At 38.5% G+C, this 58,952-nt stretch overlaps 3 protein-coding genes across 9 annotated transcripts; 1 reads left to right on the top strand and 2 right to left on the bottom strand.

The window, feature by feature from the left end:
* Positions 1-13,213: 13,213 nt before the first annotated feature.
* LOC105393841 (deoxyhypusine hydroxylase) lies at positions 13,214-15,672 on the bottom strand. The gene is made up of 4 exons (XM_011565653.3): positions 15,257-15,672; positions 14,770-15,093; positions 14,232-14,421; positions 13,214-13,573 (listed from the first exon to the last, which is right to left on the bottom strand). The coding sequence occupies exons 1-4, from the start codon at positions 15,534-15,536 to the stop codon at positions 13,453-13,455; spliced, it is 915 nt and encodes a 304-aa protein (XP_011563955.3). The 5' UTR covers positions 15,537-15,672; the 3' UTR covers positions 13,214-13,452.
* Positions 15,673-17,462: 1,790 nt separating this feature from the next.
* On the top strand, positions 17,463-30,017 carry LOC105393842 (globin). 3 transcript variants are annotated; one of them, XM_038109012.2, is made up of 4 exons: positions 17,463-17,608; positions 23,339-23,501; positions 28,716-28,941; positions 29,325-30,017. In XM_038109012.2, exons 2-4 carry the CDS (start codon positions 23,347-23,349, stop codon positions 29,463-29,465), a joined length of 522 nt encoding a protein of 173 aa, XP_037964940.1. In that variant the 5' UTR covers positions 17,463-17,608; positions 23,339-23,346; the 3' UTR covers positions 29,466-30,017. The 3 variants fall into 3 exon arrangements, with proteins under 3 accessions (XP_037964940.1, XP_037964941.1, XP_011563956.1); XM_038109013.2 differs by having other exon boundaries at positions 17,506-17,614; XM_011565654.3 differs by lacking the exon at positions 17,463-17,608 and adding an exon at positions 22,050-22,204.
* Positions 30,018-41,241: 11,224 nt separating this feature from the next.
* LOC105393860 (protein Gawky) lies at positions 41,242-56,615 on the bottom strand. 5 transcript variants are annotated; one of them, XM_038109211.2, is made up of 16 exons: positions 56,388-56,615; positions 55,341-55,443; positions 54,254-55,256; positions 53,954-54,061; positions 53,466-53,635; positions 53,262-53,376; positions 52,660-53,105; positions 51,865-52,547; positions 51,531-51,687; positions 50,245-50,361; positions 49,541-49,678; positions 47,547-47,701; positions 46,888-47,029; positions 46,124-46,471; positions 45,737-45,856; positions 41,242-45,545 (listed from the first exon to the last, which is right to left on the bottom strand). In XM_038109211.2, exons 3-16 carry the CDS (start codon positions 55,026-55,028, stop codon positions 45,282-45,284), a joined length of 3,738 nt encoding a protein of 1,245 aa, XP_037965139.1. In that variant the 5' UTR covers positions 55,029-55,256; positions 55,341-55,443; positions 56,388-56,615; the 3' UTR covers positions 41,242-45,281. The 5 variants fall into 5 exon arrangements, with proteins under 5 accessions (XP_037965139.1, XP_037965135.1, XP_037965138.1 ...); XM_038109207.2 differs by having other exon boundaries at positions 52,660-53,117; positions 56,388-56,586; XM_038109210.2 differs by having other exon boundaries at positions 46,124-46,462; positions 52,660-53,117; positions 56,388-56,582.
* Positions 56,616-58,952: the final 2,337 nt, after the last annotated feature.

The raw sequence follows: 58,952 nt of genomic DNA on the forward strand, positions 1-58,952 counted from the left end.
CGTGGCAACATAGATGACGCAAAAATAGCTAAGAAAAAACTTACCAAAATCTTATAAAACATATTTTGCGTTTTTTTTAAAAAACAAACATTTATTCATTTGTATTTTTATTTCTCAAAATTATAACACCACATTATTATATTAAGTACATAACCAGCACAAAATAATACTCATTAATGGTCGTAATCATAATTTTGAGAGTTTGGTTTTGTTTAACAATAACTTTAAAATAAATAACAAGTAATTAGAGGTAATGTTAATGACAAACTGATCTGTCCCTTTTTTGGATACTGTGGGTGTACAATGTACATGTGTAAGCGTTTTACTTGTACAATATCACACATTAGCACTACTCAGGAATGTATGTTACCATGCGCTACATTTATGGGGAATGTGGAGTTGCTATAGTCCACTTTTTTCGAGAAAGATACTCAAAATGCGTTTTTTTTATTAACTGTGACAACGTCGTCTCTTTTCCCACTCCCGGCCACACCACCTATTTTACTTTTACTCATTCCAACATGACTTTAATAAATTCAGTCAGATAAATTTCCTTCAAACAATTTTACACCGAGGTCGTTTTGTACTAAAATAGCAATAACTTTTTTGTTAATTGAAACAATAGCAACGTTTCGTACCATTTTGGAAACTGCATTAAATGAGCAATCTTTTCAAATAAGGTGCCAGGTTTGCGTGGTATATTTTTTTTACAGTATGTAGAGTCAAAGTTGTTTAAAAAAAATACGATTACCTTTTATGACTTTGAAAACCGTGTTTTTTTTAAACATACAGCATTACTCGATATTTTTTTTGACTGCGATCAATAGCAGGGCTATACAGGGTGATGCAACACCAAACAAATTCTAACAATATTGATTTTTGTACCGGCGGCACGCAAAAAACTGATCCAAGGTGTCGATTTTCAGCAAATTTATAAAAGTGTCAATATCTCGAAAATTATCGAGTTTTTACTAAGGTCATATTGTGATATTCTGGCCTCTCATGAGCTGACCTATCAGCCCTTTAAGGGATGACGTTGACTTTTGGGACACCCTGTATAATAAGTAACTATGTTTTTTCATAGTGGTGAGGTAATCGTCCTTTGCAAATTCCAATGAAATGTATATATTATAAATTTATCGCTAAAGATTTTTCTTAATATTTTTTCTTTTACCTACAGACAAACATACAAACTAATTTATTTTATTTTCTCGTATATCTGCTACGTAACAATGTTGAATTGTTGACTTCAAAGCTCTGTAACTCAGGGAGAGGTTATATATTATCCATACTTTGTATGGAACTATTAAAATTTTAATGTTAACTTTACGATAAGACATTCAAACATCGTTATATTCGTATATACAAGTATGTTATTTAAAAACGCAAAATTGGAGACAACCAAAATCTTCGAGATACATATTTTTATTCAATAATTAGTTAAGTTTATTATTTTTTTTTATATAAATACCGGCACTATTTAATTTAATTATATTAAAGACAGAAGATCTTATTTTTATAACAACGCACATCCTACATTCATCTCAAATGAAATCTAATTTCCTAAACTTTCCCGACCACGTAGGTATTTGTTTGCAGTAAAATTCAGGGTTCAATTCTGATAGCGACGCGGAAAATAAGTGATAAATACTGAAAACAGAATACACCCCTTCCGCGGCTGCGATTTACAAGACAAGCGTTTTATTGGCTTGACCTAACCTTTCAAGAAATTGCTTTTCTCTTTGAATGTACTGTTCTATGTAGATTTTGTTAAAACAAGGACAGAACTTATCTATCTTCACAATGGAGAATAAAATAACTCAAATTTATCATTTTTATACAAAGTAGTTATTTGCTGAAAATATTATAAAGGACTATAGCAAGTTCTAACGCGTTATAGGTAGGTAGTGTGTTGATGTTTTAAAAAGTTGGATAATTATGTTTGAAGATGTTTTCCAACTGTAATTGGAACTGTACTGTAATAAAGTAATTTACTGTTATAGGTACTTATAATTTGGTACATAATCCCTGAGCGACATAAGTTTCTTTCAACGTCATTATTTTCCCGGTAATCCCTATAAATATCCCGGAAAAAGCTAGTGTAATCATGAACTATTCTTAACCTGTTTTATATCGCATTTCATTCATCGTCATAAATAAAATATCAAATTGAATTGATTAGAACAATGTTACAAAAAAACTCTTGAATCATACATATGAGCTTCCAGTATGTTTATTTAACTTAGATAAGATTATTATAAATCCATATTATTATTATATTTATATTAATAAAGCCTCCAGTCCGTCTTATAACAATCATAATAAATGCCACCGTAACAAAAATAGGCATAGGATATTTTGTTTACACTCGCCTTATTTAGTGTCCAGAAGTGTTAGTACAGGGTGCGAGTAACAACGTAATCTAACCTATTCCGTATACAACACAAGAATAGCTTGGCCATCCAATCTTATCGTATTGCCAATCAGCTTTGCACTGTATTTGTAACGGGATAAGGTGGTTAATGGAGTGAAACAGAGACCGGATGTGGCCCAAAGTGTGAGACTCGAGGAGGCTTCGGCAGTTGAGTGGTTTTGGTTATTTCTTGAGACTGTCGATAATGATGCGGGTCGCCGTGAGAACGAGGCTTTATGTTTTGGGTATGTATAAGTACTGTATAGGTATATTATATATGATGTTTGCTAATGCCCATAGTTATAGTCAGACAATTTTGTAGTTCTACCAGTACATTTGTATGCAATTTTCTAAGATATACAGGTGTAGCCAAAAAATAAAATAGTTTAGAGGTCACTCGACTAACAAAGTTGCTGAGGACAAACCGGACTGTTCTCGCGTATATTCAGAACTCGTAGAACAATAGTTGTCTAAATACAGGTCCCTATATATTTAAGTACATGTAGAGGTATACACTATACATGTTCAAACTGATACTTAGTAGGTAATTGGTATGAAAATTAGAAAGACTGCAACGATAACCCTTTCACATTTCCAATTAAGTAGGTACCTATATTTATGTGGCTAATACGAGTAATATTATCTCGACACGACACGAACGTTTGTCTGTCTGTCCAAATTATAATTGACTACGTCGACGTTGGTTTGTATGGGCGGATGACATGGCGTATTCACGATGTTCTGGACGCACTATTGTGTTCTGGAACTAGATAATGGCTCCGGAAGATTATTGACAATTCATGACCGATTCAATCAATTTTGCATGATATCGGGTTGATGTCCTAATTCAAAGCATACAATAATTACGTAATACTTGGACACGCACTAATGTCACCCTTTCTTCGGTGTTTTACTTTAGATTTGTTCGATTGTACATAGGCTCACACACGATAATCCGACCCCAAACTAGGCATAGACTTTGATATGGGTGTCGGACAGCTGATATACCTACTACACAATGTTAATATTATTACTTAGATAGGTACATATTATATACCTCTAGATAAACGACAACCATACACAAGGCAACACAACTGCTCATCACACGAATGTTTACGCTGGGCGGGATTCAAACCCACGGCCCAAGCATCGGAAGCAGCTACACTACCGCCTAAGCTACAGTGCCGTCATAGTTTTTGACAACCTCGACCACTGCTACAAAGCTATGGATTCCAAACCTAATGGTTCTTTTTCAATTGAAGATTGAGTAAGTAGCTCATGAAAAATAATTGGTTCATAAAATAATTGTAATCCTGATGTAAGACTTGGTAATTTCCCGCGCGAGGCCAACTCTAACTGCGTCTAATACTCGCTCAAAGAGTTCCCTGATTAATATTCCGAAGGGGAGGCTTAATTAGATAAGACAGAGTCTTACTGAAATTTCCGTTAATCCAATGAGCCCAGATCTCCCCGGCTGGGAGATTAGGGAGCGCCTCCACGGATGTATCGGCAACTCCAGCTTGCGTTAATTACAAAGTAAGTAGGTAGTAAACATTGCTCATGCATGAGGCAATTGGTTCGAGGATTGTTTTCAACTCTTTCAGCGACTGAGTTGCACAGTATATTCGGGCCATGTTTCTAGAATATTCCCTCATTCCTCTAGAGTTTTGGAATAAAGGCGGTATACAGTTTGTGTGTTTCAATTTGAGGTGGACTATTCCAAGCATGGGAATACGTATTTGTGAGGTGATTGTGAAATTTGTTTGGTCAGGGCCACCGAGCTGGAGCCACCAGCAGTAGACGATTATGATGATGGGTTGCTTATGACACTTCTTGTTCTAATGAATTAACGTATCTGTTAAACTATTGCATTGAATAAAGCTGATTTGATTTAATAAACAGATCAGTGCGCGGTATTGGAAAATAGCGTTTTGTTTTTTATCTTTTCCTGTTTATAATGAGTTATTTTTTCGAAAAAATTCACTTAATTTTCTAAAGTTGTAAAAGTTGCTCAGAATGACTTCCGGAGTCACTATCTCTCGGCTTAGTTGTATTGTATATTATACGTAAGTATATGGTGGGTCAAGTTACGCGTCGAGCGTCAATCGGCGTCCCACTTTCTGGCCCATCGCCGGCGCGGCCGGAGTGGACCACTCGTGCGACTGGAGCGCCCTCTGTTTGTTTGGACGGCGTCAAGGACCGTTCGTTCGACATCATCGTACGTTCTAACGTATGTGCTCACAGCGTGTCGAGAAGACGTGCCGCTGATTTAATTTTTAGTAAGTACCCTGTATGTAATTAAAAACATAAGAGACAATACTCTACTACAGAACCACTTTAGCTGCGATGGTTAGCGTATTTGCAGGTTAGCTGATCGTTGTTCATTATATTATGAGACATTTCCATTTCAATGTTTACAATCATAATCTATTCGTACCTGATTTCAAATAATACCTACATAATGAGCGGATAAAAGCCATTTTTGGGCGGCACGAGTCGTGCGTGGGTTCCGGTTGGTGTTTCGGCTGCAGTCGTAAAGAGTAGTCAGACGCCTTCGGGCAGCTTGAAAATATCTGACAGTCGGGTAGCCAGCACCCGACAACTCTCTCAGCACAAGCTTGCTTGTGTTGGGGTCCACCAACCCGCACTAGGCCAGTGTGGTAGACTAGGCCTAAAACCCTACCTTAGTTGATTGTTGTGATGATGATGAAAAGCAGGTGTTAGTGTGTATTTTATCGGTGGAATGTGTAGATATGAAGGCCATGCGCGGACACCTCGCGCGTGCCGCCGTGCGGTTGACAGCAGTTTAAACGAACTCCACTCGATATGACTTTTTATGTTGAAGAACACTTATAAAAGCCAGCGAGTATTTTATTGGGAATCTGCACGAGTTTTTCATCCTGTACTTAGTATAAAATTTGTTTGTTAATCATTGGTTTACTGGATCTGGATTTTAATTGACCATTCCAAAATACGTACGTTTTTTTTTTCAATAATTTGGACCAGGAGCTACCAAAAGTGTATTCAGACGCTAATTCAAAATAATTTGGTGTATATACTTGCGAACGACCGAATGGCGTAGTGGTTAGTGACCCTGACTACTGAGCCGATGGTCCCGGGTTCGATTCCCGGCTGGGGCAGATATTTGTTTAAACACAGATATTTGTTCTCGGGTCTTGGATGTGCCCGTAAAATCGCAATAGGCCCGCCCCCTATTACATTGGGACTAACATAACACTCTGGCGAAAAGTGGGTGCAGCAATGCACCTCTGCCTACCCCGCAAGGGAGTACATTAGTACAAGGCGTGAGTGCGTGTTACTTACCTACTTCAGTGCTGAAATAACACAAATCATGTATTACTGTAGCTAAAGACGAGTACGAAGTATTTATCTTCTTAGGTAACTTTTCATTGCAAACTGTTTTTTTTTACAAATGTTAGAAAAAACATCGTGTATTTACATTGAATATATACCATTCAAAGCAATCGGCAAAGCACTAGTGTCGAAATGTAGTCAATAACTTTACGGGCCACAGCAAAACATTTCATGCAATAAAATAAATAGGCATCGTACATCGTAGGTACCTATAGGATTTTATATTTTAATCCAAAATGGCCAATTGAATTGGAGTCACAGGTGGGAATGGGGATTTACCTGGTGCACGGTGATAGCTGGATAATTCTACCACCCGCGCCATTTTCCAGCTCCAATAGGCCCGAATTGCAAATTAGTGACAAATCAGATCTAGACTATAAATGTAGCATTGGGAGTACGAACTGACACATGTTGCAATTTTGCAGTAAGTATATGGTATGTTGGTATGATATGAGTTCTGTATGAAGTTTGGCGACCGAAAATATTGATATTTTTTCGGGTTGGACGAGGAAGGCTGATAACGCTATCAGCATTCCCTGGCACCTGCCGTGAAATTACGCTGTACTCGATCTCAGTATTAAATTAGTTAGTATAATTTTATCTAAAATTATAAAAAATATATTATATCATATACAAACTAATGAAATTACTGTGGTAATGAAAAAGGCTCTCAGCTATGCATACTGCAGTCAAACCAAAGCAAAAAACTATCGTATGAAATAAACTGTTTTTCCTGAGATAATAACTAATACACGTGCCACTATAGAAATAGAAGGTCTGAGGAAAAATACCGAGATTTTTATAGGTCTAGAGATTTAAAAATAGAATGTTGTATATAAAAGGCAAACATAGAGCTAAGTATTAAAATAAGTGGCGAGACAATTTTCCACCGGGCGTGGGCGGACGTCAAGCAAGCCGCTTCATACTGCGGTCTCATACTTTTCTTTTCTTGTAAAACTTTGCGGACCGATTCAGAGACGTAATCCTGTGTTTTTATTAAAACAAACGTGATGAAAAATAGATAGTTAAAAATAAGTTTTTCTTTGTAATAGGTATTAGTATAAAAAAAAGCCTGAAACATTTCCGATCAAGGCTACCTCTTGAAAAACCGTATCCAAACGCATAATTTATTCCAGAGCTACTTATCAATAGACACAGCAACACAGGTAGCTATATTTTTTGCAATAAGGCTCGGCGTATGCAATTTAGTATAATAAAGATAAAAGATAAAGATAAAATACACTTTATTGCACACAAACAGAAACAGTTTCACAAACATAGAAAAGAAAAATGGTACAATTGGCGGCCTTATTACTAAAAGTAATCTCTTCCAGACAACCACATTGAAAGGAAATATAAAGTATAAAGAAAGGGGTAACGTGTGACAAGACAAGAGAAAATACAACATAATTACTATGAACAATGTGTAAATACCTACATACATAATACTTAAATATATTATGAACACATATAAATACTTTAAACCTACATAGCTATTAATAATTATATACCTAGACCTTATATGTAATAATACAATACATACCATAAATAAATATCTATATATATATATATATATATATATTATGCTGGTTTATTCTAATCTGGATAAGCTAAATTTAAATAATGCTGTCTGAGCTGGTTTTTGAAGGATGGTAGAGAGGGTGCGAGTCTGATTTCCATGGGCAGATCGTTCCATAATTTAACAGCCTGAAAAGTGAAGGAACCCTCATAAAACACCGTGGTGCAAGAGGGAACATGAAGGCGAAAGTTATGAGATGAACGTAGTGAGCGGCTGTGTGTAGAGCATCTCAAATATAATAACAAAAATCGGCCTAAAATCTTCGTTGTATAACACTACTAGCTCTTTTTCTCACATTTATTATTAAGGTAACCAATGAATACATATTCTAGTTTATTCTACGTATTGTTGGTTGCAGTGAATCGGGCCGCCAGTATCTTATTACCGAAGCGTCCGCTAAGACAAATAGCTAGGCGGGAGTCGACCATTAATATCTCTTAATTAACTCTTATGTGAGTGACACGGCACTAATAGCACGTCGAAACACGCTCCTTTAATTCAACACGTATTTATTAACTAGCAGTGAAACTATTATGGCCATCGTATTAGCTGAGTCCCTATATGGTGGTCATAATACGGTAGTTCTTAGGTCACTATTGTTTTACATAAGATTTAAAATAATGGATGAAAACTATGAATGATAATATAAGCTTCTACTAATGAATGATTACTCCAAACTATGGTATGCCTAGAGAGTATATTAGAGACTCATTCATCTTATTTTTTAATCTATGATTTGAAAATTTCAGTCATTTGTGCCTATACAAGTATCTAGTGGCAATAATGATAAAATTATCATAGATTTGCTCCTCGTAGCAGCTACGACATGGGCTACGAAAATCGTAGCAGCTACGCCAAGGTCTACGAAAAATCGTAGCAGCTACGACGTTGTAGCACAACAAAGTCAGCGTATCGTAAAATAAATTCTTCAAAATTTTATTTTTTTTAAAAACATCGAATTGTTTTTTTTCTTGTTATCATTTTTTTTTAATGTTTTTGTTTTGCCACAGTCCCCGTGTACTATAACTATAAACAAGATGTCCCATGCTTTTCACTAGATCTCCGCATAACAATTCGTAATCGAGAAAGTTCAAAGCGGTGCACCTACCAACACATCTAACAAAATTTACAAATATTGTTTTTAATAAACCTCAATTTACATCATTTTCTTATATTTTAATACAAATCTCACACTTATATAACGACTAAAATCTGGAGAGGACACAAAAGAAAATCTCTTTTGGCTCTGCTTCCTAATCTGGTCGCATCACCATTTCCATTCATACAGTTACCAGCCTCCTTACAACATCGTTCTCAGTTCAAAACGTTTCTGAACGACTGTAAATTGACGATTATCCAAAGCCGCAAACAGGGTGACCAACTTTACGGTAAAAAAGAAAAGCTCACTTGTATTGACTTTTTAACCTTTCTTAATGGCGTATTAGAGTAACAGAGGCCTCTTCAAACATTCTTATAAGTGTTATGAGCTTTAAAAGTGCGTCATTTGCGAGGGTTGGAGAGAGGAACGACCCGCGGTCATCTGCGCAGATTTCCACCAGTAATGGAAAAATATACCGTGTGTATTTAGTTTTACATGAAAGACTGTAATATACTGTCAAATAATCTGTCAAATATTGACGTCTTGTATACATTCCGGTATTTCCGGTATTCCGAGTCCACGCAGTTCTTTGTTCGCAGTCATTTGTTCATCTTTGTTCAGATTTTAGGCAGATAAATGTGCACTTCATTAACTCCATAACGTCTTGCTTTGTAAGAACTGATAGATATGATAGATAGCGAGTCAGAGAATATTCATGATTCTTAGGAACTATAATCTTGTTTATTAATAACACCCCTCTTCTTTCACTGAGCTATTATTTTGAATAAGTTCGGTTAGAAGATTTGTGAATATTGATACGTTAGGTCCAGGAAATCTAGGTAATGTGTTGTAAAGACCCCTATAAGTTTTCCAACATCTTAGCATACAAATATTTTTCCTATACCCTAATCATATCCCCATCCTGCCTCCATGGCACGGACGGAAACATTCCAAATTATAGCTATTTGGATTGGAGTCGTTTAGAAATTCCCGCTGAAGATAAGGCCAGTAATTGCGCGCGATCTTTGAAGAAAACTTGGAAAAAAATAAAGTCATGCTCGAATTCCGAATGCGGTTGAGGCGCCAAGCAGGTACGTTGCATAAATCTAAAACAGATTTAATATAAGTGTATTGTACAGAATTTATTTTGAAGTTATATAAATATGACATCACCTTTATTCATGCAAAAGGTAATGTTGTAAGGTATTTTTATGTTTATATTAGTGTAACTAATACATATTAAGTATTATATTCTTACCTGCTATACCGACTAACTAAATCGACTAAATCACATCAAATAGGTTAATGTTATTCCAGTCAGTTAATTCCAAAACAGCCGTTTGAGCTCGCATACTAACCTCAGGCTAACTGAATATTCCAAGCTTCTGTTTAGATACGAAACAACTGTCGGATGTTTCTTTCTTGTTTACACTAAACTGAAAGTTTCAGTCCTTCCGCAGGGACCCTAAAGTCTCGCGATATTTTCAGCGAGTTTATAGGCCAACACGAATCGGTGTTTAGATAAAATCCTTTGAAGTTTAGCCGCTCTGTGCTTCGATTTGGTAAAGAGGGTAAAAAGTTTGCTGTGTTGATTTGACTGAGCTCTCTTTGTGCTGTTATTACGAAATACGAATGCTGATTTTATTCGTAAAATACTTCATACTTACCAATATTGGCATCGATATTTCGAATCTTGAGATTGTTGGTTGGTTGGTAACTGATGCTTTATTACCTACTACCATTATTTTCGTGTTTGATTGGAATCTTAAAGACAATAATCAATATAACATTTGCAACAGCGTGTATTAATGAATGAACTTATGAATGAAAAGGTAGGCCGCGAAAAATATTTACTCCATTGAACGAGTTCGAAGCGGAAGGCGCTTAGCCACTTGATAATGTCAATGTCTTTGAAGGCAGTTGATATTGCTTTAAAATAATAAAATAAAGTAAAAGTACTTCTTATTAATGTGGTTTCGCCGTGGGACAACCTGTATATCGTACTATGTAGATATCTAAATTGATACGTCGTAGCAAACCCAATTTCGGATATTTTCGTCATCGCCAATCAAAATAACATACGAAGGGAAAATCAACAAGCCTATTATAAAGTAGGAGTATAGTTAATAATGATTTTCCCTTTACACGTAATTATTAATAAAAATTTAATTGAGGAAAGTGTGAAGTTTGAGCGTTATTATCCTGTTTAATTAGTCTTGTAAAACGCGCTTACAACACTGTTATTAATAATGTAATAAGGTTCACCGCTTGGAGCTAAGTACTTTGAGGTGTGAGGTCCCAAGCTGGCTGGCTTCTCAACTGCGCAAGTAAGTATATGGACAGAAATACTTATGTACATTCCTACTACGAAATCATTGTATAATTAAGTACGTATACATAAATTATTATGTTGATATAACAAGTAGATTGTTCACCGAAGGGTGTCCATTAAATCTATTTCCAGAGCATGAATGATAAAAAAACTATGAAATTACTTACTTATTTACCATTTTTTATCTAACAACTTTGTTAGATAATGTGCCTAGGTAGGTACCTAACTAAAATTCTTTGCTCAATTAACTTTCCAAGCAAATCAAATCTCAGTCTATCCGTAGATCCATCAAAGGTAAATCAGCCAAATCAAAGTCAATTTAAAATATTCAGTTTAAAGCCGTTTGCTGAATAAAGGCTCACAAATGAGACTCGAGAATGGTTTGTTCTGAAAAGATTAGTTTTTAATCAAAGACCTCTTCCGTTTCTGTTCCATCCTGTTGAATTACTCGGAACAATACTGCGCTAAAGCGAACGCTTGTTTATGAAATCGCGAAGAAAGTTTTACTCCAAAATACGATAAAATAGTACAGTAGGTAGGATATACAATTATACATACTTAGGTGCCATAAGATTTTAATTAGAATCAAGCAATAACTTGCTGTTGAGTAACAATCATAAATTATAGGCAGGTAAGTTTTCAGAAAATATGTTACCCAATAGTACGGCGGCACCTATATTATGTAGATATTCCTACCCATTTGTCTAGTCACAATCATTAGGTATCCTTAAAAACCTTCCAGTGTCCGACTGGCGGTGGAATAAAGATGATGGTCTATGATATTAGCTTGCAAGTTCTAATGGGGCATAGTGAATTCTGGAGCATTAATTTAGCGCAAGAAGTTCATCCGAGTAACTAGGTACCTACTTATCTTAAGTGCAAGGAAGAGATTATTCAAACTGCAGTAGTTAAATACTTTTGTCCGTAGAACTGCTTTCAAGACAACCGTTTTTGCCATCGCAAAAGATTTTCAATTTAAAAGATTTCCTTCGATAGACAGTCTGTAATTTAAAAGAGATGCAAAACACTGTTCTTGGATTCTTCTTCAGTGGAAACAATTACAAAATCTATGAATGGTAAGTATATTTTACGAGTTCAGTAGAGTAGATCAAATCTGACATAACTTGTATGGATTTGACAGATGTTTGACGACGCGACGATGCTTATCACTTATGGATTGTTAATTGCTAATGTGTTGGTACGGTAGCTTAACAATATCTGCAACCAGTCGGTTTTCGTAACTTACAATTATTTAGGAAATCCTAGTAGGTGGATTCGTACCTACCTACCTATCTTATTTTCAATTAGACCTACGTACGTCTTGCTTAAAAGATTCGTACATCAATGCGAGCATATTAATTGGTCACCATCCCTTAGGCGGCGTCCACGACGAAGCCAGTTGGCGGAGCGGCGGCACTGACTAGTATTCAGTATTCTTTACTTTATGATTTGTTCACATAATTTTATTCTCCAACATATAGTAAACTAGCTGTTCCCGCGAGCTTCGCTTCGCCTTAAAAAGTTTTCCCGTGGGAATTCCGCGATAAAAAGTAGCTTTTGTTCTTTCTCAGGGTCTAGACCATCTGCATACCAAATTTCATTCAAATCCGTTCAGTAGTTTTGGCGTGAAAGAGTAACAGACAGACAGACAGACACAGTTACTTTCGCATTTATAATATTAGTTAGGATTAGGATTAGGATAATAGTAGGTACTACATGTTTTTTTCCTCAGTGCTACATGCCGTCCCTCTGCCCTGCCCGCTTGCGCCGTGGACGCGGCCTTATATTGATACCAGCCAGCAGCTGTTTATTCCTTCCACCCACTGCTTTCGACTACCAATCTATACGTACATACACTACATACGTATGGATCACGAAAATATCGAGAAGACGACTGAATCTTAATGATATTAAACTAAAGCTTATTCTCGATTGACAAATTGGAAAAAGTTTCTATGTATAAACTAGAGTAATATAGCTGGAGGGTGTATTGCTAGCGCTCCACGACAGTTGATGCCAAAGAATACAAATCTTCGGCGAAGGAAATAAGTGAGAGAAGATAACAAACATTTATTAATACTATCAGCTTAATTCTGTTTGGGTGTGTGGTAGAAAACCAACCAAAAATCTACTTAACTACAATAGAATCACTCTATATTATAAGAGTTCACAAATATCCCCCTAACTAATCATTCGCTATGCCTATCCCATATAAAAATGCAAAACACTGTCCTGTCCTCGACCTTCCGCATCCAGCCACTACCGACACAACTATCTACTGTCACAGTCTTTAAATAACTTTTCTATTGAAAAGTACTAACCGATCAATAAAGTAGAAATAAAAAAACTATGCTCTACTGTAATGAAATTGATGAAATACTTTTATGTAAAAGTGTCTTTGTTAAAAATAAGTAATTTATTATTGTACTTTCAATCTATTCAAAAATATACATCTTGAATATTATATTAATTTATAGTCACAGAATTAATAAATAGTAGTATTTTATGGTACACTGAGGATGGAACAAATGCGGAATAAAGCAAAAAGCGTCATCTATTGGTTCCCTGTAGAACTTTCTGCTGCAACAGTTAACAGTAGTCTTGTCTCACAGTAAATAATTTTGTGTTTTTTCAGACAATATAATGCATCGGTATTATTCTTCAACGGTGACCAAGGTGTTAGCATACTGAAACTCAGGGCTGTTCTCATATTCGGACATGTCCAGCGCCACCTCGCAGCTCTCTCGCACCACGCGGCGAGGGTCTGATAGGTATCTGCCAATTTACAATACATAAACATAATGTGTGATAATAGTTATTTACAATCTTTTCTCAAGGGTCTTGAAAAGGGGTCTTTTATAATACAATAGAGCGGTAGTAGCTCAGTCAGGTAAGTGCCCGCTTCTCACGCCAGAGATGCGGATTCGAATCCCGGCGCCGACATGTACCAATGAGTTCTTTGAATTTAAGTAAAATGTATACCATCACTCTTACGGTGAAAGAAAACATCGTGAGGAAACCTGCATATCTAGATTTAGCACATCTAGATATGTGAACCCACCAACCCGCACTGGACCAGCGTGGTAGGAAATGGTCCAAGCTTAGGAAGGCAGTTTAGACCTTGGGGTATGCACAACGGTTCCATTCAAGAGAGCCAGGTGAAGGTACCTACACCCCCACAGAGAATAGAATAGAATACAATAACTCCAGGAGATAGAGGTCAGTAGAGCAACTATTGAATGAAATAGGAATAATTTATGTGTATAGGACCAAAATTATAAATCAACAGCTGAGGAAACATGTTAATAAAAAAATATTACTTAAAAAATTCACACCTATGTCCTAAACATTTCTTTGAAATTTGTGACCATGCGTTATAATATATTCTAGCTTCAAGAGCCAGTTTCTCAAATAACATAATTATGTAACTCACTTCTTTAGCACTTCAGTGCATTCATCAGTGGCAATAGAGCCGAGGGCCTCGGCTGCCTCGTGTCGCACCATCTCGTGCTCTGCCGTGTCCTCGAGGGTCTTCTTCAGGAACTGGACACTTCTCTCATCCTGCATCTGGCCAAACACAAAGGCTACTTCGTGTCTGAAGAGTGCACTTGTGGCTTGGAAACCTGGAATATATTAATATATTTGGAATATATTGAAATTACAATAGACATTATCATTGAAATTCATTGAAACAATATATTGACAACTAGCTGTTCCCGCGAGCTTCGCTTCGCCTTAAAAAGTTTTCCCGTGGGAATTCCGGGATAAAAAGTAGCCTATGTTCTTTCCCAGGGTCTAGACCGTATGTGTACCAAATTTCATTCAAATCTGTTCAGTAGTTTTGGCGTGAAAGAGTAACAGACAGACAGACAGACAGACAGACAGACAGACAGACAGACAGACAGACAGACAGACACAGTTACTTTCGCATTTATAATATTAGTTAGGATGATTCTCTGAAGTAAACTCACCTTCACCTAATGCATTAATACTTTCTGTGGTTCCCAAATTGCGCAAGCTAAACATTGCTCTGTATCTCTCAAACAAAGGCCTACTTTCATCTAAAAGTGTTTTCTTAAGGGACTCTACATCATCCTCCTTGCTTGGCGGGGCGGGATCTATAGAACTATATAAACTCTTTGATAGCTTCTCTTTCTTTGATTCTTCATTGGCTATCCAGTTGATTCGCTGTAGGGCAATTTGACATGTTTCTGCTACTTCCACGGCAGGGTCGTGCTGGTATTTTTCAAGTAATTCACGGAGGTTAGGGTCTCCTATGGCTCCTAGTGCTTCACCTGAAAGAAATAAATGGTTTAAATAAATATGAGAAATTTACTGACACAAAGGTAAGCAATGAGTGAGGGAGTTTTGGTATGTTATGAGAATATTTAAAGAAGTCTTATTTACCAAAAACCGCTCCTACATGCTAGAAAATCAACATGTTTACATGAAACTAACCTGCTTCGTGGCGTACAATGGGGTCTTGGTTTTTATCTTCCAACACACTCCTCAGCTTGGGAATGGCTCTTTGATCCTGCATTTGACCCAAACAATAAGCTAGCTCATGTTTGAGGAGCACTGATTCATCAGTAAAGCATTCACTGATGCAGTTTATAGCAGTTTCACCACCCAAGTTTCTAAGAGTGAAGAGCGCCCGGAATCTCTCCTTCATGGGTCGCTTTGGATCATTTAAAACACTTCCAATCTTGACCACAGCTTCATCAGATAGTTTCACCATTATTTACTGAAAATTTAGTCTAAATAATTAAAAAACAATAGAAATTCCAAAATATTTCAGCAACAAAAACGTGAGGTTAATAATAGGGGTTGACAGATGTCAATGTCAGAATTGGACACAGAGCTGACAGAATCAGAAAAACTTAATTGTCATCCTCAGAATATGAAAGAAGGTATTAAAAAATTTATATTTTCTTTATTTGTGAATCACACCTTTTTTATTTAGTTAACTAGGTACTATATTGAGTTTTATAGAATATTATTATTATATACCTATTAATGATTTGATGAAATATTGATAAGTAGCGTTTTAATGTAGCTGTAATGGCATTATTTTTTATCTCTGAGTCTGATCTGAAGAATTTAAGCACCTGTATCTACCTAACTACTTACCTTACCGTAATCATGGGTAAATTAGCTTACCCAATACCCGCCTATCATTATTAGCATCAGATACTTAAGTAAGTACTAAATACATAGTTACAGCCTATTTACCTAATAGTCCAATAACTACATGGGCCTATACGAAGCCGGGTGGATTTTTGCCATAAAATGGTTAGTTGGAGATATCACACAACACAATCATTTAACATAGACCCCCGTCACTCAATGAGAAATATATATTTTATGTACTTACCTGTAAACTAATATTTGTCGCAGCCGGGACTCTAACTCTGGGCCTTCAGCATTTTAAGACTCAGTTAGTAACGGCAGGCTGGGCCAGTTGTAAGATCTGATAGCGAGATAGATAATTTTCTTTTTATTGCATACCTACTGCACGGTGCATTCATGTATTAACAATAGGTCATTACTCCTTATTACCGCTAATCTAATGCTGTAGCCGTGTGTTGCATATTGATCACCTAAGGGCCCTAAGGCTGACCATAATTCAAGTTAGCTGTCACGTGCTGTAATGTGCAGGTGGGTTATTCCGAAAGGTTTTTGGGTGAGTTGGATATATATCATATATACTACCTAAAACTGTGTTCAACAGACTTCTCTAAATACTCACGGAATTCTTGAATATTTTAATTTCAAAAGCTGATATTTTTTCTTTGCATTAGGGTAATTCTGAACGGTTCAAAGTAGTTATGGCTGCGTTTGGAAGAAATCGGCATAAATCGGAATTACCCGAAATTCGGCATTACCCGACTTCACCTAAATGTATTACGAATACTTTTATATTATATTGTAGTCGTTAAGTACTTACTTAACTACTTATATGATTTTCAATAACATAACGCACTCCAGAATGAATGGGAAACACAAAGTTGAGATACAGTTGAAACTCAGGGATTACAGGAATATACGCTCTTTAATCAGCATCCTAATCCTAACTAATCCTAACTAATATTATAAACGCGAAAGTAACTGTGTCTGTCTGTCTGTCTGTCTGTCTGTTACTCTTTCACGCCAAAACTACTGAACGGATTTGAATGAAATTTGGTATGCATACGGTCTAGACCCTGGGAAAGAACATAGGCTACTTTTTATCCCGGAATTCCCACGGGAAAACTTTTTAAGGCGAAGCGAAGCGCGCGGGAACAGCTAGTAAAATAATAAAACTCTCTACATAAGTGGATTAGCTTTTAAACAATTTAGAAAAGGAGATAACCTGCATCCGTGTCTACGTAGTTGAAGATGGTAAGTACCTATGTACATAAATTATAATATGCGTGTGTAACAAGATACCATAGGTTTTTTATTTAAGTGAAAACCAACGTTTTTGCGGAATACAAAATCCGAGAAGCGATGTGGAACGGCCTAAGTTTTCACTTGGGACAAGTTGCAATATGTGTAGAGCTACTACCCCAGTTATAGCTGTACATCCACGTAAGGGCAGATATCCACTAGAGTGATGAGGTAGGGTAGGTATACCATGTATACCTATGGCTTCTAAGGCGGGCGGGTGGACGTAGCCACGGGGAGTAGTAAACAAGCCGCTCAGTGTATCGCCACGTGCCGCCATAACGGTACGTAGCGCGCCCATTCGCGCCAGAAAAGTTCGAACTTCAAAAAAGGAACGACATAACTTTTTTAATCCAGTTCGGAAGAGTGACAAATTATTCTTAAGTAAGTGTAAGTAGGTTGTATAGTTTATACTTTTCAAGTTTAAATTGTTAAGTATAAGTACTTCATTATATTTTTTTGTTTAATACGTAAGTACGGGACTTCATTATTTTATTCGGGGTAAGTAAGAAGAGAATATTAAGGTAACATAAACCTCAAAACATTAATACATTTCTAACTATTGCAGAACAGTTTTAAAGATAATTTCTCAAGTCGAATTTTCAAATCTACAAAAACCAACATCAGATATTAAAAAATAATATCATAAAGCTCTAAATCCCTAAGTACTGTAAATGCTATTGTGATCATCAAGTTAAGAGAATACCCGTGGTTTTTAAATCACGAATTATTATTCAGACAGATCAAATAAACTTATGTAGACGTTGGCTGATGTATAATAATTAATCACTACAAAGGTAAGGTAATCACTACCTAACTGAAATCCTTAACAATGTCTCCTATTATCTTAATATTATAAATATATTATCTTATATTATAATATTTATATAAAAAAACATAGAACAACGCGGACTCATAAAAAACTTGACTTGAATGGTAAACATGACCGTGGTGTTGACATATTCACTTATCGATAAAGTGTTAATTGAAATGTTTTGTTTTATTTTGATAAAGGTAAGTAGGTTTATTTGAAATCTAACGTCAATTTAAATTTATTGTAAGTTAAAAAATATATCACTGGCATTATAATTTTATTACCGAACGGGTTAATTAATATACCTACTTATAGCATATATATACTTACTTGAAAACGTAGGTGAGGTAGGTACTATATAACTGTGTTATACGGTCTTACTAAAGAAGTTTGCAATAAGTAAAAGTTATTTAAAGAATGCAAAATTTTAAATTAAATTAAGTACATATCTAGGACTTAATAGAAAATTATGATTAAATCTTATCTAATACTGATACAACTAATCATTATTCAAATGATAACCTTTTATCGTAGTGAAACGTTTATCATTAACAATATCGCCGATTAAAGGCAATAAATAGATAAATAATACTATAACGTACCTACTGCCGACCTATTATAATGTTAAATCATATTTCTTAGAAACGATAATGTTTGTTGTAAAGACTGCAGAGTGACAAAACTTTTTAAGCTGAAATACTTTTTGATACTTTCAATTTTTTATTTGCTACGAAGCTCGTAGCGCATTTACTCGTAGCCATGGCTACGAAAGCTCGTAGCACGCATCTTGCACTCTTGAATAATACTGTTTTTCTTTTACACTTTCCTTTACGCTTCAGTTCTACTACTTCCTCGGGTGGTAGGCAAAGTTACATTGATGCACCCACTTTTCGAATATGAATATAAATACACAACTTAAAAAGTATTGCCTGAATATAATGAAGTATGTATTGTATTGTATACAGCTTAGTTTAGCCTACGGCCTACTCAAATGCACAGATTAACCAAAATTAACCCAAAACATAAAAAATATGAATCTTATTTAAAATCCGCCTAAACTATTTCCTCACTCCTCACTATGTGTTAGTCATCGTTAGCTAATGGACATTCAACGATACTAATTGATTGTCAACTTGTTTGCATAAGCTTGTTTACTACCTTTGTATACCTACTATAGTTATGTATGTCAGTTAGTACCCACTAAGCTCATCGTCCATAGGTCGTAGGGTGTTCATGTACACTTAGAGTGAATTATCAACGGAAATGAATAAAAACAATGTGTACAGGATGTGTAAGTTATGCCTAAAACTAAATAACATCATTTTCATCAATTCATCTTCTTACAGCATGCTTAGCAAATCTCGGTAAACTCGTAATTTTTGTCGTAGGTACTCAGTCGCTGAGTTACACAATGGAACTTTAAGCTAATGTCGATCTCATATTTATTGTTGAAATGAAATGAAATGAAATCGTTTATTTTTTTCGACGTAGAATATTAGAATTACTTGTCAAAAGTCATAATCTACCACCACACACAGTACAGTTGACTTCTTTTAACTGCATACGGTTAGAAAGAGACAGACATTTATTTAATTTCCACATTAGCTTAAAGTTTCTTTAACTCGGTAAGTTTAATACGAAGATTTTACCTAATCTTATTTGGTTTAAAATGAATCGGTATTTTTCTAATACTTTTCCAAAAAGTATACTAAGCGATAGCGATAACCTTCGGAACCTTCCAAGCACTGCAATCATCGAAATTGGTCCGACTAAGCTCAGGCCTGGATCTAAATTAAGTACCAATTAATTAGAGAGTAGGTTAGGTCACCCGGTCGGAATATTTTAGCCGGCATACAGTTTAGATAGTTAGGCCCTGTTTCACAATGTCTGGTTAGTGAATACCTGTGAGATAAAATGATAAATGTCATTGAAAAATAATAACAGAGAGTGACAGCATGTATTTTATCTCACAGGTAGCCACTAACCAGACATTGTGAAACAAAGCCTTACCCCCTTATTCATAGAGAAGTTACAGAACGTTTTAACTAATAAACTGTTTTGTCCCTCTCCGACAAAGAACAATTTGTTCTTTGACAGAGAGGGAAAAAACAGTTTATTAGTTAAAACGTTCTGTAACTTCTCTATGAATAAGGGGGTTAGTGTACATTTTTTTATTCTTTGCATGCTCTACACACATACACAACAAATCCTGGTTTGATAACAGTAGGTAAGTACTACACTTGAATTTTACTAGCCTTTTCTTTCAGTCAATTTAGTAGATTAAGGCCTTGTTCCACAATGTCTGGTTAGTGGCTACCTGTGAGATAAAATACATGCTGTCACTGTCACAAAAATAATAACAGAAAGTGACAGCATGTATTTTATCTCACAGGTAGCCACTAACCAGACATTGTGGAACAGGGGCTAAATATAGACTATGGTCCGCTGGGCTCGCACTTTTGCTCTTGAAATATTGAGAATAAAAAATTGGCTCAAAGTTGTTCGATTAGTCAGTACTTACAAAACATACCTAACAGCTCGATTTTTTTTGTAAATCACAACTCTATGTAATTTATTCTTATCAAAAATAAAACTTATTGTTTATTTACTATGGATCACTCAAGACTAGGTATAGGTTAATAATGAGACAACTGATATCAAAAAAGTCATATGACTGTCTATTTAAGGTAATTCCAAATCTACATAGTTAATTTAACTTCAAAACAAAGATAATTGTAAGTATACATAATTAGCATAATTAATTGATAATTAATTTCAGCCATACATAATTATAGTTATAAGCTATTATATTCAAAAATGCATTTTAAATTTTATTTAAGCTGTACGCAGGGTGTCGGAAAAGCGGGTGACTCACGTCATTCTGAACACGATAGCTAGTTTACGATATTTGAAAATTCATGATAAAGGAAGCCTAGTAAAAAGTCATTTGACAAATAAAGGTTCTATTCTATGTGAATTTTAGGAGCGGTGGTAGCTCAGTGTAGGAGCGGTGGTAGCTCAGTCGGGTAAGCGCCCGCTTCTCACGCCAGAGATGCGGGTTCGAATCCCGGCGCTGACATGTACCAATGAGTTCTTTTAACTTAAGTACAATGTATACCATCGCTCTTACGGTGAAGGAAAACATCGTGAGGAAACCTGCATACCTAGATTTAGCACATCTAGATATGTGAACCCACCAACCCGCAGTGGACCAGCGTGGTGGGAAATGGTCCAAGCTTAGGAAGGCAGTTTAGACCTTGGGGACATGCACAAAGGTTCCACTCGAGAGAGCCAGGTGCAGGTACTTACACCCCCACAGAGAATAGAATAGAATAGAATATGTGAATTTTCAAATGTCATGAAACAAAAGTTGTCCAGAATGACACTCTTTCGGCTATACCCTTACTACAACAACCAATATAAGATCTACGTTAGTTTTTAACATTACAATTATAACGTTATAACAGTTAAAAATAATAAACACTTTCCTGTTTGTACGAAATCACAAGGGCACAAAGATAAATAATAAATGTTAGAGATAAACATCTCGTGACCCGTGCAATGGACTTAATAAACAAAGTTATTTCTACACTAGTCTTATGCTAATTTGAACGAGCTTCGTTTGTTTATTAATTATGGTTCCTTTGGCGTACTTTGCATAACGATGTTTTTCTAATTATATATAGATATATACTTATCAAGTGTTGAGGATGATGTATAATGTATAACGCTTTTCATTCAAAATTTTGGGGATAACAACGACCAACTAGCGCTGCCAATCGTTTTTATCCCCTTAAAATATTACTGAATTATATTATTATGTATTGAATAAGACTTTTTATACTTACAATATGTATACATATTTTTCTCGGGATTCCCACAAGAAAAGCTTAGTTTTATTAAAAAAAAATGCTTGAAAACAGAATGATAGTTCAAAAATATAGAAACAGATGAAATAAGTAGTAAATAATGTGTGATAGTGGTTCACACTTGACACTTGTTATCTGTTGATACAACACATCCCAGAGATAGTAAGTACTGTCGCTCCACAAGTCACGCTGAATGCAGACACAGTTCATCTCCAATGTTCACCCATTTACTGTTGTGAAAAGCCAGGACCTACCGCGAGTTTCAACTGTTCCGTTCTACTCAAAATCTATATCCAGGTAACATCTGATTTAAACTTGGTGCATATTTATGTAGAATATAATAGACTACTTAGGTATAACATTATTATACAGCACATAAATAAGCGGCCTTATCGCTAAAAGCGATCTCTTTCAGGCGAATTTATAGATCCATATTCAAAATCATTAACTTTGCGTCTGGCCGTATTTCAGAAATATTCACTTAGTTCCCGTTTCTGATTCTCGTAATATTTTTTTCGGAAAATGAAATAAACTTTTTATAATTGTGAATCACGGCTTGCCGCGGGGCGACCCATCTCGGCTGCGTATTTATAAAATATCTATTAGCTTTTCCCGCGTATTTCACTTCATGATATGAGCCAAACTTTTCCCGTGGAAATTCCGGGAGAGAAAGTAGGCTTTGTATCATTCTGATGGATTACTATAATGTTACTGTTAAGTTTCATCTATATTCATTTCTGATGGTTAACACATAAACCGTTCGCATCCTGAAATTTTAAAAATCCTCCTACCATTTACGCTTTTATTGAACCTATAAATTAGATAGGTATATACTTACCAAGTGTTTAGGGCGTTTTAGAAATACGCGTCTGAACTCGCTATCTCAGAGCAAGTGAATTAAAGAATAACAAACGTAGAATATAACGAGGGAAGCAACTAGCTCCAAGGAATGTACTCACCGCATTTATTTTTGTCAAAAAAGTTGTCTCAGTAGGGATTTTACCTAAGTGTCGTATAGACTTGCATCGCTATAAAGATCTATAGGTTTGAATTTGGAAAATCCTAATTTGTATGTCGGTAGGTAGTTGGTGGTTCCAGTACAGAAGGATTTTTTTCTGTGCTCTACCTATTTACATCGTACCTATCTCTAGCTATAGGAACACTGTATAGAGCCAAATGAATATAAGAGAGCCGGCGCAAATACATATTTTGATAACTGCTGTTCCCATGCGGCAGACATGGTTTTTTCATCACTGAAAGTAGACATGAAAACATCTCATTTTATATTTTATGCCCGGGAAAATTGCTTTCTTGCATGTAAAATGCGATGAATGATGAAATTAAACGCCTGCATCTTAGATGTGATGCATGACAAACAAACCTACCGTCCCTAAATGGCACGAACTTATCATTTTGCTCCTCCTCCTCCAGTATCACAAATGGGCGGTTGGCTCAGCTACCTCTGGTGGGGCGGCGCGCCGGACGTGGCGGACCCTGTCTCGGGGCTCAGCCGGCGGGACATCTACGCGGTGCAGAAGTCGTGGGCCCCAGTCTACAACGACAGTGTGGGGAATGGCACAGAACTACTCAAAAGGTAACCTAAAAAGAGATTACACCCGAGCCCGCGTTTTTCTATGCCTAAAAAAGCGTTTAACTTTTATTTTGAGTTTATGACATAGTTGTACTCGTATATCCTATATCAACCAGGTTGCAAGAAGCTTATGGTAGGCTTTGAGGTGAGCTCTGTGACGCTGCGACAGTTCTACTAGGAATTTTTGGGTGCAGCACAGATCACAGACGCTCGTTCGATATATCCATATTACTTAGATAGGTATGATCCAAATTGCTTAGAGGGGATATGTACAAAGGTTCCACACGAGAGAGCCACGTACCTACAGGAACTTTGCCCCCTACCAGAATAGAATAGAATAGATAGGTATGATTCAAAGATCAGGATTCAAGGATAGGTAGATTTGTTAGGTCAGAGACGCGTTAGGAGTTTATAAAAGGTTAATATTTTTAATACTTTAAATAATTGACTTTGATTTTGATAGGTCTATCATCGTTAAATATAAGTAGGTAGTCGAAATAAAATTTTATTAGGACATCACAGTGGATTGATTCTTCAAATGTATTTATTAGCTTCAATTAGAACCGACAATGTAACTACTTGTACTTTTGTCTTGTCTCTCGTTAGTATGCTAGTACTAAATATATGTGACAAATTTACTTTGAATACTTATGTAGAGATCTGCCTACCTAATATAATGATAGTTAATTTCTTAACTGCAGTTAGGGTGTAAGTAAAAACGGCGATACGGCTCGCACGCTACCTATCAGCGGGTGGATCGTTTGTAAATCACCTCCGATTTCACCTACTATAATATGTATGTACTTATGGGGTCTAGGTGGATCTAGGGTTTATCAACGGTTAAAAGTAATTCAAAGTTCAGAATTATATTATATGTAATTCAGTGAGAGATACATATTTAAGTAGGTAAGTGTACAATATTGAACTCAAAAAAGTAGAGAAAATTAGTATGAACGATCGTCTAGCTCTAGCACAATGATTAAATAAATAATTCCGCACTGGTTAAGTAGGTAAAAATCTTACCCAACATGTTTGTAAAAGAAAATCGATAAGGCTTACTCTGCCGATTGATTTTACATTTAGTGCGGGCTCGTTCGTAAATGCCAGCACGACATTATAGGAATCGATTCTTCTTTGACTATCCTAACCCAATTACCTATTCTATGGTATTAGAGCCATGGTTTTTTGTTATAAGTCATGGTCTGAAGTTAAATTAACTTAATTCAGCCCAAGCGAAATTTATTTTGATGATTTAGCGTAAAAACTTTTCATATGCTTTTCCATATGAGTGTATTTTATTTAACCTAGCTGTACCTACCTACTCCATATCACTTTCTCGGTCACATTGCTATTTCGAAATACATATACATTATAATATTTACGCTCTGTAGGTAAAATATAGTAAGTACAACCATAGAATAACAAGTACAGTACTCGTTATTCTATTGTACAACTCAGAGTCTAGTTTTGTAAACCGTTTGGAGGAGTTATGGAAACAGGATATTTATTGCATGGTATTTGTGGCTGAATGGCAAACTAGGTACCTGCTCGCTGCCAAACCCTGAAAATGTGACGGCGATGTATTTAGCTCCGGGGGATCACTCTAGCTCACGAAAAATTAGTTTCCGAGCGCTGCTGCGCTACCTCCAACTCTATCTCGTTGTATTTAACGTAGCACTAATACTTAATTGCATAAAGCTCTCAAATATAGTATCTTGGTAGAGTAACCCTCCAGAAGCTACGTTAAATTGTTTTCAGCTTTGTTACACTTGTAGTCTTGGCGAATGGCACGTTTGTTTTGTGAACAGAAGGTAGGTCATACCTACCTACCTACTCACTACATAGCAGGTATATAGTAGCAGTAGTACCTAGCTTACATAAAACCACATTTACTAACATAAGGATGAATAATGCATGATAATGCGCTTATCACTTTTTTTTCTTCTTATTCTGTGTTGAATCAGTGGTCTCTTGGTGGTCTCTTGGTGGTCTCTTTTAAATGGCATATTGATTCTATAATTATAATACTGTACTGTGTAATGAATAGCTGTTAGTGACCAGACAATTATAAAATAAAATAAAATAATATAAAAATTCTGAAAAAATACGTGAAGTATTTTGCGGTAGTATTCACATTAATTATTATTAATTTGGTTGAACTACAAAGCACGTGTAACGTATTAATTTCAATTCACATAACATAATTAGCATTGTTTGCCTTAGGAATGCAAACACAGACATGTAGGTACCTACTTGTAATATTGATGTACATATAGGTAGGTCTGCTGGCCCCACCTAGATCACATCGGGAAGTAATCGTGACTTTGGATGATTCTTTGGAATCTAGTCTTTGGGAAAGTTGATTAGTTTGTTCAGCAGGTCGGTTATTATTTTTCTGGAATATGTTTACATCGTGTATTTTATGAGTAGATAATGTACTCAACTCAATAATCTATTAAGTACTGTAAAATACTTATTACACAGAGGGCTGGTATTTTCAAAACCAATATTATTTATTATGCTCGATTGTGCATGCTTTACCAATATTTTGGTTAACTACGGTTCATAAAACCACTATTAGATTTTAAAACTAACAAAAAAACATAAGCTCTAAAAAGACGATGCTCACAGTTCACAGTCATCTCATATGCAAGATACGTCTATAGGCGTGAATCGTGAAGTGAAGCTGACCCACAACTAGGTACAATGGCGACACAATACGTGTCGTCTGGGTGTTAAATTGTTAATTTGAATAATAAAAATACCCCGATATCGCTCACACAATTGGGTTCCGAGCAATGAAGTTATTGAATCACAGAGATAGGCCCAACAGATGATGGACAGCCTTGGGGCTACTCTTCACGAAATGTGAAGTTTCGGAACGCAGCTACTCTAACTACGTCTTGTCTCGTTACATTAGACGAATCTAAAGATTTAAAGATTTATTTATTTCACCAAAAACATAGGTAGGGGAGACCGGGGACAAAAGTAACAGCGGGTAGAAAGTAACAAAGACTCTGTGGACTTCCCCAATAGCCTTAACGTCCCAAGCTACAGCTGGTAGGCAGCATGCTATGCCCCCCGCGCATGATATCATTTTCCGCGCCCGTGCCGCGGTGCAAGGTTGTTTTAGTGAGCATTTCGTGATTTTACACACCAAAAGTAAGTTTTTTGGTGTTTATTCATTTAGTGTTTACGTAGAATTAAGATGCCAAGAACCATATGACTATTTGTTCATTGATTCATTATAAGATTGTCTGTAGTATGTCATAAATGGTTTTCGAATAACACGTGCTATTTTAAAGTTATGTCGCCTGATATTTCAAAAATGGGGATGGGTACAAAAGTAACAGCTCGCGGCAGGACAAAAGTAACGAGTTACTTATGTAAGTTTGCCATGTCACATTATAAATTTTTATTTTTTGTTGTTTTGATTAGATATTTGTGTAATAATATTGTATATTATGGCACAAATAAAACAACTTCTTATCAGTTAGTCAATTTAAATGATGGATCTCATTTACAGTTTATATTAAGATTATTTTTTTGTTTTGTCAATAAGTCATAAGTTTTTTTTAGTTTCGATAGTTTTTTAAGAAGTTTTCTTAACTCAATAATTTGATTGTTTTTTTTGTTCTTTCTTTTGAATCGTATTTATAACATTGGGCAGAATTTATGGGTTGTTACTTTCTACCCATGCCTTGTTACTTTCGTCCTGACAATACCCCATTGTATTTATCGAAAGTAACGATTTCCCTTTTTTTTTTGAGGCCTTAGAAATGTTAAAATTCGAGATGTATTAAGTAAAGTAATAATGGATATTTGTAGACTATAGACGAAAGTTTTATGTGACTATATTTATTTTATCGTAATTGTTATTAATAACGAGAAATCAGACAGAAGATACAAACTGTTACTTTTGTCCCCGGTCTCCCCTACAAAGTATATTGAGCACTGTTTTCCGAACTAGAAGCTAGATATCAATCTGTATTTCAGAAGACAGTTCTCTACCAGATTCAAATATATATACCTACCATACCAAAATCAAATAATAAGTAATTTAAATTAATTTTATAACCAGTGTGTGTTTTGAGGGTAATCGATTGCATGAAAGTTCGTTTTTTATTGCTACAGTAACCCTCCTGAAGGGGTCTCCCTTCGAACGAAGTTTCGGAATGCTGTTCTACGCTTATACATAGAACAACGCGGACTCATTCGTTGAATTGCATTTACCGATCGCGTGACAGCTTCTTCTTTATTTTCATTTTCGTAAAGCTAGAGTGACCCGCCTGCTCCGTTGAGCCGATTGCGTCTTCCCATCGAACAATTGGAACTGCTCAGTTTGTTTGCTATAAAGAAGGTATTTTCATCCCTGAAGATGAAAGCAAAGAATTACCTTTTTTTGTTTGCTGCTCAATGAGCTGACTCTACAACTTTTCTTTTAATGTCTTTTTAATTAGTTTTACCATTTAGGTGTGTACGCTATGCAGGTTTATAAACAAAATCGAAGTTGAAAACTTATTGGTTTACGAAACTGCAAAGGAGAATATACCTATGATACGACAACTTAATGAAAAATACATTATAATTTAATCCTAGAGAGCCGGGGTCAATTATTATCTGTCTCGTATAGCTGATAGGGCGGGTATTCTGTTAGAGGCAACCGAGGCATGGCCCACATGTCGGGGTAATTGAATTTTCTCAGCGTCTGAAGATAAGCTACTCGGGCCGTTCGCACAATCTCAGACTCAACTGTGTTAATTTACTATCATAGCGTGCAGAGTTATACATACATGTCATGGTAGTTTATGAAGCTATTGTTTATGAATGAAAAAACGCAAATTGCACGCTAATAATCAAATCCGACTTGCCTGCCAAGCGTGGACATTATGGCGGGTTAGTGCCATATTTCAGTCTTGCATTAGGCCATGTCCTGCAGTGCCTTTCTACAGCAGAGAAGTATGAGCTACGGTGCGATAATGTGAAAGAAATCCGTTCCCACCAGTGCTATGCTATGTTGACCAATTAATAAGGACATAAAAACGCATCCATAGTCTAAGATATAGCAACGTAACATTGACTTAACATTGCACATCTCTTGAGTGAAATTAAGCACACGGTCTGTGCTTGCGCTTGGACCTTAATTCAAATCTGCAGTAAGAAATTCTTTATTCACACTCCACCACCAATCACCAAAACTTCCCCTACCTCTTCCAGGCTATTCCGAACGTATCCAGACACCAAGGAGTTCTTCCGAATGATCCGGAACGTTCCAGAAGAGGAGTACATCTCGAACCCGCAGTTCAAGGCGCACGTCATCAACCTGATGTCGTCGCTGAACATGGCCATCAGCTGCCTGCACCAGCCGGAGGTCGTGGTCGCCATGATGCACAAGATCGGAGAGTCGCACAACAGGAGGCACATACAGGAGAAACATTTTAATGTGAGTATACCTAGCAAAGAACCTATCGGGAAATACAGGGCGTAAATTATGACAGCAATTTTTTTTCCAACGGAATTTTCTATAGGAGGCTATGATGCGGGAAGGTAAACCTATAATTATTAGGTATTGAGCGAGGCGCTTCTGGATATCTGGAGCAACAGTCACTGGATGAAGTAATAAGCTTGGGAGAGATCAATTCATTATAAATGCGTGTTGACTGACTGTAAAATAATAATCGGGTTCTTTGATCTGAATTGGCTTCCTTACATCTCTAATGTTAAGTGTCCCTTTCTCATTAATACGACATTATTAAGTATTATTTTTACCAAGAAAACATAAAGCAAGCATGTAACTATAAATAACAGAATCTATTTTGTCTCCAGGAGCTGACCGACGTGATCGTGACGATGTTCACGGAGGTGCTGCACCTGGACGAGGCCACGCTGGCCTCCTGGGGCCGGACCGTCGCCTTCTGGTACAAGGCCATCTTCGACAAACTCGACAAAACGAACGACACGCGGTAACATCGCGTTCAGAATCGCGAACACGTATAGAATAGGGACGCGGATTTTGAAAGAGGAACAGTGAATTGAAAAAGCGATTGGCTTTTCTGTTTAAGTGGTCGCTTTTGTGGTTTAGATAATTTTATGTATTTAATTTTATGTTGTACGGACGAATTATTTTACAATAATGAAACTATATTTCTTACCAAAGTTAGATGTTATTAGTAAACAGCATTTTAAATTTTATACCAAATACTTTACAATTTAGAGTAGATATTTTAGCTCTACCTAGTTTTTAGATGTTAGATAATACTAATATTGACGCTGTTTTGTTTGTATTATAGTTACATGCATAACTATGTAAGTAGGTACCTAAGTGAATTTTATTTCATTTTCTAATCTCAATATTGTAATTATTGTAAGAACATATTATAATTTTGTTACGGAATTAAATAGGTACACTTCTTAATGTGTATTTGTGTACTACCTTCCTGGTAATTTATTGTAATCATAGTAGGTTGGTCATAGCCATAAATATGACGTTATTTTATCACCCAATACGATATTCCCGTCTGAATTGGTTTCAATTGAATGTAAATGAGGCAAGTTTTACTACGCGCTAGAGCAGCTGCACTCGATATAAAAGCGTCAACTTGATTGATGAATTATCAGAGTTAAATCTTTTTAGAGTTCCGTACACAGGGAACCGTGACAGAGTCTGCCAACGAGGTTCTACTAATATAACTACGTGATAGTAAATTTAGGTTGTCTTAATTTTAGTTATTCCAAAGAGTAAGTGCATATTTTTTTACGGTTTTGCAACCGATGTACTTACTTTAACTATATAAAACTGAACCTGAACTAGAAATAGCACTTACCTACAGTATTATTGGCTATTGATCATAGTAGGCAGTAGGCACCTATTCAATATATAATGATTTCATTTTCATTTTCTTTGATAAGTCGGTAGGTACTTAGGTAACTAGTTAGTTCATTTCTGTTCCATCAGGGACAAATCTAAAATAGATAGGTAACTAGTTAGATACATAGCTATACAGTATATATTAGAAATAACAAAGTGAATATATTCGGTGGTCATAACAAATTTTACCGCTTCCATTTACACAAGCATGTGACTAAAATAAAGTCTAAAACACGTCTAAAAGCTATGTTTCATGTGGATTGACATATATATTACCGACTAGGCATAAAAATAAATCAATCTCTGAAGTTTACAAAGTGCCTGTTTTACATTTTAATGGGCAGCCATTAATGTTGATGGGCTGCAGGCTAAACGACGGAATTATTTGATATTCCATACAATTTGTAGGCCGACTATTAGGTAAGTACTCAAGTATACATGTAGATACTTACTTAGTTAGTTACGGATGAAACTTCTACAAAGCTATTCGCTATCTACCTATTTCAGTAATACCTATACCTACCCCTCCCGTCGATGTGGACCGAAGAGCTTTTAATGCTCTCTACCTAGGTACATAAATATAAAGTAAGTACTTACTACTAACTACGAATACTACAACCATCGTATATAGTACTTAGGTAAGTACCTACATGAAGACAACCTTATAAATTTACCTTTAGGGAAGGAATTAGGGACATATGGGTCGGTCCAATAAGTCCAATTGGACACAAAAATATTAAATTAAAAGAGCAAACGGTAGCAATCATAAAGGGTCAACTCTCAGGTAAATAATAAAAGGTCGGTTTATAGGGTCGTCCCTTTGTCCCCGAAAAGTTAGACGCGAGGCAGCCAGCACAGGACCGTATTGAGCTAAAGGTGGTCTTAAGGTCTTTTAGGAGATTTGGTCTGGATCGTACATCTCTACGTTGGGTAGAATACAACCAATGTAGGTATCAACAGTCAGCAAAAGATATATAAGTAGTTAAATAATATACTTATTATGTGTGTCACCACAGCGCAAGCGGTATTACCTACTTATTGGAAAACGTAAGTACATTTAATATTTATGTTATTAATTAGGTTCTAAATGAACAACAGATCTATTCCTCAGCTTAGTTAAAGCACGATAAAGTCTACACCGTCGTAGACGTTTGAACTGTCATGGCGTAGAACCGCCCCTTGTGGCGGCCCTGACCCCGTAATGAGTACGAGCGACGCGTAGCGTACGTGATGTGGTTAAATATGCAGACGCCTGAATAATGCAGTGGACGCGCCCGCCCCACCAGCCTACCCGTTTCTATACAGGATGTTGCAAAAATGCCGGTTATTGTATTCCGGAAGGGATCGCTAATGCTTGTCGTTCTGAAAGTTTAGCTCTAACGACTTCCGTCAATGATAGTAATTTTCTTTGTGACCACACCTTTACGCGTATGTTCACCCTGTAGTACGCGACTGGAAAATCTATTTCACAGCATAGAATAATAACTGTCGCAGTACTGGAATTAATATGTAGGTACTTAGATAGGATCCTTTTACTACCAATAATACCTAACATAGTTAGATCTACATACTATAGTTTCGATTTATAGCATAAAAAGAAACAATAGACGCATTTTTCCTGAAATAAAAATGACATATTATGTATCTAGCCTATCTGAAACCTAGTTAAACATTGGGAGATATGGCGTTTCGACTTTCTCCGTGTTCGGCATCATAAGGGTCACAGTGACAGTTAAATAAAGTCCATTTTTCTCTCCACCTTTAATTTGCAAGGTGCGGGTGCCTATATAAATAGAGTGAGTCGCCCGCGCGCCTCAGTTGTAATATCACCATGCAGAAATGACTAGGTTTCAGATAGGCTAGATACATAATATGTCATTTTTATTTCAGGAAAAATGCGTCTATTATGTAGTCTGAGCCTATCTGAAACCTAGTTAAACATTGTGAGATGTGTTTATTATCGCATGGTGGAGAGAAAACCAACTGTGACCCATAAGCTACTGATGAGTATATCAGTAGATAAATATTTGAATCTATAAATTTATAATGCATAGATTTCTAGGTAATAGATATACTAAAAAGAAAGGTATAAGTATACATAAGACTTAAGTACTTCCTTATTATTCCTGACTAGTCAGAAAGTTATGGAAGGTATGTACCTATCATATAGGTAGGTATTTATACATATGGATACACACAGTGCCTCTTCGAAAGCAATACTTATAAGTAATTATTGATCAAAATCTTGTTATTGTCAAGGCAATATTTTTAACATACACTAGCCGAATGGATGGAACCAGTGAAATACTTTGCAACAATATTTAAAAGCTGTAAAATGTAGAATATCGATCCAGGCCGCTGGGGCTCAGGTCAGCACATGCTGACTAGGGTATGTAATTCTGGACTGACCTCAGAAATGCAGCAGCCGACCCTGGAGCCTCGAGGACCTGCTCAGTCAGCCCTGTACGACGACACGGCCTGCAACACCTGGCGCGGCATCTAGTCCTTGGAACGAGGAGTGGTGCTTGAAGGGAAGATAATTTTACTAAATATCTCAGCCTCATCAGCTACTGGAAAAGATTAGATGAAGGCTGTGACACTGGCGGATAACTAAGTATTCAGTTTTTAAAACACGATGCAGGTCACTATATTCATATTCTAGATTGACAAGTAACACTCAGTCTAATTTTGTATTCTAACTAACTCGGCGGTTAACGAGTTCCTGTGCAGTCCTACTAGGAAGGAAAGTTATTTTATAAGCCTTTGCACCGATTTTGTGGGCTACTATCATTCTGTATCATCATGTGTGAATATTATGAGCTCTGGCAGCATTCCTTGGTAGATGACATCAATTAATAAAGATTGATTAACACAACAATAACAATTGTAATAGTTGACAAATGAAACCCGGCTAACATGTCTTAGCTGGGTAAGTAAATGATCAGTCATGCCACCAGGATAAGTAAAATGTTCAGTACTTCATATGAAAAACATTAACAAGGTCACCTTTAGGTATGTTCGTCAACACTAAGGGCAGGTCTCGGCCAAAACCTTAAGGCTTCGCCTTGTTGCAACTTCAAAGGTACGTAGGTAGGTACCTACTTACATTGTTGTAGGTTCGATTTTGAAACCATTAAGTCAACCTAGATAAAACAAAATAAAATAGCTCGATTAAATAAAGATGGTACGTAAAGATGTTAGTTGTACCTGATCAGACCTGATGCAACGACAGCCAACATAGACTCTCTAATCTGTGGAAGCAACAATCATGGTGGCGGGAACATGGACAGTTGGACGAGCCACCTCGAGCCTGACTTATCAATCAGAACTGACAGTTCGCCAACAGCAGATAGCTTGCGGCTATCTATAGGTAAACTTAGGTAGTTAGCTATACCCACGAAAAAGTCCTTGGACATCGATATGACAGTGGAACGGCGAATAACTGTGACACTCTTTAAAGCAAAAAGGCTTGTTGTTGTCCAGCTAAGGAAGGTTACCTACTTCAGCGACCTGGTATTGCATTCTGAAAGAACTGCGAAGAGTTAATATTATGACTAATTATTATTACTTATTTAGAAAGTTTTCAGCAAACTCTAATAAATCAAGCAGCTACCATGTCACCGCTGCCCGGTTATAACTCTGTACTAGCTTAGTAGATATATATACCAGTTTTAGCCTTCAGCTAGAGGCCAGAGAGCTCCTAAATGAGATGCAAGTACGAGCATGACGCAAGTAATTTTTTTTTACTTGGTAACTAGTTACGTAACTAACTGAAAGATCCATAAAACAGTTGAGCATTACTCAAAATGGAATTGTGAAAACGGCACGTCTGCATCTTAACCAGTCAGTCTAAGTAGTTTCAGCAGATACAGTGTTGAAAAATAGTTATGAAACTTTTGCGCCAGAATCGAATTAAAAATACATTTTCATTAGAGAAGTCGTTTAGGCATGAATAGGTACTTTCACCCTTTGGATTGTGCTCCAAATGATGACCTTCGAAATTCATAGAAATTTAATGACGACTGCCATTGTTTATTATCTAGCCCCGTACATTGAGTAGGGCTGCGGCTACACGTGATGTGATACACAGTACACAGTAGGTATATGCATGTTCCCAGAATAGTGGAAGTTATAATTTTACCAAAAGGTAGTCGTCTCGTGCAAGAGCACCGTTACTCGATTTATTCGATACACAACTAGTAGACAGCTGCTGCGTAGGAGGTTCACGCATTTTTCAACAAAGAGCTCGGATACACACTCACAATCCACTGGGACATAAGGAAGACAGCTAATATGGTGCCACTCAGAAACCGCGATGACACTCCGATCATGATCACCCGACAGTAGGATCATAATAAATTCGGTAACTTGTGAAGCGGTATGGTATAGCAACAGCGACTTTCACGAAATCAGGAATTAGCTCAGTGCTTTTAGGTTGAACACTCGCCGGTGGGATTCACTTTGCTCACAGCCGAGAAAAGAAAAGACTCAAAGCTGGAATCTGCCGATGTGTCATGACACTTAAGATAGTGTCTGGGGGGTCACTTTATATGACGAAAAACGAACTTTCAGTGCACTGCGGCGCGAGCTATCTGTTTGTATGTATTAAACGTGCCGATTGCACGACAGCTCTCGTTCGTTCGTTTCTCATCAGTATAGAGTAACGCTCCTGTACTTACCGTGCGTCATCATTCCCATGAGCAGTCCAATGATCTTAAGGCAGTTTAGAACAAAAGCTGCATTAGACAGTTTCTTCAGCAGAGACATCGAAATAAAAAATTTATTGCACAACTATCCCCAGGAGCAGTCTACAGGTCACTTTGGGCAGTTCAGAAGAAAGCTGCTTTAATAGAATACCCTACCTCAGCGGAGGCATCAAATTGAAGTGCTATAACACTTTTAGAAGCGGTGCACGTTACCCGATTTGTCGTCATCCATGCCGATGCGGCTACGGCGACTGCAGGTGGTTACTCCGGCTTCCTTGGTGTGCCCTTGTATGGCTAACATGACCAACCTTGGCAGTAAACGTTCGTCTGCATATGCCAAAATCACTGATGAATGGCGCACGTTACTCGATACCTTCTAAATAAGTCACTCATAATGATGGCTGATGATGATGATGACCGTGCTAGCAATAGTGCAGGCGGTTCCGCTGAGCATAAAATCTCTTCCCAGACAGGGGGCGTTTGGATCTGGCAACCAGAACAGGAGTGCCAGGTGTGCGCAGCGATGCAGGTGGGACAACACAGCCGCCAGGGCAGGAGTGCATGGCTGGGTCTATGCAGCGATGCAGGTAGCACAAACCGGTGGCCAGGGCCAGGACCGGGTGTACGCTGCGATGCAGGTGGCACAAAACGGTGGCCAGGGCCAGGACCGGGTGTACGCTGCGATGCAGGTGGCACAAAACGGTGGCCAGGGCCAGGACCGGGTGTACAGCCGCCAGGGCAGGAGTGCATGGCTGGGTCTATGCAGCGATGCAGGTACCACAAACCGGTGGCCAGGGCCAGGACCGGGTGTACGTTGCGATGCAGGTGGCACGAGACGGCGGCCAGCGCAGGAGCACAGGGCCGGGTGTATGCTGCGATGCAGGTGGCACGAACCGGTGGCCAGGGCAGGAGCGCAGGGTCGGGTGTACGCTGCGATGCAGGTGCCACAAGACGGCGGCCAGCGCAGGAGCACAGGGCCGGGTGCAGGTTACACGAAACTTCAATTTCACCGAATCGGCCTGCCTACCCTCAGCGGGTAGGTACCGGCGGATCACATTAATCGCCGCACATGCCACAATGTCCCAACATACTGAAACTCGGAGCCACGTGCTTCCTGTAAAAAATCCTATGACGGTCCTGGAAAGCTCCTGTTTGTAAAGCCTTACATAAGCTATAATCAAGTGCATTATTGTAATAGCAAAATTTTTATCAACTGTTTTCTAAAAATATTAGAAATTGAGGGTAGAAAAATATATTTTTATTATTTATTTTTTTTCCTGTATAAAATTAACATATGCTTTACTTAAAGCGGTCATTAATGTAAGTATCTAGCTCAAGCGCCACTAGTAGGACCGGAATATGTGATCAATCATCACCACGACTATTGAATCGGACCCTACTGCGTGGGATAAAAACCCCAAGCGCCGGAGCATTATGACCAGTGGCTGAGCTTTTAAAAGCAGTAAATAATAGCATTTTACTCACGGCTTATCAACTCAAACCTTTGTTGCGAAATCCTCAGCAATGGCTGCGTGCGCAGCAGCCGGCAGGCCCCGCGCCACCTGGTCCGCATCACGCTACAGCTCCCGGCAGCGAGGACTCCGCAAATTCAATATTATATTTTTCCCCGTCGGAGCGAAGCCGACGAGAACCGTGGCTACATTGAGCCATTTTGCCGAAGTGTTCACTTCAAAAATCAAAAACCAACTGAGGCGCGCGGGCGACTCACTCTATTTATATAGGCACCCGCACCTTGCAAATTAAAGGTGGAGAGAAAAATGGACTTTATTTAACTGTCACTGTGACCCTTATGATGCCGAACACGGAGAAAGTCGAAACGCCATATCTCCCAATGTTTAACTAGGTTTCAGATAGGCTCAGACTACATAATATGAAAATAGCAACCGTTCGATACTGGTATTGCATTTAGGACTATTATAGCGAATTGATAGCCCTAACGACCGCCATTTCATTTTGTTTCTTGATTTAGGTACGGGCCTTACATAATAACTAATATATACCTGTGATTACCAAATACTTTGAATACTTGGGATAACGGAGTGCATGGTGTTTTCTACATATTCGAATGACGGCTGTCCCAGTACAACACCTTGTCTCACGACTACGCTTTGCAACTTTTGCACTTACGATAATGACTTGCAAGTCGGACAGTTTTTCAGTGTCAGAAATTGTTGGCCCTACCATGAAAACCTATGCTAACGTATACGAGACGCAGTCAAGAGGTATCATGCCGTTTCAAATTCTGTTTTATTACACTCGTTAAACGTGGTTAAGTTTTTGTACGGTAATACAGGTTTACCCAATATAGATGATGATGATTCCTCTTGATGATATTCAGCAAACTTAACATTATAACTGATTTACCAGTTTTGATAGCTAAATCTTGTGTCCTGCCTAATCTAACTCTATAGGGTTCTTATAACAAACGAGATAAATGATAACAACATTTTTTTGGGGATTTTTTTATTATTTTTTTTACAATTAATCAGATATTATATATAACATACATATCAAACCAGCCGAAGTATGGCTAAACCCATTTATTATCTAAACTTACGAACAATACAAGAAATTGATACATCTCAAATTCACCTTACGTTAAATATATAGATATATTATAATATATGCATCCATTCTACATATAATTCTACAACCTACTTATACTCATAATCTAAGTTTGCATAAATTCAAAGTAAATATGCCCAAAAGAAATATTGTTGAACTATGAATATATAACTTTTTGGCAATTAATTGAGTATCATTTCTGTGCATAGCAAAATTAATTTTCTTTAACATGTAACTTAGATCTTATTAATAAAGAGGCCACAATTATAACATGCGTTTCTGTCGTCAGTTCGATTACATAGGGACTTTTTGTTTTAACAATATTTATTGCCTATACTATATCTTATGTAATGTAAGAAAAATATCCTTACGCATTAATAACTGAATTAGTCTAGTAGTGCTGTGCAGTGACGCAGAGATGAGAGGAGAGTGCGCGGGGGGCGGGCGGGGGCGGCGTGACGTCACGGGCGGGTCCGCTCCGCTCCGCCCGCGCCTCGCTCGTCTCTACGTCACCTTGTGCGTACACATTGCGCTAACGATACAGTACGATACAATTACAACACTTCACATAATGATCAAAACGACTATTTTTCACCTACATAAAATTTTCCAAATGTTTATATTAAAATATTTCTACTTATTGTAACCTCTAATTAGTTACAGCCAACTTTACAAATAATTGATACATTAGACTCTCAAATAGATCTCTACTACCTATTATTAATGGTAATAAAAATAAAGAATAAAATACTTCTAAACATTGCATTTCAATCACATAAGGTTTAGTTTAATTATACAATAATAACATTCTTTTAAAACCCGAACATAAGTATTACGAGAACTTTGATATCGTTGAGTTCTGGAATGGAAAATAGCACACTTAAATTCACTAACTGTTACACTTACATATAATTATTGTTCTCCTGCTTTACTTTAAAATACTTACATTGCTTTTAGGTAGTCTCAGAAAAATAACAGTAAAATATACCCACTATTTAATACGCTGATAAAATTCATGATAAACACCTTAAAATAACTTAAAACAAAGTTAAAGTGTACCAAATAACAGTGCAGTGCGTGTGATAAGTACGGGAAGTCAATAAATAGTGTGATATAAGGATATATGTGAGGTTATACAATGAGGTAATATAGATAGAGACGTGATACTCCGACAGACTACGCTATTATTTGGTACGGAGAGGCGAAGGTACCACTCGCCACGGCTCGGCGTGGCTCACTGGATGGACACTCAGTACATACAAGTATTACTATTAAGGCAGCCAATCATGCACTCGAATGACATCTAAGTATATCAATATAAATTTTCCTACGTGTGCCCCCATCTACATCCGTTATGAAAATACAACTTTCGAATAAAAATAAAAACAACAAAGTTAATTTGAACAAGAAAATAAGGAACACTAAAGCAGCAATCAAATTGCGAACACATTTTGTACTACGTAAAAATAATACACAACCCTTTGCGCGAAAAGACTGATAAGTTGCACTTTTTAAGTTACAGCAGACCTGTTACACTTCCTTTTAATACTAGGACAATTTTAGAATAAACTTTTCCATCACAGAAAATTTGCACAGAAAAAACTATTATATTTTTTATATTTATTTAGCCTATTGATATAATTATGACAAATTTAGGTGTCTGCTCATTACATCAGCAGTCGTGCCGATGTCACATGACTGAGAGTCGACTCGTAACCGGGTGTTGAATGAGACGCGACTGAGCTTATCCTACGCTAACTACACTTAGGTATTACTTCCAATAACATAGCGGCGAGCGCGCAAGGCGCTGCGCCTAACTTGTACTTTACAACTCATAGGTGGTGTCAACATCGTCTTAGAAGAGGACCACGTCAGTCGATACATTCAATATGATGCTCCAAACACATTCAACTAAACATATCGAAACAGATATGACAAACAAGGTCGGTACGTACTATCATGTTCACTTATCAGGTTTCAAACCATTAGGAATATGTTTTGAATATTAAACTTAACTCGTATTATGGGAATTACAGATATGAATCTAACAAAATATTTAGAAATGTTGTTGATATGCAACGTTGCAAGATGAAACAAACTGGAGATGACATCGGTGGTATGTGTGATCGAGGTATCAGTCTCCGTACGGGTGATGTCATGTAAACTTTAACTAATCTATAATGTTTCCAGAGGGCAGGAGCTGCCAGGAACGAGGTGGGACAAACTACTCAATAGCTTGCTCGTGTTTGTACAACTTAAACCAATAGGTATACTAAGGAAATGCAATAATCGTTCATTCGTTAGGCATTTGTGTTGGGAAACATTAAAGTATAAATAGATATATGAAGCAGACTGTCACGTCACTAGGAGTGTCAATGGCAGTAGGAAACGTCTAATTAAATAAATATTTTCACCCGACTCACTGGATAATATTAAAAATATTTTCTTAATCACAGCTATCAGTCTGTCAAAATTTAAATTAAGTATATATCAGAATTGGATTAGTCGTTCCTCACTATATGTTATTTTATTATTCAAGTACAAGAGTACGATCAAGGTACAAAAGTGACTAATTTAAGACCGTAGAGTATTTGCTTGTTACACCGAATAGAAATATCGATAATGAGAGGATGCACTGTGCAGTGGAACTAGTTGAGGAATTTGGTCTCGGCCGATTACGTATTAGAGCGAGCGAGGCGGGGGGTGCCCGCCGCGCCGCCGGGTACGCTGAACACTGTCATAAACATTTCACACAGGTACAACAGAGATCTAATGAAACAATAATACGAATACAAACTAGTCATATTAGGATTCTATTATGCTCGATAACAATGTTTATTTATTTAAAGCGATGTTTGAATGCGAGATAGACTAGAGAAGCAGTGAGTGGTCGAGTCTACTGCATCAATTAACGACATTGGTGGGATGCTCTTGCTTCCTACACAACCCGGTTCCTTCATTCTATAACCGACCGTCAAAATTTTGATTTAACTACGTGGAGCCTAACTAGAATAAAGTACATCAAAAACACAAAAGGTACCTACGATTGACACATAAATCTCGTTAGTCGTGGACACAACCGGTGTACGCTACTGCACTAACAGATACGCTAGGTGTCGCGTGACGTCACGAGGCCGTGAACCGGCAACATGGCGACTTACTCAACTACGAAACTACACATAAATAGCAGTAAGAATATTTTCAGCAATCACATTGAGTTAAATTACCACATTAAGAGACAAATTTAGCTTAGTTCAACATTATATCATGGCCCTCTGTTTACACGTAAAGTCACTCAGTACATTTTTTTTGTTTATTTTTTTGTAGTAATCAGTTGTGTTTATCAAGAACACCCTTTGTCTTAGAACTATATACCAATAATACAAAAATCCATTCACTATAATTAAGTTTTTTTAGATATTTAAACACTAAAATATGAAACATCCTAAATAAACTCTGATATTCCAATTTTTAGGCATTAGCTCAATTAATTAAATATATGCTCGAGTGACTATGACAAAAGAGAAATAAATGCATTATAATAATACTAATGAACCATTCCCTTGTATGGATATTCGGGTTCCAAGCTGCTCGGCCAATCTTTAGTCTACCGTACACTACATGTATCGAAAGCCTTCGTTAATTTATATTTGGTATTCTCAAACGCACCACGTAACAAGACTAGAGGGATCCTTGCCTCTTGTGCTGCAGCCCACTCCATAGGAAGACTAGTTTTTGTTGATATCACCTAATGTGCTTCTATGTAGGACGTCAACGTCGATATAACGTACAAAAATATATATAAATAAAGACAACAAGCAAAACATTAACCTTATTAAAATAAAAAGGCCCTCAATAATATTGTACACTATCACTAATTTACATTTATCATAAGTTTACTTCGTTATATTTGAGAGAGATTTTTTAATTGGCGAACTTAAAGAGAATGTCTTTTAGTACGAATCTGCATCCGGTGGAGAAATGACATGCGACTGAAGAGTTGGTCCCTATGTGAGTACAATCCGGGAGTACAAGCGAGGGTAGTGCGGGACTACGGCGTTGCCAACAAATTGTCCAAGCCGTGCCAAACATGCATTACACAAGATCGATCACTATCTGCAATGCTCGCATCGCCAGTGTCGCGTCTAGATGCCTTGAATTTCCGGTGGCAGATCGCGTCGCAAGAAATGGTCCGTTTAGAAAGCTTTACTATAAATAAGGGTTTTAATTTAGTTTAGAATTTCACGCGTCTTAATGTGTTTAAAAATTAAAACTAACAACAATATAATGAGCAAGTAATAAGTGAACACTTGAGCTATAAAGCGGAGCAGCTTGGGGCTCGGGGCTCTTTGTACGTCGAGGTACCGGCAGACGTCTACTTTGGCATTGAGGTGTAATGGAATACAAAATTATAATTCAGTAGCGCAATCGATTATTACGTGAATACAAAATATATACGGGCAGTTGACAATACGGCAATTCAATATAAAAAAGTTAAATATTCATTCGGTAAACTTCATGAAATCCAAATTATAAAATACATAAAATTATTTACAGTTAGGTAATTATGTATATATATAAAATGTTGATTGATGACATAACACTTACGTTAAAAGAAGATAGCTAAGCTCATTAATGATTACAGTAGTCGGGGGGTGCCCGCAGCAGCCCGGTATTGTCTCCAGACTGCGCTACGCTACAGTGCTAGTCTCAGTGCCTAGCACTAACTCCACTATATTACAATTTAGAAGGGAACGATTACACCTGCCATCGGTTACGGTAACGTACCACAGTTCATTGAGGCACAATCATTGGTTTATTTATGCTTTACTTTTTTTTTGTTTTTTTTACGTTTTTTAAGTTTTTTTTGTTTTTTTTTTATATATTCCTAAAATTTACTTCTTTATGATAATTATTATTATTATAACTTTAGGTACGTAAATTTATTCTAAATAACAGAAACAAGTCACGTAATGTTAAAAGTGAAAGCGTGAAGCGTATTAAATCTTTAAGAATATAATTTCACAATATACACATATTACAGTATAGAATGAGATATAAATACACAACAACTTACAATAACACAGACTAAATTGCACTTAGCGTGCGGCGCGGCGGCGGCGGCGGGCCGGGCCGCGCCCGACTACGTCTCTTCATAAACATTATTAAGTACTGTTCACTTTTAAACTGACTAAATTTCAAGGCATGACTTCTTTCGTCTTTATACTATGGACGACGTATTCTACGGGGCACTGGAACATTTACTTCTGCTTGTCTAATTGAAAATTTAATATTCGTATAAAAATTAACTCTCGTAATTATTTTACTGTACTTTAACATGAAAATACATAATTTTCTGCACCAGTATTGCTATTGTGACTCGAGGCGATATTATTTTATACGTTACATTACAATATTAACATGAAGACACGGACAGAAGTAACCTACTAATGAAGGCTTCATACCAAGAATCGAAAATAATACCCTTATTGAATTGAGCTTTCAAAATTGGAATTTACAACCTGAAAAGTTATCGCGCGGCATTGAGTATTGCTCGCGCCTGAGAAACATAGGAACATCAGATCAATAACCCGTACCAAAATTATAATACCATTTTATATATGATTTGGAAGATTTATCAATTTGAACAAATATTATAAATTGTTCCAGACACCACTATATATCTTTGATACTCACTCTTTGGCACCTAAAACTTATGAATGTCATGACAATCAATTGGCCCCATTGAAGGCGAAAGAAAAGCTATTTGTTATGTCTCAAAATCTTTGATACTTTTCACAGAATTTTAGAAAACAGCCCATGTGTATTTTATTAATTTAGTTAAAAATATATGGGCTTTTATACACACTTTACACTAAACATATTATTGGTGTTACATTAATTGTACTGTCAGTAAAAGAATACGAATAAAAAATCCGCACCAAAAACGCATTGTTATTTGTTAAAACGGTCGAGTAAGAAGCGGCAACGGAAACTGCGAAGGAGGTTCCCACGGCTCTTACGCTAACTTCAAGTTTAAGTAATGAGAAATGCTACACTCGCGGCGTATGAACACACATCGACACATTAACACTAGGACATCTACGGGTCTGAAGCGATCAAACGGTTCATTAATGCACGAATACTTTCATTAGACACAACATCGCGATTACCTAACTTAATTGTATAATTTGTGAAGAGTTTTTGAGCGGGCAGCTCGACAAGGTACAGTGATTACTTACACCTAACTTAGCACTACTATCGTTATGTTTAATCGTAAGATCACTGGAAGATGCTCGAAATACATGAGAAAATGTACATTATAGTAAGTCGCGGGCGTGAGTCTCGGCGGCGCCGCGCGGGGCGGGCTACTGCCACTCTATGTCTTATCCTGTAACGTATTGGTAATGATATATTTTGGCAGAGTATCTCTGTGGCACACCATTAATAAATAAAAAGTAAATAAAAATGTAAATAAACTTTATCATAACAAACATTTACACATGCGATCGTTGCCATAAAATATCAATATTACGCTTACTAAAACCTACGATAGGACTTAAACGTTAACTTAACCTACATGATGTAATACCGAGAAACCTACGACTACAAGTATATTGTTAACAGAATATCTAAAGCATATGTCACTTTGAATAACGTTCAAATTGAGCCTATAGAAAATACCACAAATCTTTTATTAAATAGATATTGATATGGCTAAATTTAAGTTAGAACTTTATTCTTACCTATACACAAAAGTGTAATATTTTTAAATTACTGTCAATTATAGTACTTTTTATAACACTTCTCACAAATGTATGTAATATAAAATGATAAAACAATTTTCAATTTAATATATTAGGTTACCCTTACATTAATCGTATAATCTAGATAATTGTTTCATATATTAAACATAAAGTGGCACTTGAATCACAAATACTGGAAAAAATTTGGGGAAATAGTAGCATCGGCCTCTATCGACCGCTGGATCTATCTGATACTCTCCAACAAAATAGATTATCCTTATATTAGGCAAGATACTTTACATCACAGGATTACCGGATCGCGGGGCCGCGCGAGCGACAGGCGCGGCCCGCAATCTATACGCTCCTATAATAAATATATATATAGTGATTTCCATCTCAGACTATACAGCTTAAAAGGAATTTACCACTACAAGAATGCACTTCAAATCTCATAATTTCCAAATTTTTGTTATCATTTATAAAAAAAATTACAAACTAATTATAAAACATTTGTTAGTCGGCAAAATGCACTTATTCATTTATTGCTGAATAAAAATATCACTAATGGAAAACGAAGGCTCATCGAACGTGAGAATTTTTAAAATCAAAAATAAATAATTAAATACGATCAGTAAGTAAGTATGTGTAAAAAAAACGACGCAAGAAAAAAACAAACACTCAAAAGAAACGGAACGCAAACGCAACAGGGTCGGCGGGCGAAACAGCAACAGCCCGACAACAAAAAAATAAATATACAGACTAACATAAGGCCACGGGTCGTGACTGAGGTATAGCCCGCGACGCGCCGATATTTGGTGAGAGCGGGGTGTGACCGGGCCCGCGGTGCGAACACTTACTACGGTGACTAGGGGCTGGTTCAGATGGACTCCCCGCCGAGCAGGTCGGGGGGGAGGAACGAGTTGAGGGAGGAGGGCGTGGCGCGCTGCTCGTGCTGCTCGGGCCACAGGAAGCCGCCCCAGGCGTCCTTGCCGCCGCCGCCGCCACCGCCGCCGCCGCCGCGCCACGCGCCGCCGCCGCCCGAGCCCAGGTGCTGCAGGATCATCTGCACGTCCGACTCGGCCGGCGACTCCGCGAAGATCGTCGTGTTGCTCAGCACACAGTTGTTCAGGGCCATCTGGGCCTGTGTACGAGAGATGCAGCGTTTGAGTAAAGGTGGAGGAATCTATAAAGAGCTTCAAGTCTAGAAAACCTATACTACATATACTAAGCCTGATTCTGCCGCAGCCGCAGCCTGCAGCCATCATCCATTCAGACCATGGCGGTAGAGAAAACTGCCATCAGTTGGAATATTTGACAAGAAGTTGGACTCACCTTGGCGGCCTCCTCGCGGGTGGAGTAGCGCGCGAGGGCGATGCCCTGGTTCAAGTATAAGTGGAAGTTCTGCAGAGGCCCGTGCTGCAGGCACAGAGTCTTCAGGGTCGACCCGTCGATCTGCAAACACGGAATACACTGCGTTATTTACATCTTCATAAGGAACAGTTACGTTTGTACAATTCAGCTCGTCAAATACGATCTGATAGGCATTTTATAATATCGAATTTGGTATTCATAAGATAACATTCAACTCAAAACACGATTCCATTGTCTAATTCTGATCATCGGACATCTCATCAACATAATAACCGGTCTTTAATGACCACTAATTAGGTTAGAGCGCGTCATCGAAAAACAAGATTGAATAATCCGTCATTACGCTACCTGTGCTGTCAGATTCTTGAGCAGGAGCCAAGTGGAGGCCTGCCAAGTGGGCACCGAGCGCTGCTGCGAGTTGTGGTGCTGCGGCCAGGCCTTGTTGAGGCCGGGCGGCGGCTGCGTGCGCGCCTTGCCACCCCACGCGTCGGCGGGCGGCTTGCCCAGCGCGCCGGGCGTGGAGGCGGGCGGCGCGTAGCTCCACGTGGACGACGACAGGCTGCCCACGCTGCCGGCGGGTGGCGACGTCTTGCCGCCGAGCATGTCCGAATCCTTGATGCCGAGCGACAGCGGCGAGCGGCCCACCGAGCCCGGGGTCATGGCCGGGTCGTCCTCCACTGACTTCATCTGATTACCCTGGGAGAAATGTAGCATTATTGCACATAATTTGCGGCGCCCGTGCCAATGCGCAGTGCATTACAACGTGGCTGCTGATGTATTGATTCACGTGTCATGTTGTGTAATGTAGCAAGAATATTGTTGATACTTCATACCTGAATCCAATTTTAGATGGATACTGAGCTAAACATGTTAACAGCAAAAAAAGTTTAGTACAAATTGTGAACAGACACATTATTTATTAACTCTTTATCTTTTTCATACATACTGTAACATCATACAAACTTATCACTTAGCATTCAAACAAAAGAAGCTTATAGCTTCTCCCTTTCATCGTCATGTTACGTTTTATATATAGCATTGCTGTAAAACACCTGCAGTAGCTCTATAACTACCCTACTCTAAGTCCACACACACAGGAGCGACGGTCTCACCTTCCAGGGCTTGCCAGGCTCGAACTCGGGCACCAGGTCGTAGACGGGCTGGTGCGGGTGCGACGGCCACGCGTCCTTGCCGTCCGCCACGTCGGCGCTGCTGTCGCCCCAGCCCTCGCTGCCGCGGCCTACGCCCCATGTGCTGGAATGTGATTGGCTGGTTAGTGTTGAAGATCATGTGATTGGCTGGTTAGTGTTGTAGATTGATATCATTGTTGATCTTTTAGCTGCCGCAATAATGGTTTATTTTTGACCAGACATTCTGTCGTGCTGTCTAATCTTGAGTTTGCTGATGATGATGTTGACCACAATTGCCTATACGGGGCTGCAGATATCAGTACAGGCTTGAATGTATAAGTTAGTAAAGTTTTATACAATCGAAAGATACGACCAGTCACTTCTGCTGAAGACCCATAGCTTTAGGAGCAGACATGTTCTTGAGCTTAAACAGGAATCCGGAAGTAACCAATAGATGAGAAAAGCCCGAAGCAGTGGCTGATCATTATAACTTTTTGATATAACGACTTAATGATGTAGGCATCTTCACGAGTCTTTCATCTCTGACCTTGCATCAAAGACTCTATCACCTAACTTGAACCAACGCCATCACACTAAAAAATACATTATCTGTAGCTAAAATTCTACGAATATAAACTCACGAGTCAGGCTGCAGCCCCAGCTGGTTGAGCTGCGGGCTGGTGGTCTTGGCGGTGCCGGGCGCGCGGCTGAACTCCGAGCCCTCGCCGTCCTTGTCCAGCGACGGCAGCTTCCACTGGTTCAGGCGCGACTGCTGGTTGCCGCTTGCGCCGTATGGCTGTGGGGTTGTGGCTTGTTAGTTTAGTTGTCATTGAAGGAAGCGGAAAATGGGATACGTTTTGTGTGTTCTGTGTATTTGTGTGTCTGCAGTCATGTAATGGTAGTTTTGATTGGAAAGGATAAATTCGGATACGCTTTGTATTTGTTTGACAGAGACTTGAAATGGTTCTTATCTACACCTAAACTTTTGCGTAACGACATACTAAAATGATACATGCTTAAAATGCTTTTGCATAGGAATACAGAAGTCACAACTAAACTCTATACAAAAACTCTTCTAAAACTAATCATATATGTCCATAAATTTACTAAACAACGTTTTAACTATTTACTTTAATACCGAATATCCTTTGATTCCTTTGCAAACAAACTGTTCTAGTTCCATTCTTGTTATTCTAATTAGTGAACCTATTGAAGCTGAAAGTTTTAGGAATCATTGCATTGCACGCTTGAATAGCCGCCCCGCCATCAAATGACGCAGCAGGAATCTAACTTGCTAACTAGTAAATAGCTAACAATGCAATCAATGAATTGAAAACATAGAACATCGTTATTTATAACGATAACCCAAACTAAATGAAAACCTGATTTACGAAACAGGCACAGTCATACCCACAGAAAAAAAACAATCAACTTATGACACTCCTCTGTTCCTACCTGGGTAAAATTAACCACATACAAGTTAATTTAATTACTGTTAATAGCTGGGAACGCTGAACTCTTATTTTCCGCCGCTTGATTTATTACTCGTGAAGGTTACTCGTCTTACATAAGTATTACCTTTGTTTACATATTTTGTAATGTTTATTTATGTGATTCTATTTTCCTTGACTCTAGTGTGGTCATTGATACAAGCGATCATCATTTCTACGATCGTACTTATGTGAAATTGAGTGTTTATATTTATTTTACCTATAGCGTAAGAAACGCTACGGTAGAAATTAACGACTATCTTAACGATTTCTTGTCTACCAATTAGCTAATAAAACTTACTTTTTGTTAAAATAGTTTGAGGCTATTATCATTAGTTAATTAAGAACATTATTTCTTATGGCATCTTCAAATTAATTATTTATTAACATTCAACGTGAACCGTTTGCTTCCAAGCTATTGATTTCTTCATTCTTTTTAACAGTCTGTTATATGTAGACATTAGCCTTGAGACAGTTAGCAATTTGCGATTATTACATCCCTGCCGTGAATTCCCTGTCCTTCATCACGATATAAATTATCCGTCTATTGAAGAAATATTGCCATTTATAGTCTTTCTTTTATTCTCGATCGATGGTAGGGCGTGGTCTTTTGCTATTATAATGGGTAGGAACAATCTGAGGTAAGGGATGGTAACGGTAAGGGTAATGGTAAGGGTAAGGATTGTGAAAATCATAACTGAAGCCAAACTTTTGTGTTGAAACAAATATGAAGTGTGTAATATGTATAGGTATTTTTCTGTGTATCGCCTGTGGCATCGAAGCATCTAACTGTGGAACCGATAGAAATGTGTTGATTCGAAGGCGACTTAAAATATAGCTATTCAAAAGATGTGAGCATTAGTTAGGCGACTGGCAGTTCTCCTGGAAAAATCTTTCTGTCCTCTTTTGTTTTATTACCTATCTACCTACCGATATTTTGTACCTACTATGTGGTGTTGTGATAATTGATAACACCCAATATCATCGCTGTTATTGCAAAATGTTCGAAACTACATATTATTGATTGATTCAAACAAAAACATAAAATCGACCTTTCGACGACTTAGAACATTTTATGACGACGGTTTTCTCTGTTTTTTTCAGACTACAATGATTCTTTCACACATCTCTATCAGACATCTTACCGTCGGCGGGTCCTTGGAGATGCTCATGTCTCCGAAGTTGCTGGGCAGCTGGGCCAGCATGTCGTGGTTCTGTTTGTACAGCTCGTTGCCTCCCGACTGCTGCTTCATGTACAACGCTTGCTGCGTCGCGATTTGGTTCTGTGACAAAGGAAGATACGCGTCAATGTATGTTGAAATGCGCTGATAAGATAGCGGTGGGGCTTGGCAAGATTGTCGCATGTAACTTTTTGCGTATAAAATGTATTTTGATTAAAGTGGAAGATGCTGATAGTAGTGGCTAGTTTGCATTTTTTTTATCAACTTTGAATGTTGCTGCATAATAATTATCTTATCGAAACAAAATCTACAGGTAGCAAACAGTAAACAAAATATGATTAGAAAATATGGCTGTGTTTACATAGCGATAGTGTCGTCGCACCGCCTTACTAAACCATGATTACGTAATTGAGGTCGTCTATGAGAGGAAACTTTTATGGGATAATTAGGTCAAAGGTGTGGCATATCTGGTTTCATATGGGTAAGGGATGCACGATATTTCTCCCCTAGTGTCATATTATCTGTACCTTACGGACCGGCACCGTAGTAGGTAGTCAGCGACTGACGCTAATTTGACTGGCTAATGCATTCACCATGGTGACCCTAATATAGATCTAGTAATGTTACCGACACGCTAAGATGATACATTATGGGCTACAATGATTTACCTGAAGAGCAGTAATCTGCTGTTTAGCCTTGGCGATGGACACGGTGCATTGCAGTGCCAATGGGGAGTTGGGCTTCGAGAGAGAGTTCTGTTGCACGAGTTGTTGCAAGACTTTGATCTGAAACAAAATAGATTTTCATGTTATATTTTTCATTTTGTAAATCCTTGGATTTATTTTCTTGTAGTCTTTGGTCAACAACCAACATATGATAATATTTTGCATAAAGAATAATGTAATATATATCCGGTCAAAATAAATTGCAGATCTCTAGTGCTTATCTCTCCCAGAGGTTGTCTGTAAGACATCGCTATCTACAAGTGTAAGTGCTAAGATAGAGGGTTATATTCCCTTTAGCTCTCTTTAGATCGACAGACAAGGATGATTGGCCGTCGGTGTCATGTTTCCTATTTTTTATTTATCGTTATTTTCCATTGAAAAAATCAGAGAAATAAGAAATGCACGTGTTTTATTTTGCACAAATAATGCATAGCACGCGTATCCGGTCAATGTGCAGTTTATTTTTTACAACTTATAATAAATAGGCATGTTTATAAACACGATTTCACAATGCGTTACAACTACAACTAAACTTTTATGCACACACGTAAAAAAATATTATAATGTTATCAAATTTCAAGTGTTTATGTTTACTATTTTCATGCTTTGTCCTTTATTTAGGTTATCTAACACGCTATTCTTAGCTGATGTCAACACACCAACCCCAAATGTAATATAAAAAAATAACACTACGCCTTTATAAGCTCTATTATAGAAAACGTTAACTATGGCTTTTCGCCTTTATTTTACCTTTATTTAGGTTATCTAACACACGCTTTTCTGAGCTGATGTCAACAATCTAACACCGAATGAAATATAAAAAAATAACACTACGCCTTAGCTATACTACAGAAAATATTATCTATTTATTCCTCTTCGCCTATATTCTACTATGTCAGCTTATAAAAGGTGTTAATAAAACATGTTGAATGTTTTATAAATAAAGTAACATAGTATTGTAGTTAGGCTGGCTGAGCTGAAATTAAGCGAATATGTACAAAGGTTCCACTCGAGACAGCCACATACAGGAACTTCGCCCCCTCTAAGAATAGAATAGAATCATCATCATCATCATCATCAACAGCCTTCTAACGCCCACTGTTGGATATAAACCTCCTTACTTGCACGCCAATTCTTCCGGTCATGTGCCGCTCTGGTCCACTGATTCCCCGCAACCCTGCAGATGTCATCGGACCGATAGCAGAATAGAATAGATTAGTATTACATACCTGTTGCAAGAGCTGGTTGAGCAGCACGAGGGTCTGCGGCGCCAGCGGCTGGTTGAGGATCTGGTGGTTGAGGTAGCCGGCCGACACCGCCATCTGGATCTGCTGCACCAGCATGCGCAGCTGCGCCGTGCTCGGCTGCCCGCTGTTGCCGGTGCCACTGTGAAAATACCAAACATGTTAGCTTGTTGTAAAGTTAGACAAAGACGGAAATTATGGGATGACCTTGACAGGGATAGCATCAGGAGACGCGTGGGGTAAGCACAAAGAGGCCATTCAGTGAGACACGAAAGGGACAACATAAAACAAAAAGTTATTAGTTAGATGTTCTAAATACCTGTTGGGGTTGTAGGAGTGGTGATGCTGCATGTTGGGCGGCGGCGGCTGGTTGAGCAGCTTCTGCACGGCGGCGGCGGCGGCGGGCGCGGCGGGCGGCGGGAAGGCCTGGTGCGCGTAGTGCTCGTCGCGCCGCCACGCGTCCCCGCGCGCCGCTGCCAGCAGCTCTAGAGCCTCCTCGGCGTTCATGTCGCGGCTGCGCAGCGCCGCCTCCGCCTCCTCCTTCTTGTAACCCATCTCGATCAGGAAACGGAATTGCTTGCTGTTCCACAGCATTTCTTTCGGAATCTGCTTGCCGATCGAACCGCCTTGCGGGGGCTTAGGTCCACCCCATTCGCCGATATCGTCGGGCCAGCCACCAGGGCCGGCCGGCTTGTTGGGCTTCGGCCACAGCGCGGGGCCGGCCGCGTCGGGCCAGGCGGGCACGTCGCGCTCGGGCCAGGCCGGCGTGTGCGGCTCCTCCCAGGATCCGTTCCTCTGTCCGTGGGCGCCCCAGACCGCGTCGGGCTTGTTGGGCGCGGGCGGGCGCGGGGCGGGCGGGCCGGGCGGCGGGCGTGCCATGCCGCCCAGGGCTCCACGACCGGCCCACACGGATGTGCCGTCGTCGAAGCCTCCGGGTGCGCGGCGAGCTACCGGCGGAGATGGCTCCTCCCATCCTGATCCTTTCATTGAGTCCTTTGGGCCCTGTGACGACAAAACGGTAATTAGTAACAATACACCATTATACAAGATGTTACATTACATGAATGTGAATAATAGTATGAATGTGCAATAAACTCTCTTGTGAAGTACTGACCTGTGCGCCCCACTGGTTGACGCCGGCGGCCGGCATCATCTTGCTGGGCGGCGCGTGCTGCGTGTTGTGGTGCTGGTTCCACATGTCCCCGTTGAGGCGGCCGGAGATGCCTCCGCGCAGGTCGTGGCGCGGGTCGGCGCTGGGCGCGCGCGGGTCGGGCCCGCGGCCCTCCAGGTGCAGGTCGCCGCCGCGCGGGGGCTCCCCCCACGCGTTCCAGTCGTCCTTCTTGGGCACGCGCCACTGCTGCGCGTGCTGCGGGGGCGCGCCACCCCACTGCTGCGGCGGCGGCGGGCCGGTCCACACGTTGGCGGAGTCGCCCGCGTCGTCGTCCTCGCCCCACGTGCCGCCGATGTTGGTGGTGGGCGTGTGCCCCCACGGCGTCTTGGTGGCCGGCTGCGGCGGCGGCTGCCCGCCGTTGCGCAGGTTCGCCTCCCAGAGGTCGGTGCCTAGGAATGCGCCTAAACAATTATAACTAATTTAATATCGGATGTATTTTGCGAAAGGCATTCCGAAATTTTGACTTATTTTGTTTTTTAAGTAGCTGAACATAAAACTTTATGGCTGCGGTAACGAGGCAATAAATTTGAAAAAGTGCTAATTACCGTTGTTGACGCTGGGCTTCCAAGCTGGCGGGGCGCCAGCGGCGGTGGGCTCCACCTTCGCGCCGGGCTCGGGCGAGCCGGGCACGTCCCAGTTCGTATCCTGGTTCACATGTTGCTGAAACAAATAGTTCAACGTCAAGCCACAGTTACATTATGCCGGCGACCGTCACGCGTATGCAAATGAATGCTTATGAGGCTACTCACGCCGCCCCAGCCGTCCTGGCTGAACAGCGCCTCGCGCATGGAGTTGAGTTGCTCGATCTTGGCCGAGGATGTGGTGTTGTTCCCGTTGTTTCCGTTTCCGGGAGACGGCCCGTTCGTCGGGGCACCGTTAGGAGAGTTGCCTCCATTTCCGTTAGTCGGGTTGTTCACGTCTGAAAATAATATTTATTATTAAATTGACTATTGATTGATGTTTTTTAGAACCAAAGTATGTTTACTATTTTGAGTCTGTTGAGACTTGGCATCATCATTGAATGTCTTGGCAATATTTACTTGAGCATTGTTCACATAGCATATTATTCCACTGTTATGCTAGTTTATCTAAAAATATTATATGAAAATTCATAACATAATAATAGCTTACTACAACTCCCAGTAGTATGTAAACTGTTTAGTCTAGGCGTTGAATAACTACCTATTTACCACATGGACTAAAGAAAGCTAGCCAATAACAAACAAATGTGACTTACTGTCCGGTTGGGAAGTAGGCGGTCGCTGCGCCGTATTGTTCCACTGTTGCTGCGGATTGTTCGATCCGTTATTACTTTGGGCACTAGAGCCACCGCCCCAGTTGCCAGCTGTTGGGAATGGAAATATTGATGAGAAAAGAGTCAATATTGTTAATGTAGGTATAAATTCATATGAGAGCATGAGTGTGAATACAGATGGCGAAGGCAATAGAACCTGCATATATTATACTGACGAAAAGACTCTAAAATAAGGGAACAAATGTAAATGCATGTGATTTAGTGTGTGCTGAAGACACGTACCATTGTTGTTGTTGGCGGGCGGGCTGCCCCAGCCGGTGGCGGCGTTGAGCGAGCTCTCCCCGCCGCCGCAGAGGCGCAGGCGCGGGGATCCCCAGCCGTCCAGCGCCGCGCCGCCCATGGCCCGCAGCACCCGCCCCTCCTCTCTCACGAGCTCTAACATTGCGTCTATCTTGAGATCACCGTTCGCGAAAGTCGTCAAAGACTTCACCTCTTTGCTCATCTCTTCCACATTATTGTCATGGTGTGTTCTTTCGGACTTGTCATCATCGGTTAACATTCGAGTAGTATTCGTTTTGCATAGCATATCATGAGCAGACGTTTCGTTCAGTAGTTGCGTCTTGCAAGGCTCATTGCGTATAATATAAACTGAGGATTTAAAAGCGTAATCAGACTTGTTCATATACTCTGGCGCTCCACACGCCATCTTATAGTTTAAGTTAAAGCTACTGAAATACGGGTCACTGTATGAGATACCCTGGACTGTTATGGCGTTAATCGTTAAAGGAATGCAGTAGTTAGGCGTTTCGCCAATCATTTGGTTTTGTTGGATACTATCAACAAATTCTATGTTATAAATATTATTATCTACCATTTTTACACTAAGTCGCTGACTCTCATTCTCGACTCGCTTATAAGCACCAAATTTATTTGTGTTCACCACCAACATTGAGGTGGAGTAATTACATTGCATTGGTTCGGTAACAGTATCAATAATGGAGTAACAATTATCCTTAATTAGATGTGGAACACATAATATTACAGAAACATTAGACATCAGACAATTAAATACCCTTAATAGAATAATTTTCTACAATATCCACCTAGCATTATACTTATTTTCACAGATTGCATATTGTTTCAATTATAGACTAAGTAACAATGGTTCGTAGTGATGCAGTCAATAAAGCAGGTAGCAGTGTTTAATGCCTCTATGGCAGAGGGCAGGGTGAGATCACCACTGGAAGCTGCTGCAGACTTGCCTCTAGCCCAGAGTTGCCCAGCCCTACAACAACCACAGAACCACATTAGTATAAACCCTCAATATAACAACAACCATCTTACAATCTATAGAGGGTATAACACATACCTTATAGGACGGACGAGAGGCTGAGCTGTATATCACAGATAAAGAGGGCTCGGCAGATCCTTGGGAGCAGCTTATGCAGTCAACTCGTAACATTTGAATTAATCTGAGGACAATAAAAAACTGTTAGTGGATGTGAAATGAGGTTTCTCCTCATGTTTTGATGCCAATGGCTAAGTTATATGCTTTACTTAACTATTTTTTATAAATTAACTGTATTTAGAACATTTTAATCAAAGATCATTTTCATGGTATGGAAACAAGATTCAGACACGAATTTTATTCAGCAAGATAAAACACAGGTAAACATAGCAAACCAGTATTTGAATTTTGAGGTTATTTCAAGGACTTCCAAATCGCATGAACTTATTGGAAACACTAACAATAAACCTAAATATGATTGTATATTTGACACAAAGCTCACCCACACCCACCCTCGGAAACTAAGCAATAAGCTACCGATGGCGCTGATCCTGGGAAGGTTCGATAAAATGGACAGACATTGCAGTAGCGTATCAACTACTCAAGTTGTTCTTTTGTCCATACGAAACCAAATATATAATATTTCGTATACTTATTGTTTTATATTATTTACCAGGCACATAGGTATCTACATTTCGGCCTTGAGTCTCGGCAACTTGATGTAGAATAGGTATCTGGTTCTATATTTATGTACACCTACCTATAACATTTGCTACTTGCTAGTATCTAGAGTGAAAGTTAGCACGACCTATATTGAATTTTATCTATCACTGACTACTCTGGCAATGTTTATAATGTGATTGTTACCTGTAATGAAGATACAGTTACAAAACTTCAATAATTTTCACGCATTTTGGATAGTGACTATAAAAAAATTCTTACGTGACACGAGTAAGCACAACGGTGTTGTATTACTAGAATGAGACAGAAGAGCAAACACGTTGATGATCCACTGTGAGTGAGAGAAAGACAAAACATACGACCTGAGAAAGCGATGCCATAAATGCTAAAAGCAAACGACGACACTTGATCACATATTATCACAAAATAAGAACTTGCGAGGCGTACCTTCGTTTGACATTGATGTTGGCACGTTAATTTTATAAATGTACAAAACTGCACAATCTCAAACCCCCGAGAAAACAGCTTCGACGGCTGGATGGAATGGAATTCGACGTCGGCGGGGTTCGCAGTTCGCACGAAGAACTACGATGTGATAATGTTACCAATACAAAACAACAGGCGTATTTCCTATAGCACGCATTGTTTGTAGCTTTTGTACATGGTCGGGTAATAGTAACTCGCTATATATAAATATAGTTGCCTATCATACGCTATATATAGTTAAAAGTTTGTTGACAAATAAAAATACACTTAGTGATCTGATTCATACGGTACATAATTAATAAGCAAGTCATTGTATTATAGAACCTAGCTACCAAATTGCGTATTAAATTTATAGAGTAGGTACGCATTATATAGCGTCTATTTTTCGATAGGTTGGTGTGGTGTTGCTGTCCATTATTTTATCTAGCTGTGGTGGCTGTGGCGAGGGGAATATAATGTACTGAATGTAGGTTCTCAGGAACGGAATCCAGAAGAAAGATGAAGGATTTTTTATCCATCAAGTTTTTGATAAAAAAGAAAGAAATTAGGGTCGGGTAGGCAACAGTGAGGGACTGGGATTTCTTAAATTATTTTGTATGATAGAAGATAGACGTTAGAACCCTAAAATCCATTTAAAATCACAGTCAACAAAGTTAGTTAGTTACAATAAGTTATTTAATGTTTCTCCACCAAAGAATTTTATTATTAACGAGACAGTTATTATTCTGAGTTAGCCACCCTTTTCTTGACACCCCGCTCGTTCTTTTCGTTGCAGTCGACGGTGGAAAGGCAGAATGTTTGAAGCGCCATGACATAAAATGTTCACCAGAGCGATTCAAAGTTTGAAATTTTCGAAAAAAAATCATATCTCTGTAATTATTGTACCTATGGCTTTAAAAATTAAAATACGTAAAACTGAAATAGTTTTCTATGTAATTCTGTATATAAAATGAATGTACATATTCTATTTACTGTAATAAGGGACATAAGACATAGGCATCTGAAATCTCAGTCAGGTAGAATTGGCTTAAACGACATTAACATTTTAATAAAATGCAAGTAAAAACAATTTAAAGACCAAGCAGATTTAACCATCACACCAGCATAATGTTCTATAATAATTTATGTTACTTTAAACATTCCATTAGAATGAATTAACCGCCAGACTAAGGCAATTTATATCTAAGATGAATGACTTAAAGAATAAATGAACTTATAATTGGACCTCAGAACTCGAGAACGGTTGAACCGATTTTGGTCTAGAAACATTTGTGGAAGTCCAGGGAAGGTATAAAAAGTAAGAAGGGTAGGGTAGCGTATGGTAGGGTAGGGTAGGGTAGGTTAGAATAGGGTAGGGTAGGGTAGGGTAAGAGGCGGTACCTGCGGGCCAGCTAGATTGAAAACAAAAATTTCATAATATCTGGGGGCACGGCAGCGGCAGTGCCCCCACCAAGTCGAGCAAAGAAGCGGCACGGCCGTACCATCCTTTTCTCGAAGCATTATCCTAATCCTAATCCTAACTAATATTATAAATGCGAAAGTAACTGTGTCTGTCTGTCTGTCTGTCTGTCTGTCTGTCTGTCTGTTACTCTTTCACGCCAAAACTACTGAACGGATTTGAATGAAATTTGGTATGCATACGGTCTGGACCCTGGGAAAGAACATAGGCTATTTTTTATCCCGGAATTCCCACGGGAAAACTTTTTAAGGCAAAGGTAAGCGCGCGGGAACAGTACTGAACGGATTTGAATGAAATTTGGTATACATATGGTCTAGACCCTGAGAAAGAACATAGGCTACTTTTTATTCCGGAATTCCCACGGGAAAACTTTTTAAGGCGAAGGGAAGCGCGCGGGAACAGTACTGAAGGGATTTGAATGAAATTTGGTATACATTGGTCTAGACCCTGAGAAAGAACATAGGCTACTTTTATCCCGGAATTCCCACGGGAAAACTTTTTAAGGCGAAGGGAAGCGCGCGGGAACAGTACTGAACGGATTTGAATGAAATTTGGTATACAATGGTCTAGACCCTGAGAAAGAACATAGACTACTTTTTATCCCGGAATTCCCACGAGAAAACTTTTTAAGGCGATGCGAAGCTCGCGGGAACAGCTAGTTTTATTATAAACTTTATTAACATATTGTTCACCGCGAAATCACTTTGAGATTGAGATCCAAGTGGATCAGGTTTACTTATTAGTTAATTAATAATCATAATCCAACCGACATTTCTTCGTCCGTCTCTATGCCACCATTTTGTCATCGCCTTTGTCCACCTTCCATCCTGCCTACGAGTTAAGTGTACTGCCGACTCCCATTTCAGTTCAGTGACCTGCAAACCGACGCCGAAGACTTTTGTCTTTTGGCGAATTACCACGCTGGGAATACGGTCTGTAAGCGAAATGCTTAACATGGATCGCTGTGCAACTCTAATTCGGTGCACAGTTTCCTTGATCAGTGTCCATGTATCGGAACTGTATGTTAGTGTGGGCAAGACACATTAGCAATTATCAATCCATAAGCA

The sequence above is a fragment of the Plutella xylostella genome, chromosome 17 (genome assembly GCF_932276165.1).
Source record: "Plutella xylostella chromosome 17, ilPluXylo3.1, whole genome shotgun sequence".
Lineage (NCBI taxonomy): Eukaryota > Metazoa > Arthropoda > Insecta > Lepidoptera > Plutellidae > Plutella > Plutella xylostella.

Bases quoted from the DNA above. Each gene is read 5' to 3' on its own strand.
- LOC105393841 (XM_011565653.3), bottom strand. From the start codon at position 15,536: ATGGTGAAACTATCTGATGAAGCTGTGGTCAAGATTGGAAGTGTTTTA. The intron at 15,094-15,256 runs GTTAGTTTCATG...TATTTCTTTCAG, and splicing joins CATTGTACGCCACGAAGCAG to GTGAAGCACTAGGAGCCATA. The intron at 14,422-14,769 runs GTGAGTTTACTT...AATATATTCCAG, and splicing joins TATTAATGCATTAGGTGAAG to GTTTCCAAGCCACAAGTGCA.
- LOC105393842 (XM_038109012.2), top strand. From the start codon at position 23,347: ATGGGCGGTTGGCTCAGCTACCTCTGGTGGGGCGGCGCGCCGGACGTG. The intron at 23,502-28,715 runs GTAACCTAAAAA...TACCTCTTCCAG, and splicing joins GGCACAGAACTACTCAAAAG to GCTATTCCGAACGTATCCAG. The intron at 28,942-29,324 runs GTGAGTATACCT...TTTTGTCTCCAG, and splicing joins TACAGGAGAAACATTTTAAT to GAGCTGACCGACGTGATCGT.
- LOC105393860 (XM_038109207.2), bottom strand. From the start codon at position 55,028: ATGTCTAATGTTTCTGTAATATTATGTGTTCCACATCTAATTAAGGAT. The intron at 53,377-53,465 runs GTGAGTAGCCTC...TATTTGTTTCAG, and splicing joins GCCAGGACGGCTGGGGCGGC to CAACATGTGAACCAGGATAC. The intron at 51,688-51,864 runs GTATTTAGAACA...GTATTTTCACAG, and splicing joins CACTCCTACAACCCCAACAG to TGGCACCGGCAACAGCGGGC.